Consider the following 69,143-nt stretch of genomic DNA (forward strand, 5'->3'; position numbering starts at 1 on the left):
CCTTGGCCACCAAGAAGGGCTTTTTGTCTCCTTTTTCCTTTTCTTCCCCCTCAGGGAAGCCCGTCTCCATGGCGGGGTGCAGCCCCCTCAGGGTGACAGCTGGGCAGTGCCGCCCTCCTCCTCCTCGTCCTCCTCGTCCTCCTCCTGCAGGCCGGGCACAGCACGGGGCCGGGCCAGGTTGAGGAGGAGGGAGGAGGAGGAGGAGGAGGAAGGGGCGGCGCTCGGCTGGGCTGGGCTGGGCTCGGCGCGGCCATCCCCGGGCCCCGCATCGCTGCGTGCGCGGAGCCGCCGCTGCAGCCGGCAGGATGATCGCCGCCCAGCTCCTGGCCTACTACTTCACGGAGCTGAAGGAGGACCAGGTCAAAAAGGTCAGGTGGACATTCCCCCCACCCCCGCCCACGCCTCTTGGTTTTTCTTTTTTTTTTTTGGTGTTTTTTTTTTAAATTGTTTTAAAAAATATATTAATTTTTTTCCCCCTCCGCACGATGGTTTCGTTGCTTTGTCCCCAGAGCCAGCCGGCTGCGGGAGGAAGGAGGGATAAGCCCGGGTTTGAACTCTCCAGAGCATCGCCGGCGGAGATGGCAGTGGGGTGTGGGTGATGGATGCTCGGCGGCGGGTCAAGTGGCAGGGAGGGGATGGGGGTGATGGCTTTTCCTGGTTTTCGTCGGCACCAGCATCCCCGGAAAGGGGATTTCCCCTTCTTTCCAAGGATGCCTGGGAGCATCCCCACTCCAGCAGGCGAGGAGCAGGCAGTTTTTGAATTATGTGCCGCCGGAGGATCGGAATTTACAGGAAATGGTTGTCGGTTGTGCTTAAAAAGAAGCATTTCTATAGGCTTCTTCCAGCGTTAGGGGGTTGCTGCTGTGTGGTTGGCACAGCGCTGGGATCGAGCGCTGCCACAAGGAAAAGGGTGCGGAGCACAGGATAAATAAAAACATGGTAGTTAGGTCCTGGCTGAGCATATTGCAGAGCTGTAGGGAGCGGGGAGCCTGGGGCTAGGATGTGGGGACACGAATTGAGAAAATAATTGCAAATGTCGGTGAGTCGGGCTGACGTCAGGAAAGAGAGGCTTCCCCTCTGCCACCTCCTCAGGCGCTGCCGTGTGACCCACCTGGGCGTGTGGCTGTGGGCATCCCTAAAATATTTCGGGAAAGCCTCAATGACAGCATTAGTAGTACTGATTTGTAGTGTTCTTGGGGCTTGAGCATCTCCCCAGCAGGAGGAGAGCACCTCATCCATCCCTTTGGGCTGCTGGCTGTGCCTGGGCTGACCCCAGCTCCAGGGTGTGGGTGACCCACCCTGCCCCACTCGAGACGGGCTCAGCCGTGCCCGCTCCTCCCTCGGAGAAAACCCAGCACAGCTTCCCATGGTTTCCACCTCTCCTTCCGTGATTTGGGTCTTTTGGGCTCTCCTGAGGAGCCAGAGGCTGTGCTCAGCCTGCAGCTCTGCACCTCTTGGCCCCACATCCGTGCCTCTCCTGCTGCCAGGCCCACTGTGCTCCTTTTCCTGCAGGATTTGTGAGTGCTGCTGCTGGTGCCAGGCGTGCCTGCCTGGCCAGGGCCTTCTCTGTCTCGCTGTGTGTGTTATATTTAGAAGGCCAAGATAAGCACGGGTGTGTGTGGCGGCTGTGGGGAAGGCACAGAGAAACTCTGCGGTGTTCTGGGGGTTATTTATTGCAGGCTGGCTTGGCACCATGGGGCTGCTATTGTCTGGCAGTATGGGAAACCATTTGGCCAGGGAGCTGTAAAGCATTCTTATGGATCAAGCTGGTTTTGTCTGGAAAAGCGAAGAAGAAAAAAATAAAACCTATTTGAAAAGTCAAAAAAGCAGGCTACTGTTTTTAGAGGACGTAAGACATCTTTTCCTGTCCGTGTCCTTTTGGAACGGATATTGAGCCTCCTCGGTTGTGGCTGTCCTGTAGGGAGGATGTTTGTGGCAGCCAGAGGCTCTGCTGCCCCGCAGCTGCTGGCAGCTGGTGGGCTCCATTCCCCGCGGGCAAAAGTGCTCTCGCTCCACCTCAGAGTGCTGCTGGTGAGGTTTGTGCTCCATCAGTGTGCTGCTCCTAGGGATACGTGCCTGCACGGCTTCGTTTCAGGTCCCTCCCTCTCCTCCCGGCTTCCGGGAGAGCAGCACTTTCTGCTGGTACGTGCCTGTGGCTCAGGGCTGCCAAGCAAGGCGTTGTCCCGGCTCTCCGCGCTGCCCCGTGGGGCTCCTGGATGATGCCGTGGCTGCTCCTCTGCCTCGCTGGCCTGTCACAGCCTTCAGCGTGGTGGCACAGCTGGCAGGTCACCTTCGGGATGCTGCTGTGGGTCACAGGAGGGCTGCCAAGGGGTTAAAAGTACCGACGAGCCGAGGCTGAACGTTCTTCTTCTCTTGTGACCTTCTTTTTTTTGAATTCCCATCTCTGTAATGCTCTGCAGCTGCCTTTCCATCCCTCCCCCTGTGGAGGGGCATGGATGGGGCTGGTGGTTTCAGGGATACCCTGCATCTAAGAGCTAGTGCTTGTGTACTGGTTCTGCTGGGTTTGTGGGTGCCCCCTTAAGTTTCAGTGTGGTTTTAAAAAAAAATTTGTCATTTTTGGAATGTTTTCCAAGATCAGTCCCGGCAGGGTGGAGGTGTAGAGTTGAAGGAAGGTTGCTCATAGTGTGGCCCCTGCAAGGGAGCATTTTCCAGTGAAACCATTCAGTAATGGCACTTCCATGCCACCTTAGCGTGCAGCAGCAGGCTGGCACGGGGCGATGCCCTGTGCTGTGTGAATGCACATGCGCTCCGGGCAGCTTAAATTATCCAGATGTTTTTGCAGACATCTGTTGCCTGAACGTCTGTGACATTCCGGGGACAGCAGCAGGAGCTCAGCACCCTCGCTCACACAGGGGACTCGGCCCAAACTCAGCTGTGGCCCCGATTTCTCCGAGGGATGGGGGAGCCACGGAGGGCGCCTGGCAGCTGTGCCACTGCCCCGTGTGCGGGAGAGCTTTGTAAAACTCGGTAAAACTGCCTTTTGTTCCCAGCAGGTTTGTACCTGCCGTAGCTGGCAAAGGGAGCCTCTAGGTGTTGCCTGGTTTCTGTCTGTCAGGGGAACAATATGTTTTTGTTGTCTTACCTGAGCGAAGAAAAAGATCTTGCGATCCAGGAGGGACATGTAGACGTTTAACCTTGAAAAAAGCGTGATGGAATGCAGTATAAAATGTAACAACTAGTATCCAGAAGAGCCCTGTAAGAGTGACCCGCCCCTATAAAGGCTTTTTAGGAACCGGTCTGATAAATCATCAGTAAGCCCGAACAATTTCCAAATGTCTAAACTACTTGTTTTAACCTGCTTTCGCTCCTGATGAATCTTTCTCGTGCTGAAAGGAGTATGATTAGCTCTGCACAAGAATGTTTTCATGGTGAAGTGTTTTGGCATGAAGTCTGTGTTGGTAAAATAGGTGCTAATGGTTTCTGAAATTGTTCTGGGAGTGCTCTCTTCTTGGATACCACTGACTGCTGTCAGTGTCTGGGATGGAGGCATGTGTATAAGGAACGGCCCTTAAGTTTAAGCCTTTAGTGCTGCCTGTTTCATTTATAATTATTCACAACTGCTGCAGCGGCTGGATTTTCAGAAACTTCTTTTCCCCAAGTACAAACTGCACCTTTCCTATGTGACTGGGAAAAATTATGTGATTGTGGTTCAGACAGTGAAATCCTATTTTTAAAAAATTGCTCACAGATTCTGTCTCTGGTTTGTTTTGGTCTCTTTTGAGAAAAAGAGAAAAAAAAAAAAAGTGACTGAGCTCTTGGAGGACTCCCATAGTGGCAGTGTGGGAAGATGCCCTTCCTCGGGAGGTGACTCTGAGGTGGCAGCTAAATAAAGGAGTGTTTTCTGCTCCTTGTCCGTCTGAAATTGTTCCTGCCCTCTGCCATCCCTTGGGAAGGGCTGGTACCTGCCTCCCGTGGGAGCCTCAGTGGGGCTGCTCCTGTCTGTCCTGGGCAGCCTTTCCACAGCTTCCCCGTGCCTTCCCCGGCTGAGATTTGCTTTGTGATCGGCTTTTATTGCCGGCAGAGCAGGGAGCTATTAAACCTCCATCCCATAATCCAGCCCCCCCCACCTCAAGTTATTTATGGCTATTTGCTGGGAGTTTTTCCTCGGAGGGCTGCACTGCCACGCTGCTGGAATGACTAACCCTCTTCCCGCCGGGGAGAAAAGAAAAACCCTGCCTTTTTTCCCCTATTTTTTTTTCTTTTCCGTGGTTTTGGAAGCTGTAACACGTAGGAGTGACTTTTTTCAAGCAGAGGCTCGGTGTCCCCGCCCCGGGAATCTCGGCGGCGGAGATGGATGGCCTGGGTGCCATGCAAAGCGATGCTCCCTGCGTGCGGGAGAGGAGCGTCCAGCCCAATTATGTAAGGGCGCTGGCAGCGCTCATTGGTCTCTCACGGCAGCAGAAAGAGCCCTCCCTCCCTTTTCCCTCGCTGCTGAGGGCAGCACAGGGGCAGAGGTGGGGAGAATGGGCTCGTCAGTCCTGACTGTGCAAACGCCACAACCTGCGCTCACAGCAGCGCTTTCGGTGAGCGGGAATCCTTCCGCCCTGCTTTTGGGAGGAGGATGCAGCAGTGGGGCTTTGTAGAGGGGTGTATTAGTCTGACTGTGAGTGGTGTTTACTGTAGCTTTCACTGGGAGAGCTGGGGAATCGTCCCTCTGAGCGGCAGCGTGGGCTGCTGGAAGCTCAGCCTGAAAAAGAGGTTGGTTCCTCCCCTCCTTTTAAAGGGAGTATCCTCATGCTCTGACATCATGGCTTTACACACTCTGCTAAAAAAAAAACATGCCATGAAGGAGAGACCTTCTTGCTTAGCCAGACTCCAGCCTCTGCATCCATCCCCACGGCGTTTGGGGCTGCAGAGAGGGCACATCCTATGCAGGATTTTATTCTTGGAGTGAAAGGATGCCAGTGACTGGCTGTGGTTGTTGCTGTGAAGGGGCTGGCGGCCCGTGAGGGCGGCACAGGACACAGCAGGGATGTGGGGATGCTGCCCTGGGGTCTTGCATTTAGCCTCTGTTGCAGAGAACCTGAGCTCAGCTCTTCTACCCTTCAGCTGTACGCCTGCACCGTCACGTCACCGGTTCGCGGGGAAAATGCACGGTCTCATTTCATCGTGGTGTTATCAATCATGGTATTGTTCCTCTGCAAGCAATGACATTGAAAAGTTCACAGCTTGTGCAGCCTCTGGCTGTGTCCCCTGTGGTCCAGGCTTGCCTGGCCCCCCGCCCTGTGGTTGGGGATCAGGCTGGATGCTGTGCCCAGCAGCACTCTCCATGCCTTCTGCCTGTCTGTGTAAATAAGTGCTGGGTCATGGCAGGAGGGTGTCTGGCTCAGGGAGATACTGTCTTTGGGGAGACCTTGAGTAGGGTGGGCAGGAGTGCTTTCTGTATGAGTAATTAGATTGGTGCTGGTTTTATGGTCAGTTTAGGGTTTAATGAGATTTTGATTGCATTTCCTTTGTGAAGGGCATTATTCATCACTTCCCGTCTCAAAGTTCCCTGTATATGGAGCGCTTGTGTGCCTGTGTTTTACATAAAGTGGTTTTTTGTAAGACACAAATGCCAGCTTGGAGATGAGCTGCTCTCAGGGCTTCCAGAGCAGCCAAGGAGACACAGGGAGCCTTGGCACAAAGCTGGCCTGGGGTTTAAAATAAGGCGGCTTTTCCAGTTTTGCTGAGGACAGAAAACATGGGCAGGGCTTTATTTTTTGTCTTGCTAAGCTGCAAGCAAAAGTGATCCCAAAGGTGTGGCTTCGATCTGAGCCATTTGTGGAACCAAATTTCCAAGGCAGGTAAAGAAACAAGGCAAGAATAGACTGGCAACTGAGGTAAAAAGGGTGGGAGGTGTGTTTGGCAAGAACCCCTCCAGGCCATGTTGTATTTTTCAGGCATCAAAGCATCTCTCAGTCTTCCTGACAGTGAAGGTGGTTGTAATGTTATGGAAAGCAATATTGTTGGAAAACTTGAACTGCCTCCTTTTCCCAAGGAGGTAAAGCCAGCTCCTGTCATTGAAAGCCGCAGGGGAGAAGTCAACAACTTTTAATTTGATGTTTTGCCTTGAGAAGGAAGGTGCCGTCTGCCCACAGTCAAGTTCTGTCTTTGCAGACCCTCTGGAGTGGGATAGCAGAAGTGGTCTGCTACAGCAGAATAATTTCTCAGCCTGTGATGTAGCCCCAAAACCACAGTGGCAAGTCCTTCCCAATGTAAGGCTTTAAACACAATGCACTCCTGACACCCACATCTCCCCAGCTGGGACAAAGTGCCAAAAGAGGGATTTTTAGTTCCAGCTGTTTAGCTCATGGACAGTCAGGAGAGCTGAGAAGTGGGGCAAGGGCTGGAGGGGGTGGTCTGAGGCTGTGGGCAGATGGTTTTGTGTGCAAGTGAGGAGGCAAAGTGATGTGGGACTGCCTGGTGCCATGGGAAGACAGTAGGATGGAGCTCACCTTGGAGGATAGAGCTCACAAGACCTTAGACTTGTACGTTCTCCATGAGTTTGAGTCAGAAGATAAGACATGAAGCGTGTGCTGTGTCCTCAGCTTGGCCAGGGCCCCGGGGCCGTGCTGGGGCTGCACACTATCCTTGCAGTGAAAGAGAGGGCAGCCCTTGACACTGGGGTGCTGTGTGTCCCCCCAGATTGACAAGTACCTCTACGCCATGCGGCTCTCGGATGAAACGCTGCTGGACGTCATGGCTCGCTTCAGGAGGGAGATGAAGAACGGCCTCTCCAGGGATTTCAACCCAACAGCCACTGTGAAGATGCTTCCCACCTTTGTGAGGTCCATTCCTGACGGTTCAGGTAAGCAGCTGAGGGTTTGTTTGCCATAGTAAGCACGCTGTTGGAAATGCTCAGTGTCCTACCAAGAACAAGAGGGATTTGCTTCCTGGCAAGCCCAGACAGCATTTCGAAGGCAGCCTCTGTGTGTGCAGGTCTGTCCCCACAGGTGCTGGGAGATTTTGTGATTCCTTTGCCAAAGCCATTTTGATGCCAATGGAAGGGCCCTTCCTAGCAACTATCCCTCAGCACATTTACTCTGAGACCTGTCTGCCAGCGATCATTACTTCACATAGGATGATTTTTGATTCATGCAGTTCGCACTCACGTGACCTAGAGTCCTAAGTACAGTGGCTTTTAGTGATGTGCTGTTTCCTTTAGCATCCCTTCTTCTTACTTTTTCCCCAGTGGAACTGTGAACCATTACAGGCTGAATTTGAGTTTCCTGGCATTCATTTTGCAATTTGTAGCTTCCTCTTCCAGACTGTCTTGGTGGAAAACTCACAGAACTCGAGGAGGATGTAGCACGTGGCTGCGAAGCTGCTGCTCTGGTGTGCTAAGCTTTTTCCATCTGGATGCAGGACTCGTTTTTCCCATGCCTACTGTACCAGATAAAAGTGGCACAAACTGCTATCAGACACCAAAAAGGTGTTATGTTGGTAATTAAGACCCAGATTGCCTCTATTAGTTGTTACTTAAAAATTACTATGTGTTTTTAAAAAATACCATATGTAGAGTATCTAAATGTATTTATAAACATTATATAATAGTGTTTATTATTTAGTAGTAACACTGGGTTTCCCTCTCATCTAGCATGAGCTGGTTAACTAGTGTGGTGCCTACCACAAATTGACTAGTTTGGTTCCTACCTGTGTGCAAAAATTGCAAGAACTGCATAACAGACATGTTACCTATTTTGAGGCCTTTTTTTTTTTGTTTGAGTTAAAATTGAGAATTTATTTGGTGAAAGAACATGAAGCCACGTGCTTTGTGTAAATTGGTGCTGCTGTCTGGCAGGTGGAATTCTTTGATAGCTGTGCTTTGGTGTTGCTTTCTGCCTTCTCAAGCTTTTAGTTGAGATGTGATTTGCTGTCTGAGGAAAACCAAAGGGAGAATGTATTTGAATCCTCTTTTTCCCTTAATTTAGCACTGCCGGCTGTTATGTTGAAACGTTGTGTTGAAATTTGCAGCCTATTGAGAAAGGCAGAAGCTGCCACACACAGCCGGGTCACGGGCAGAGGTTGCACTCAGGGTTTGCACATGAGGTGACTTGAGGGCTTTTGTGTGGAATCCCAGCTCCAAAATCCCTGTTTTTTCATTGATGTTTGTTTGGAGCTCATTTGAGTAGTGACTTGTCCCCAGTTCCCTGCTTCGTCAGGCACTGCACAGTACCAAACCTGAGCTGCTTGCAGTGAGTCAAATAGTTTTGAAAATTGTTCCCTTGTACAATCTGGGAAGATTAGAGATGGCCCAGGAAAAGGGGGATCTGCACATGGCCAGGAGAAGTGTGAGAGGTTTCTGAACACTGCTGGGCCCCAGGAGGAGCCAGGACAGTGAGCAGCCCTGGCTGTGTGTAGGCGTGTCTGTGTGTCAGGGCATTAATTTCAGATCATGCATTACACACCTACTTAAAAAAGAACCTCGTGTATTGTGTCCAGGGCACTCAGTTCCTGCTCCTGAGCCTGCCTGGCTCCTGCCAGCCTCTCCAGGCTGGGCACACTGCTGGCAGTGCTCCGCAGCACGGGTTAGAGCGAGGCAGTGCTTCGCCCAGCACAAGTTCTGTAGAACTCAGTGGTGATCTGTGTGTGTGTGGGTGGCTAGAGCCCCTTTGGATAGGGGTTAGAAAAGCAGGCAGAGCCATTCCATTCTGTCCCTGGAAGGGCATGTTCTGAGCCCAGGTATGAGCAATGTTTGCTGTGAGGTGGTGCTGTGGCATTTCTCTCCCTGACTCACCCCCGTGTGCCTGTCACGTCTGGCGCAGCCGTGGCACAGGTGCTGCCAGGGCAGGTGCACAGCCCCTTCCCTCTTCCTCCCAAAGGTTCTGGGGGGCCCTCGTGGATGTGGCTGTGTTGATGTGCCCAAAGATGGCAATTTCTGCCTTCAGCTGTCCCTCCGTAAAAGCCAGAGGCTGAAAGCCTGCCCTTTTCTCTGGCCTGTCTCTAATTACTGCCTTGTAAGCTCTTTCCTCTGAGTCCAATTATTATTATGGGAGCTGACTATTCAGAAAAATACTGTTGTTTAGTTTCAGATCTGTGCTTGTGTTCTTTTTCAACAAGGAGTTTGTGAGCAATAATTCCAGAGACTCTGGAGGTGTTGATGTTAGCAGTTTTTTTCCCCCTTGATTCAGAGTTGTTTAATTTACAAAAGCCATGAGGTTTTTCTGTCCACAGTGCCCAGAATGGTACCTCAAGCTAATTCAAAATGCTTTCAAAGTCCACATAAATTCCCAGCAGGTTTGATTGCACCTTGGTGTTACAAAGCACAGATTAAGTGCTGCTACTTGGGTTTAATTCCACAAGTACACTAAGAGAAAACTCTAGTTGCATGCAGAAAGCTTTACACTCTAGTTCAGAGATCTTTTAAAGGGTGAAGGATGATTCATAATAATTTTTTACCTGGCAATGAGCTTGATGGTGCTGGAAATCAAGCACCCTAACCTGTTAATTTATTTACAAGGAAGGTATTTCAGAAGTGTAGTGTTTGTTTGAGGTATGCAGTTAGGCTTCAAAAAGGGCCATCTGGTCCAGTGTTGATTTTCCCATTAGTTCTTGGAGGTAATGGCTTGCACTCAACAGATGATGCCCATAAGATAAAGCTTATTTGGGTATTTGGCTTAATGAGAAACTTGTGCTCAGTGTTTGACTTCCAGACTTGCTGCGGTGAAGTGGGCTATGACTTTTTTATGCTGAGCCAAATAAAGAGAACTGCATCTCCAGTTTGTGTGTGCTCATGTTTTAAGTGACATTTGTACTGCTGCAAAGGAGTGTTTGAAGCCACCCTGCTCAGAAACAGGTAGGGAAGCACTGCAAGAGCTGTGTTTTGGCAAACTCAGCTTGCCCATGTCTTGAGCAGCAAGAAGGACAAGTTGCATTGCAGTGCAGTAAAATTAGGAGGTGTATTAGAAGTTGTGGGCTCCCACTGTAATTTTGCTATGTTTTTCTGTATGGGGTTTATTGTTCTTTGTGGTTTCTCACATGACAGTGTTTTGTTTCTGTGTTACACCGCAGCCTTGGAAAACCAAAGGGACATTTGCAGTGTGTTTTTGCCTCTCTTGGTCTGTTTCTGTTAAAGATCCTATCCTGAGGGACACCTTGTGCAGTTCATCAGCTTTGCTGACTGGGGTGAGGCTCCCAGAGGTGCATGGGGTGATGAGGAGGAGCAGCTCTCTAGGTCAGATTTTAGGAGTTTTGATATGAGATTGGACAGAGTAGTCTCAGAGGCAAGTATGGCTCTGGAAATCCTAGTGGATAAAATGCATACCTGGAATTTTCATGACAGCCTGGGGTCAGAAGGCTCTGGGAGCTGAGTGTGTTTGAGATAACGTGTCACAACAATCTTCCCAGCTGCTAGAGCTTCTTCCACTTTGAATTTAGGTAGAAGTGGAAAAATGGCAATGTTAGGAATGGCCTTCTGAAAGTGACAGCTGATGAGGAAGCAGGATGAGAAAACACCACTGCCTTTGCTCTGCTGCCCTCTGAGCAGCATCAGTTAGCCTGGGGATGCCATGCACAGACACAAATCCTTGCCAAGAGCCCTGATGATTATCTGCAGCCTGGACATGCACTCCTGTGTGAGAAAGCTGTGCACACTGCTTCCCTGAATATTCTCTTTTTGCAGACTCTAGCAATCGCTGTCTTTGCTCCCTCTGTGGTAGGACATGAGGTAGCACAAGCAGGTCAGGCAAATGTGTTTGCCTGCTTGGCACCAGGGGTTCCAAAGGTGTCATTCCCCTGATAGCCAGGCCATGTGCCTGGAGTCTGTGGAGGGTACTGGATTGGCTTCAGCTCTCTCCACCACAGGGGGAGATGGAGGTGCCTCAACTCTTTCCTTCTGGGCAGATATTAGGAGCTCTGTGCAAGGCATCACAACTTCTGAGCAACTCCTGCAGAAGTGCAGGGCTGGTTTTTTAAGCTGTCCTTTCTCTGACTCCTGTTATCTGTCTGCAGTTTGCAGTGAATCTCAGCATTTCTGGACACGAGATGGGGGGTGGTTCCTACTTTCATTACATCTGTGTGTAATTTGTTGATTTTAGAGCAACCACCATCCACTGTTACTTGCCAAAATGACACAGGTTTATTTACAGCAAAAGGCTGCTTGTCAGTGGTCTGGCATCTCTTCATTCTTCTGTGCCTGCTTTCAACATCTCTTTTGGGTCTCTCCTTTGCTCTGCCATCTTCATCGTGAGATCTGGATACAGACTGTCCAGTGCTTTCAATTCCTTTTGGGTAAACCTTCATTGCAGTTGCCTGTGTGTCAGTGGTGCTTGGCATTGCCATTGCAGCAGCTTCCTGCTGAATTGTAGGGAATCAGATTGATGGAATCAGGTTCACGTGGATGCCCTGCAGCTGGCACTGTAGGGACTGGACATTTGCTTCAGTGCTGCACTTTATCAAGCTTGATGCTTCCCAGGTTTTGTGTTGCATATGGTTTTTAACCACTTGTGTCTTGTTTTCCACGTAGAGAAAGGAGATTTCATTGCACTGGATCTTGGTGGCTCTTACTTCCGAATCCTTCGGGTGAAGGTATCGCATGAGAAAAAGCAGACGGTGCAGATGGAAAGTGAAATTTACAATACCCCAGAGGACATCATGCATGGGAGTGGAACACGGGTAAGCACCTCTTCCTTGGCACATCTCTCTGGAGATTGGCTCCTTAGATTTTAGAAAACCCCCACAAGACTGAGCTTAGCCAGCTGTACCTGCAGCATGCAGACTGCACCTCAGTGTCAACACTGAAAATGAGTGAGCAGTGTAACAGAGCATGCATGGGTGCTGCAAACCTGCTGTCATCATGTGGGAGACTTCTGGATAAGAGAGGGAAAAAAATGGCTTAGAAATAAAAATTCTGGCTTTTATAGTGAACTTAGTTTCCATTAGTACAAATGGAGAGCAGGAAAACAACTTAGTCTTTGTAAGCAATGAACATGACCAGCCCTGCAATTGTAGTGTTAGATGTGGGGTAGAAATCACCATGACAGCCACATCTCTGTGCTGGCAGTCTGAGCAACTCAGCATTCATGAAAAGTACAAGTACATTGAAAAAATTACGGGAAGCTGATAGAATGTTTTGGCACAGCTTCACTTAAGTTTTGTTGAGTAATTGAAAGGTTTGGTTTTTTTTTTTTTTTTTTTAGTCTTCTCTGTTCCAAGAGTAGAAAATATTTGTATCCATTCACTTGGATTTCAAATTGAGCTCTTTGAAAGTTTTGGTTTGTTTTTTTTTTATGATCAGGAAGTGGATTACATTGGCAGATTTGTCTCCCTGTCAGCCTAAGGCAAAACAAGTAATTTTCATTGTTGGAAACAGCAAGGTTTCTTCACTTTTTATTAGAATGAGGTGCTGTTCAGGAGTGTGAGACCTGCAGGAAACTTAAAGCTTGTTTCAGAAGAATAAGCAAAATAGGAGAGAAAGAAAAATTGTGGGAACAGCTTTTCTACCTTTCATATATTTTCTGTAGTCACCTTAGTACCTTTATTTTCTATATGTCATAAGTGAGTGCAGCAGTGAGTGTAAGATGACAGTCATGATAAAACTGATAGAACTGCTAAAAGCATTGCTGTGATATCTGAACCACAGCAGTAAAACAACCTTCTTGGAAGGACTTTTCCTAACCTTATTGCTTTGTTTTTGGGCCAAGAGGTCATGCAGTGGCTTTCCCACAGGGGGGTTTTGGAGGGGAGCTGAGCTGAGCTGCCTGTGGCTGGGGGAGGCAGGGTGGCAGCAGGGGTTGCTTGTCCATGGGTGGGTGTCAGGAGCTGGAGGCTGATGGGCAGCAGGGCTCTCTGCACACCCTGTGTCTGTCCTGGGGAGGCAAGGCAGGCTGGCTTTAGGGAATTCTAGATGGAGACATGATAAGGGTGGTGAGGAGAAGCCGGGAAAGGAGACATCAGGTCTGCTTTCTTTCTTTGACATATCTGTGTTTTAATTTTTCAATATCCAAAGGCCGTTTGGCTGTTGGGAAGCAGCAGTGTGGAGCTCAGGCTGATAGGCTTTGTCATGGCTTTTAAGCTGAAAGAAAGGAGAGCAAGGCTTCTGCTGACCCCATGGGCACAGTATTGAAGTACCAGGAAAATAAGAGCAGAACTTGGAAGCATTATGAGAATAGCACCTGGGTTTGAAGTTGTTCCATGATGATATCCAGTGCTTGCTGTGTGCCTTCAGAGGGAAGCATGGGGGATACCCAGGAGGCAGACAGGCAGCTGATGATTTGGTGCTTATGACTGTGCTTGAGGTCTTCTGAAATGTCCGAGCCAGATTTGTGGAATACTTGAACTGAACTGCCTGTGTAGGGCAGGCTACTAATGATTTCCAGCAAGCTGTGTCATTAACTTTGCTGAGTTACACTCCTAAAGCTTAGTGCCTAATCAGCTTATTGAAAGATTGTGATTTATGGCTTCACATCTCACTAACATGGTTTGTTTTGATATTTTCTACTTCACGGCATCCAGACTTCCATTTTTGTCCATCTGTCAGGCACGGGCTCACAGTTTTACCAGTTAGAGATAGTTCCCTGTCAAAGTCAAGGGCAAAACTCTGACTTCAACAGTGTAATAGCAAGTCTAAAATTTGTAAGAATCCTGTCTCCTGTGTCAGCTCAGTGAATGGGAATGTGCCTGAGACTTGATTTTGGTGTTGCTTTTTGTGTTCCAAAAAGCAGCCACTGGAGGTGACTTACGGATTTGTGGCTGTTCTCTGGATCTGAAACTGTGGTTTCCTTGCTCCTTAGATCATCCCCATTGAGGGGCTTGGGCCTGAGCTTGGATCTCCAGGTGCTTGTCCAAGTCTCCTGTCTGCCAGCCAAATGCATCATTGTGGAGACCTCTTGGAGCCCAGTTTGAGCAGGCAGCTTCTTGGTCAGGGGAATTAAGCCTGATCTGCTGCTCAGGGTCTCAGGCTGTATTGCCTCAGGTCTATAAATCAGACCAGCCCTTTCCTCTTGGCTGTGGCATTCTCTCTGTCCATTTTTTTGACATATGATAAAATATTCGGCTCACACTGTTCCCTACTGCAAATCTGTGGGTAAAAGAAGATTTTGGTTTTTCCTCAGTGCACCTTCCCTACTTTAATGAAATTTTACTGGACCTTTGTAATGTTGCCTCTACTATCCAGTCAGAGTCATGGGCATGGGCACGCACAGATGCTCCTTAGGAAAAATTTACAAGGGTCAGTGGCAGTAAAGCTAATAAATGCCTGTCATTTTTCTGCTTTTGAGCCATGCCATCCCTCTGTGGTTTATGAACAACAGTAGCACAGCCAGACCGTGCATCACTGGCTAGACACAGCTCCTGTAGTGTCTGCATTATGGCTAATATTTAACTGCATTTGCATCTCATTAACTGCCCTCCCAGCGTGCTGCTAGCTCACACAGGTGGGCTTCAGCAGGTCCTGCCAGGCCTGTGTGGGCAAACACAGCAGGTGCATGGAGTTTTTGGAGTCTATTGGGAATGCCCAGGAATTTTTTACATTTAGAAATCTGCACTTACAAAGCAGATCCCGTCTTTTCTCTATGCATTCCTAGTTCGTTGCACGAGAGGGATTTTTGTAACAACATACACAGTCAACATTTCTGCTTCCTGCTCTCTAAACTCCCCAGGGGTTTGAGGTTGGCCCCTGGATTTTGCCTGTAATCCTGAAAGTTTAGTAGGATTGAGTGTTCAGCAAGATACTTTCAGATGGGAAGCATAATCAAAACACACACTCCTGCTGTTTGTGTTCCTCCTGGAGAAGTTGCCATATTCTATTACGTAACTGTAGTTCTTTTCCTAATTCCTCTGTCCCTCATCTGGACAGCTGAAAATTGTCTTCCAGAAGTGCAGCAGAGTGCATTGCATTCCCAAGTTGTTTCTCTGCGTGGGCTCAGAAAAATGTCTTTGATTTGCCCAGAGCAATGAATGGCAACATTCTCCCTGGGAAACCACTGTACTTTTCCTTAATCAAATCTGACCTCATTTAAGGCATGAGTCTAAGGTGTTCAGTTTAATTGTAACATTACACACACTGCTTCTTGACCTGCTTTGAAGGACAAAATATTCCTATTCATCCTTTGTAATTGCTGCAGTCTGTCTGTAGTACATTCCTGTCTCTCCAAGACTCTCAATTGTTCTTAATCAAGCTGTGTGGGCTAATTGAAACCAACAGATGTCTTTGTGTACTCCCTCCCAGTTATCCCCAGTCTTCTAGGCAGATTACCTCCTCTCATCCCACCAATGCTGTAGATAGGATTTGTTTGATTTTCTTTGGGTTTTTGTTTTTCAGGGAGTTAAAAAGTGAGGCACAGTTATATCCTGGGGCAGGCAGTGACTTGTTAATGGCTGGCCATCCATCTGTGGTATGGGTCAGTTGAAGGCATGTAAATACAAACCTGTGTTTTTGTTGCTTCAATTGCTCAGGTTTGATTTCAGCTTTGAGCATTGCAGTCTACCTGAGGGGCTTTCCAGGTGGCTCAGTGTGCTTTGTGCCTCCCTGGTTCCTGGCCTGGCTGACAGGGACACAGGGTGCCATGGTCACAGGTGCCATCGAGGCGTCTGGGTGGGAATTGGTACCCACAAGCCTGGAGCAGGCTGCCTGCATAGTTCAACCTTTTGAAAAATGCAGAAAATATCCCCATTTTGGGCTGTTTCTCAGAACATCATGGAAAATATTTAGATGAATCCCTTGGGTTTCCTTTTTGTTTGTTTTTTTGTGTGCTTTAGGCCTAGATTTGAGATGATGTTCTTTTGGGTGGCTCCTACAAAGTGCTGGGTTCTCTGGTCTCAGCAAGGCTTGAGTGAAGCAGATGTTATCTTCTCTACATCACTGTAAAAGTGCTCAACCTCCTCTGGGACTGGATCCCAAATGTTCTTTGGACTGGCTCCTTCCTGTTATAGAAAGGTTAAAAGAGCATTTTTGTTCTCATCAAATGTTAAGTGGAGGGTTACAGCAGGCTCGAGAGCCACGAGCCTCTTGTTTCAGGAAGTGTTTTTAAATGGGTGTAAAAGATGTCTGCAGAATTAGGTGTGTAAAAGGGCAGCGCATTTCATAATGTATTAATTATTAAGGTGTCATTATACCCTGCTTGAGAGTATTTTCATAGCTATGCCATTTATACACCTTTTAAAATCTGGAGAGCTATTTTCCCCTTTCCCCTCACTCAGAGCAGTTTTCATATGGAGTTTGAAACATTTTCTCCCTGAAGCTGTATCTCTAATCACGGTGGTTTTATATTTTTCTTACAGCTTTTTGATCATGTTGCTGAATGCCTGGGAGACTTTATGGAGAAACAACAAATCAAAGACAAGAAACTGCCAGTCGGGTTTACATTTTCCTTCCCCTGTCGACAATCCAAGCTAGATGAGGTAAGATGATTTCACAATTTTCTTAATACACAGAAGAGCTGCCATGTTATTAAAGCAGTGTCCCAGACAGGTCTCGTTTTGGGGATAAATGAGTATTATATTTCACTGTCAGACTGTGTTTGTGTTTATGTTTCTGCCTGAAAGAGCTGGGTAGCAAAAGAGGAGGAGACTGTGATGTTTTGTGCTGAGCTCCTCAGTGGTGTGGCTTACCCTCTAAACATGGCAGTGGTTTTCCCTGCCTCCTGTGCAGCCTTTTTCCCCTCTCCCCAGGGTGTGGTTGGTGTGAGCCAGCCCAGCAGGGTTTGCTGGGTTTTGCTGCCCCTCACGAGTGCACAGGGATCCGGATCCGGGTGTCTGTGCCAAGCATGATCCTGATCCCTGGCACCAGGGCCACTTGGAAAGGTCACCTGGAGCCAGCCTGCTGCCCAAAGGGATGGGGATCACCAGCCTGTGCACTGACTGTGAGATTCCCATGACAAGGATGCTGCTGTGTTCTCCTCCTTGTACCACAAATGACTCAGCAGGCTCCCAGTACAGCATTGCCATGGCAACGGCGTAGCAAACCAGTGCAGGAAAGTTAAATCTACACCAAACACGCAGAGGTTGCCCTGTTAAAGCATGACCTGCTTTTCCAGCCTGCAGGTCTCTAGGTTAGCCTGGTGCAACAGCCCCTCAGATGCTGGTGCTGAGGAGGGCCAGGTGAGGCATGATTTTCGTTACATTTCATACTTCTTGGGCAGTCCTGAGAGCTGAGCCCAAGGGTGCTGACTAACTCAGGGTCTGAAAGCAGTTCAGAGCAGAGAGCTGCCTTTACCTGCCTCAGATCAGAAGAGATGAGTTGATCTTGGGGCAGCTCTCCCACCTGGTGAGGCTTGGGCTCCTGACCACGTCAGGGCTGTGCTGGGGTTGTGGTTGTGAAGCTGAGTTGCCCTTGGCAAGGTTTGCTTAGCTGCATGATGAAAGGTGCTTGTCTGTGGGCTGGTTTGCTCCAGCCAGCTGGGATGGAGTTGTGCTTGTGTGGGGCAGGGGCAGGCAGCACATGGGGTGCCGTGGGGACACCTGAGCAGTGGCAGAGTGGAGTGGGGTAGTAATGAGGCAAGGGAGGGTGTCTCTTGAGGAGAAAAGCCTACAACAACAACAACAAAAAAATCATTGACAGTTTTGCTGATGTGTTTTGAGTGTTTGAAAAATATGTTTTTTCCGGATTCTGTGGGCCAGGTTTGTTCTTGGGTTGTTGCTTCTGTGAGGCTGTGCTTGCCTGGGTGCTGTTTTCTTGGTGTGCTTGGTGAGCAGAAGGAGACAAGGTGGTCCGTCTGCTCCAAGGGTGATAGGATGGGCACTGCATGGTTGGGCCCCACTCAACCCTGCTGCATTCCAAGGGCCCCTTTCTGCTGCCAAGGCTTTGCTGGTGAAGGAAAAACTCCTTCCAGCGCAGTGACCAGTCACGCTGAGAGGAGCTGCTCTTTGCCAGTGTGGTTTGACCAGTTTCTTACAAAAGTTTTGTGAAACAAGGTGGCCTTTTTGCCCACGAAAGCTGTGCCAGCAGGGTGGGCTTTGCCCACAGTTTCCCTGAGCAGCAGCACAAGGCTTTGCTGGGTTTCTAAACGGTGCCCACGAGGGCAGCACATTGGCAAAACTTACACAAACTGAGTTTGTGGTCGAGGGGTAGGGGAGTATCTCCTGGTCTGGAAAGAGCTGCCCTGACCCTCTGTTCCCTGTAGCTGACTCAGTTTGGAGGGAAAATTTGATTTTAAAGCTGAGATATGGGCAAACATGCACCTGGGCAGTGGCTGCTTGTGCCTACAGGCTTCAGCTTTTCTGGTTTGTAGCTCTTTGGACTCCTGTTGTGACAGATTTGTACATTGTGGTGGGTATGGAAAGCTGAGCTGGTTTGAGCTGTCTTTCTGTCAGTTGATTACTGTCAATACTCTTTTCTTTCTTTTATTATTATTTACCTGTACTCTGAATGCTCTGATTCAGCCAGGAATTATGCAAATAGCAAAAAATCAGTGTAGTCATTACCTTGGGGAGTTTGCTGGCTCTTCATGATGGTTTGCAGACAAGGAATTCAATACCAGGATTTCCTTTTTGATCTGTGCTGTAAAGTAGGGACATGCATTGTTGCATCTCCAGTGTTTTTATTTGCCTCAACCCATAAACATGATCCCACAGTTCAACAAGCCCAGACAGATGGGACTCCAGGCAGTAAATGTGCAGCAGCCTGATCCCCACTGCAGCTGAATCCTGGACATGCCAACATCATATCCCTGCTCTGTAGTCAGTCCTGTACAGTCAGCTTTTTCTGAAAGCAGTCTATTTCCATGGCCCAAAAGGATTAAATGGTTTTCCAAGAAAAACTGTCGAGGAGTAGCAGCAGGGAGAAGAGTAGGCTGAAAATACAAAATGCAAACACACCATTTTGTAGCAAGGGAGGGGAAAAGAATTTTCCATCTTTGATCTCACTGTAATCAGGCTCTAAGACCACCAGTTGTCTCAGGTTGGGTTGTTAGAGGTCGTGTGTGAAAAGAGACCTGAACATTTGTTTGAGGTTTAAATCTTGTTTTTAAGGGAAAAAAAACCCAAACCAGTGTGTGTCTTGTGTTGAACGTTGCTGTGTTGTTTTCTCAGGGTTTTCTGATAACCTGGACGAAGCGCTTCAAAGCGAGCGGAGTGGAGGGAGCCGACGTCGTGAGGCTGCTCAACAAGGCCATCAAGAAACGTGGGGTAAATTGCACGTCTTTTTCTCTTTTACCTGTGTCTCAGCTTGGTCAGGGACTCACTCACTTGAGCAGGTGGTCTGGGTGGTGGTGGAGCTCTGCTTCCTTGCATGAAATGCGTGGGTTTGCTGGAAAAAGGAGGCGGCGTCAGAGTTGCCGTGTGGAAGCTGTGATTTTCCTCACAGCACGGAGCTGAGTTGCTGTGTCGTGGCTTTTTGCTGGCAACCTTCAGTGATTTTATCACTCTTCAAAAACTGAAGAAGTGCTGTCTGGCAGCGCTGTGGCTTTTCAGTGATACCAACGCGTCCCATTCCTGAGAAACTTGTTTCTCATGGGCTGGACTCAGCTGAGTTGTGCACCTGCTGTTCGTGGGAGCAGGAGAGGAGCTGAGCAGAGGAGAAGGAGATTTCAGGCTCAGCAAGCTCTTGCTCCCTGCAGTTTCTCTGTGTTGACTTTATAGAGAGTGAAGGTGACCAGGTTGCTGATTTAAACAAATAAAAAGGCACTGAGCGTGAGAGGGAATGAATTTGGGTTTGCCTAATGCTTGCAGCCAGGTCATATGTTGATTACTCAGCATCCAAAAATTCATGGGAAACTGTGAAGTATTTGCTTTCTTTGGGCAGTTGTGGACTCAAGCAAACCTGAATTTTGCCCTCACCAAACAACATTACTGGAGTCAGTTACTATCATTAGAGTTGGCAGAATCTCACACACTGAAGAACCTGGAAAGGAATGGCTGCGTGTAATTTATTTAATGACATTATTTTTGTATTAAAATAAAACACATTGATGATTTAAGTGAATCTATGAGAAATATTTTCTAGATTGATGCCTCAAATCATTCCATGATGTTTCAGTGCAAAGCTCCTTCTCCCTTGTGTATGGGCCTTTTCTTTCCTGCCCGTGTGAGAGCAGGCCTGGGCTCTCTGGAGTGATCCTGGTGCTGTTTTATTGCTTGCATTAATCTGCTCCCACTGCCTTCTTGGGTACATGGGATGGGGAACTGGCAGACAGAACAGGGAATGTTTTAAAAGATGAGCTGTGGTATTCAGACAGATTGTCTCCTGTTCCTTGTGCTACTCTTTGCTGAAAACAAACTGGTAAGGAACAGAAGCAGTGTTTTCCACAGCAGCCCTGTGGCCCAGACTGTTGGAACTTGAAATGTAGGGAATTCTCAGAACTTTGAGCCTGTTAGCCAAAGTTTAGAATTAAATACAGGATTTGATCTGAGACCTTGGGAAAGGCTCCCAAATTAAGGTGCTGGAAACAAGAATGTGGATTTATAGTTTGAAGCAGAAAACACCTTAAGCTAAGTGGAAGAAAGTTTAGAGTTTTAGAGTTTAAGATATAAAAATAAAAGTAGCTACAAGGGTAAACAAGAAGTTTAGAATGCAGCATTGTAGGTTTGTGTGTGATTGGCTAAGAAAGCTTACGCTGTAGCATGAATCCATAAGATGAAATATTTACAGATTGAGTCAGAAACATATAAAGTGCTTTATTAGTCAATAAATTCTTAAAATGTCTTGTAACCAGGGGTCTTGTGACCTTCTGAGCCACGCAGTAAAGATGTGAGCCGAACTCACCCTTCCTACCTATGCAGAAGCTAAAAAAACAAACCACATCATCAAAACCAACTCAGAGGTCCCATCTGTAACCCATTCAAAGCTCCTTCCAAAATCCCCCTACCAAGCCATGTCCTGTTGCTCCCCAGGACTACGATGCAGATATCATGGCTGTGGTGAACGACACCGTGGGCACCATGATGACCTGTGGCTTCGACGACCAGCGCTGCGAAGTCGGCCTGATCATCGGTAACGCTCGGGGTGGGCGCGGGGCCCCTCTGCCTCTGCCTCTGCCTGCCCAGTCAGCACCTCCTGCTCTCCCTCCCCTCCAGGCACGGGCACCAACGCCTGCTACATGGAGGAGATGAGGCACATCGACCTGGTGGAGGGGGACGAGGGCAGGATGTGCATTAACACCGAGTGGGGCGCCTTCGGAGACGACGGCTCGCTGGAGGACATCAGGACCGAGTTCGATCGCGAGATTGACCGCGGATCCCTTAATCCTGGGAAGCAGCTGTGAGTCATTTGTGGGCATTTGTTTTCTGTTCTGTGCCCCATTTCCCTCTTGTGTTAGCAGTTCTGCAGTTCAGGAAAGCTCTGGCTGGGCTCTGCTCCCCAGTGTTGCCCGTGGTGTCGTGGGTGACCGCTGTCCTCTCCCGCAGGTTTGAGAAGATGGTCAGTGGGCTGTACATGGGGGAGCTGGTAAGGCTCATCCTGGTGAAGATGGCCAAGGAGGGGCTGCTCTTTGAGGGGAGAATCACTCCTGAGCTTCTCACCAAAGGGAAGTTTGAGACAAAGCATGTTTCTGCCATTGAAAAGTGAGTAATCGATCCCTTTTCACTCCTTGGACTTCACAGTGACTCTGAATGTTGATTTTCCTGCTCTTTTTGCTTTGTGGGCAAGTGTGCTGCTTTTGGGGGTGTTTGCCATTCTCTACTGCCTGCACAAAGCTGGCATGTGGGGACCCCCAGCAGACAGTCTGTGCCCTCCTCCCCAAGATTTCTCCCTTCTTCTGTGTTGGGAGGAACTCTAAAGTCTGCCAGTCCACACAGCTTTCAGGGTACGAGCTGTAGTACCTCTCTCACTGCTCACAGAGTTGGTACCCTGCAGCTAAACATGGGAGTGAGTTGGCTTAGTGCCTCCTAGCAAATGCTTGTGCTGCTCCTTGCTGTATCCCTGGGATTGCTGGGCAGAAGGAAAACAAGTGTGACAGGGCAGAGCATTCAGTCTCGTAGGCAGGGCGGGGTGCTGCACAGTGACCTCTGAGCTATGTGCCAGTTGGTTTCTTAGAGTGTCATCACCCCTTTGGTCAGTACTCACAGGCTCTTCCCCCCTGTGTTTTTAAAATTCACATCACTGGGATAGTTTGTACCACAGTCATTGGGCTGGATTTTCTCTTTGAAATGGCAAGGACGACTCCAAGAGAACAGCCAGTAACTTCTATAATGCCTGTTCCTCCTGCCACAGTTTACTCCTGTCCCTGCAGACCATGTTATCTGAGCAGCTTTTCATTAAGTGTGTATGTTCATTTGTTTTAACCACAGAGGTCTGTGTTGTGGACCAAGGTACTGTTGCTGTTGAACAGCAGTGAGAAAAATGCAATTATTGAGAAATTCAGTTATTAACAGCAAAAATTTGCCCTGAACTTGCTTCCTGAAGAGGCAGTTTGGTTAAAAGTAGGAGGCACATGCCTGTGCAGCTCCAAATTTCTAGCTGGTGCTAGCAAGATGCAAGAGTCCTTAAAAAGATGTATGGAGTGCAGTTAGGGATGACAAGATATACACCCGTTGTATTTTTGGCTGGGAAATGGCTGAGCTGGACGAGGAGAAGTTTGACCAGAAGATTTGCTCTCAGGCTGGATGCTAATGAGGAAAAAAAAATGCAAGAGGCAGAGATTCATTGGAGTTGTAGAAGCCTGAAAAGAGCCCCGTTAGGATGGAATTGCTTAGGCAAACTTTGCTCAGGATTTTGGGCTTAATTTATCAAGACATGCCAAGGAATGAGTATGGGATTAGGGGTGTGCTCAGGCCTGTGCTGAATTGTGGGGCTGGTGCTTCATGCTTGAGAGAAGCCATTTGCAGTTTAAAGCATCACTGTGATGAAAAAGCATTTCCTCCAGGTCCTCCCCGTGGTGCAGCTGCTGTGGTACCTGGAATTGCATTGTTTGTAGGTGGCATGTTTGCACCAGGAAACATGCTTTAGTGGAAAGCTTTTCCATCTGTGAATGAATGCATGTTCAGAGAGTTTTATTTCAAGCCTCACGGAGCGTTCTAGTCCAGATCTCTAAGCAATGTTCTTTCCAGCTTTCTCAAACCCCAGGCAGGCAGGGACACCCACGTTTGGGCGTTCCTCAGTCCTGCAGCCCAACGCGCGCCCGCTGACGAGTCCCCTTTGCTTTGCAGGAGCAAAGAAGGTCTGAACAAAGCCAAAGAGATCCTGACCCGGCTGGGGGTGGAGCCCTCCCACGAGGACTGCATCGCTGTGCAGCACGTCTGCACCATCGTGTCCTTCCGCTCCGCCAACCTGGTGGCCTCCACGCTGGGGGCCATCCTCAACCAGCTGAGGGACAACAAGGGCGTGGGCCGCCTGCGCACCACCGTGGGCGTGGACGGCTCCCTCTACAAGATGCACCCACAGTGAGTGCCCCTGCTCCTGCCACGGGCTCTGGTTAGCAAAGGGGTTGTCCCAGGGCGTCACCCAGCAGGCTCTGGTTTGCCTGTGGTCCCAGGGCATCACCCAGCAGGCTCTGGTTTGCCTGTGGTCCCAGGGCATCACCCAGCAGGCTCTGGTTTGCCTGTGGTCCCAGGGCATCACCCAGCAGGCTCTGGTTTGCCTGTGGTCCCAGGGCATCACCCAGCAGGCTCTGGTTTGCCTGTGGTCCCAGGGCATCACCCAGCAGGCTCTGGTTTGCCTGTGGTCCCAGGGCGTCACCCAGCAGGCTCTGGTTTGCCTGTGGTCCCAGCGCTTCACCCAGCAGGCTCTGGTTTGCCTGTGGTCCCAGGGCATCACAAGGCAGGCTCTGGTTTGCCTGTGGTCCCAGGACATCACAAGGCAGGCTCTGGTTTGCCTGTGGTCCCAGGACAGCACCCAGGCAGGCTCTGGTTTGCCTGTGGTCCCAGGACAGCACCCAGGCAGGCTCTGGTTTGCCTGTGGTCCCAGGGCGTCACCCAGGCAGGCTCTGGTTTGCCTGTAGTCCCAGGACAGCACCCAGGTGGGCTGTGAGATGATGAACCCAAACCGTGGGTTTCAGGTCTGAGCTGGGAAGCTTGGGGGAAAGGAGAGATGTCTTGTAAGTGAAGAAAAGAAGCAAAACCCTGAGTGAGTGGATACTGCAATGTCAGGTGGGCTGAGTAGATAGCTTAAGGAATTACCAAGAGACCTCTTGGGAGGAGAGTCTCTTTGTATAAAATACTGCTTTGTGCCCATTGATTGGGCTGTGAGGAGACATGCATTAATTCACCTTCACCTCCATTTCCAGTTCAATGCCCACTTCTAACCCTGTTTTTGCCAGTTGTTTCTGAAGATACACTTGGAAACCAGGGGGGGAAATATTAGTGCTTAGATTTCTGTGGCCTTTAAAAAGCCAGCTTTGTCCTGTTTTCCCCATCTTGAAAGTTACACTTTTAGTGAAACAGCTGTATAGATTTATGTAGAAATCAGAAAATTATGTTTATGGGGAAACTTCTAAAAGGAGAAGTATGCTTAATGTTTCATTTTCAGTTTCTCATTATTTGTTGAAAAAGATATTTTCCTCTGTTAAAGAAAACCATAGAACAGAAAAGTTTCCAAGAGTGCTGTTCTGACTAGCTTTTCCAGATTGGGCAAAGTCTGGGGATTGTTAAGATAATGAACACGGACAATTTTGGTTTCTTAACTGTTTCCCACACCATCTAAACCAGTGAGTTCAGGACAGGACCCCAGGAGAGGGAATCAGAGCAGCGTTGCAGCCAGGGAGTTTCTCCCATCCAGGATCAGGTTCAGGGGATGAGACTGATGCTCTCCCCTGCTTTTTGCTGGTTTTGCTTAGAAATTTGAGAGGAAGGAGGGAGGAAGAAATTAGAAATTCAGGAGGAAGGAGAAGTGGGGAAGAACTTTTCGCTGGCAGTTTTCCTACTTGGGAGACTGTAGCTAGTTTGAGCATGGTGAGTTTGCCCACTCCTCTTGCATTGGGTTGGTGTTGGCAGTGCAGGTTTTGGGGTGGAAAAGGCAGTGCAGGTTTTGGGGTGGAAAAGGCAGTGCAGGTTTTGGGGTGGAAAAGGCGCAGTGCAGGTTTTGGGGTGGAAAAGGCGCAGTGCAGGTTTTGGGGTGGAAAAGGCAGTGCAGGTTTTGGGGTGGAAAAGGCAGTGCAGATTTTGGGGTGGAAAAGGCAGTGCAGGTTTTGGTGGGAAGGGCAGTGCAGACTTGGGAGTAAGGATAGTGAAGATTTTGGGGGGTGGCACCGCAGGTTTTGCAGGGAAGGGCAGTGCAGACTTTGGGGGGAGCAGTGCAGATTTTGGGGGGGATGCAGCACAGATTTTGGTGGGAAGGGCAGCTCAGATTCTGGGGGGGATGCGGCGCAGGTTTTGCAGGGAAGGGCAGCGCAGATTTTGGGGGGGATGCAGCGCAGATTTTGGGGGGGATGCAGCGCAGATTTTGGGGGGGATGCAGCGCAGATTTTGGGGGGATGCAGTGCAGATTCTTAGGGGGATGATGCAGCGCATATTTAGGGAGTGGGCAGTGCAGAGGCCGGGCTTGCAGCCTCCCCTCCCCGCAGGTACGCCCGGCGCTTGCACAAGACCACGCGGCGCCTGGTGCCCGACTCGGAGGTGCGCTTCCTGCTGTCGGAGAGCGGCAGCGGCAAGGGCGCGGCCATGGTGACGGCCGTGGCGTACCGGCTGGCCGAGCAGCACCGCCTCATCGACGAGACCCTGGCCGAGTTCAAGCTCACCCACGAGCAGCTGCTGCAGGTGAAGAAGAGGATGAGGGCGGAGATGGAGGCGGGGCTGAAGAAGAAGACTCACGACACGGCCAAAGTGAAGATGCTGCCCACCTTCGTGCGCAGCACGCCGGATGGCACAGGTAGAGCGCGCCCTCGCCGCACTGGGGATGCTGGCTCGACTGCAGCCCCAAAACTGGCTCCCAGTTATCAAAGCTGAGCAGATCTGGTGCAACAAAAGAGGAGCCTGAGCTGTGCAAAGGAGGAGATCTCAGTGCTGGCTCTCCTGTGCTGGTTGCCGGCAGCCTGATCCTGTGTCCTTGCCTCAGGGTGCAAGCAAAGTCACAGCTGGAGGGGGGAAACCACAGCTGGGATCATAAACCCAAACCCATGTGACCCAAACCCAAAGTACCCATTACTTGGGTACTTTGCGTTTCAGGGTGGCTGCCCAAATTTCAGCTCTCTCTCAGGGAACAGTTGCGTGAGTCCTTTTTCCCTTGTTGATTTAAAGGAAAACAAAATAATCAGAGCAGCATCTGAAGTCCTCCTTTGATGAAGATCTTCTCAACTGAGTGTTTAGGAGATTTTCTATTGAAATACTTTGAGAGAAGCATTTTTTCAGGTTTTACTTATGGTTCTACAAGTATACACACATATTCTTTTACAGAGAATGGAGACTTCCTGGCTCTTGACCTTGGAGGGACAAACTTTAGAGTTTTGCTGGTGAAAATCCGCAGTGGTAAAAGGAGAACGGTTGAGATGCACAACAAGATCTATGCCATTCCCATAGAGGTGATGCAGGGAACAGGAGAAGAGGTATTTACGTTTCTCTTTGGCTGCACTGCTGCTTTTAAATAACTCCTTAAGAGCACATAACATGTACAACTTCAAACATTATGACTTTTCTCTTCAAAGCTGTTTGATCACATCGTTACCTGCATTTCTGACTTCCTGGATTATATGGGGATAAAAGGAGCACGTCTTCCTCTTGGCTTCACCTTTTCCTTCCCTTGCAAGCAGACCAGTCTAGATGCTGTAAGTTCCTTAGTATCTTTCCAATCTGCTTCTGTGCTTATACCAGCCAGACCTGGTTTCTCTGCCTTCATGTCATCCACGTGACACTTACAGGAAGGTCACACGAGGGGAAGGTTCCTGTGATGACCCTGACCAGTACAGCTGCTCCTATAAATAGTTCCTTTAAGGGTAGTAATGCAAATGCTGCCTGTAGCTGTGACAGATAAGAGCATTTAAATTTTCCATGGTGGTCATAGCCCTTTTATAAGGCATGATGTTTTTTCCAACTGTGTAAACCTGCTGGTCTGTGACACTTCCCTGGTTCTACAAGCAGCAAGCAAAAGTCCATCCCTGCTGCCAGTGCCTACTCCCAGGTGATCTTGTCTCACTGGGTGGAGTGGTTGCACCAGAGTCTGTGGGCTGTGTCACCCTAGGGGTGACAGTGTGGCCTGCAGCACATCCCTGACAAATGGACTTGTTCTTTGCACTTGTGTTCAATTTCTTCATTGCCACATCCTTACACCAACCTCTGCAGCTGTTAATAGTTTCCTATGTACTTAGCTGGGGTTCCTTTTAAGAAAGCCATATTTTCTGTAACACTTCTTTGGGGTTTTTGAGTTTGTTGTTCCTGTCACCTCTTTTTTTAAATTTGTTTTAGAGTTTGTTGCATTGTTCTGGAAACGTAGAGCCCAATAACTATTAGTTGTTTTAGATGCAAATTTGACATGCTGAGGAGATATTCCTTTTCACTGAAACTCTTCTGTAAAACATCACACTAAAGTGATGTTTTACAAAAGAGTTTGAGTATTTAAAATATTAAGTGTACAGAATAACATCTGAGTCCTAGCAACTTGATAACCTCTTTTCTTGCTTTATAGGGTATCCTTCTCAATTGGACAAAAGGCTTCAAAGCTACAGACTGTGAGGGAGAAGATGTGGTATATTTACTTAGAGAAGGAATTAAAAGAAGAGAGGTGATTTTTCTTTCTTTTTTTTCCCCCTCATTCTACTCCTCTCCAGACTTGACAGACCTTGTGAGTCAGGCTGGCTCCCTCCCACAGGATCTGTGTGCCTTGTAGACAGAGGCTGTGCCTCCTGTCTTGCACAGAAGATTGTTTTTCCCCAGAGGCTTCTGGCTTTCCACATTTGCCAGAACTTTCAAGGCTTCTTTCAAACTCTGAGGCAATTTCCACATGCATGGAGAAAGCAGGAGTTTTCCAGGTGGTGACTGTAGGAATGCACCTCGGTGCACCCTAAAGGACAGTTCTCTCTTCCTCTTCTTGATCTTGAAAAAGCCTCAACCAGTTTAGCCAAAACTTTCTAGGAAGGGAAGAAAAACAGCCTGAGAAAGGTGTTAAATTTGCACAGATTTTATCAGCCAATGAAAAGGAAGTTTTAAATCCTTTGTTACTGGGATTGCTACACAATTGCTGTGATACTGAATGTTTATACCATGTGCCCATGTAAAAAATGTGTGCTCAAACATACTTATGTGTGCTCAAACATACTTAAGCCAGGGATAAACTTCATTCTGTGACAGTCTGTCACAGGTAGAGCACATGCCTTAGCTGCCTGCTGCTAGATTAGATTCCTGGTTTTGCCTGTGTGAAATGAGGCTGGTGATTTCAGTTGTTTCCAGTGTGTTTCTACATCAGCCCCTTTGCTGGGAGGGACTCACTGCTGTTTTCTCACTGCTATTTTCTCTCTCCCAAAGGAATTTGACTTGGATGTGGTGGCTGTGGTGAATGACACAGTGGGCACAATGATGACTTGTGCTTATGAAGATCCAAACTGTGAAATTGGGCTCATTGTGGGTACGTGTTAGAGCTGCTTTTTATTGAACAGCACCTCCACACATCTGTCTGTGTTCTCATGGAGGCATCCCTGTGGTTAACTGAAAATAGAGCTAGGATATCTAGGAGTAAAAGAGAGCAAAATTCAACAGCCAGCTGAGTTCTGTCCACAATCAGTTGAGATGAGCAGAGGCTGTGATGCACAATAAATCCTGCCTGTTTTAGCTGATAAAGGCAGAGTGCTGCTGGGGAGGAGAGCAGATGTGGGCTCAGGGAGCCTCAGTAACTCCTCTTTAGCCTGTCAGAGTGTCCCTGGTGGGTGTTCTGGTGGCCCACAGCTTTCCTCAAGTGAGTGGTTGTCAATATTGGACACAAAACAACGAGAGTGCACACACTGCTGCTCTCAAGGTGAAGAAAAGGGAAGTTTATTTTCTGACTCTTAACATTTATAGATTTCTAAAAGTGAAAGTGGATTGGAGGGTGACAGTGCCACCTCTCCAATGACACTGGACAAACCAACAGTCTATCAAATTTTTCCTCTTCTATAAAAGAATGCAAAACTATAAGTTATTTACAAAAAGTATGTGAAAAAAATTTGTCACAAGAATGTAAACATCAAAAAGCTTAGAAAATCTTAAAAAATCAGGGTGACAAGTGGTCTCCCAGAATAAAGCTGCAAAGTGCAGCCACAATTCCCAGATGGCATGTGCTGGAGAGCTGTGACAGCCTGAGCACAGACACACAGCTCCCTTCCCAGCAGTGAGGCAGCTGAAGGAATTCCACAGGCTGCAAATGCCACTCTTGGGCAGCCTGAGTCACGGGGCAGTGTGGATTCCCAGAGCTCTCCAGAGGAATGACTTCTCCATGGGAGGGAAGGGGACAAGGCACCTGCAAGCTTTGGGAGTGCTCTCAGCTGGGAGGTGGCTTGTAGGAAAATAAACCACCACCAATTTCTCCTGCAGACGGCTGGAAAGCATCCAGGATGAGTCAGCAGGGCGCAGTGTGGGTAGGAAGCCGTGCCTGAGCAGCTCCATGGTGGCTGTTTGCAGGAACCAGAGCTCCCTGCAGGAAGGACAGCGTGTCCTTGGGGTGCTCAGATTCCCCCTGGGGATTGTCCACGGCAGCCCTGCCAGATCTGCTGTGCAGCCAGCGTGTCTGTGTGCAGGCAGGGCACCAGAGGGGGCCTGGGCACCTCTGGGATAACGGGAATGACAGCCCCAGGCTCTGACAGCTCCCTCTGCCCTGCCTGGCTGACAGCACCTGAGGGAGCCTGGGTGCTGGTGGTGGTCTGCAGGTTGGGTTTGGTCTGGTTTGCTCCTGCAAACCTGGCTCTCAGCCTGCAAACCCAGACATTCCCCCTGCCAAGCCCTGTGCTGGGGCTCAGCTCTCCTGCAGCAGGGGAGTGCTGTGGGAGGATCTATTTTAGCTCAGACTGTATTGATGTAATTCCCTAAAAACATGGCAAAGGAAAACAGACGTGCTGTAGCAACTGGTATATCATCTGGGATGCAGGATTTAATGAGAGTTTAAGTGACTTCAAGAGAACTTTTGCCCGGGTAGCAGCTAAAGCTGCCTCTCTTTGCTAATAAAGCTTTCCTCCCTAAAGACCTCTGTGTACATGGAGCACTTTGCCACACTCCTTAGGATCCTCTTTGAAGAAATATCAGATATGGCCCCATCTCAACATGGAAGTAACCTTCCTGCTGGAGAAAATGAGCAATTAAAATCAGAAAAACCCCAAGCAATCAGCAATTTGCTGAGGTTTCCAGTTCAGCACGTTTTCCCCTGAATTCTGTGGGATTTGTGGAAGGTGGTTCCCAGCTGCAAAATCCAGCTGTCTGCTTCCTGAAGTATTGGACTCAGAAGCATGTGAGGTTTTGTGTGCTGGAAGGGCTACCCTGCTCTTCCTCCCTCAGCCCAGCTGGCCTGGGTGAGCTTCCTCTCTGAGCCACCCTGAGCAATGCACCACAGGAGTCATGTTCTCCTTCTGTTGAAGAGTTGGGGGTTTGGGGTTTTTTTTGGTGATGTTTCAAATGATGATTCGACTACTTCTTTCAGAAAAAAACAGATTCAAGATCCCCCCCAGAAGGTTTGTCAGGTGTGGCTTAAGCATTGTTTTGTTGCAACCCAAGGTGTTTGTTTGTTTCAGGAACGGGCAGCAATGCCTGTTACATGGAGGAGATGAGGAACATAGAGATGGTGGATGGTGAGCAGGGCAGGATGTGTGTGAACACGGAGTGGGGAGCCTTCGGGGACAACGGCTGCCTGGATGACATCAGGACAATATATGACAAAGCAGTCGATGACTTCTCCCTGAACGCTGGCAAGCAGAGGTACTGCAGCACAAATGGGTGCTGGGATTGTCAGCCAGGCTGCCCTAAGGGCTTTTCAGACAGAACTGGGTTTCTCCTGGCTGAGAAAGGAGAGGGTGAGAGTGGAAAGTGACTGCAGTCCTGCTATCCTGTGGGATCTCCCCTTTCTGTGCTTTTCCTGTGATTTATTTGCTGCCAGGGACTCCACAGCAGGGCTTTTGGTGAGGACTTCCAAAGTCTTGGCATTACAAAGAGGCCCTTTTTCTCATCCTGTGCTGTATGGAGGGGGATATGATGGCTAGTCCTTTTTTTACTCTGGGTCTCAGGTTAATTTCTTTTAGCTGAACTCTCTTTGTAGAGGGCTGTGCCCGTGGAAGTCCTGAACTCACACCAGCTGGCTTGGTTAAAGCTTGGAGCTGCTCACTGGAAAGCAGTCAGGAGCTCTCAAGCAGTTGCAGCCAGCTCTTGTTTCCAGGACAATTTTCTGGATGGGATAGGTCACGTTAGAGGGTTTGTCTTTCTTGCTTCTGGAGTTTGGTCCCCTTTGTGGGGCTCAGCTTTTGTTTGGGCAAGTGCTTCCCTGTCCTCTTCAAAAAATCTTGACAAGGAGCTGTACCCAGTACCCAGCACTGATAAAACTGGGCTGAGACTGCTTGAGAGGGCTACAAACTTTCATCGTTTCTTTGCAGCAGTGCTTTGATGCCAGGAGCTTTTAAAAAGATTTTGTGACTAGAGTAAATCTGCCCACAAAAGCCTGAGGAATACAGACAAGCTGGCAAGTCCCACGGGAAGCTCTTTAGAAACTGAGGCTCAAACAGACCCAGAGGGGCAGACGTGGAGTGAGCCTGATGCAGCAGCAGAGTTGGCATGGAGTAAGCAGCCAAGGGCAGTAGTGGAGACTGCCAGGGGAATAATTTATTCCAGAGATAGTCAGGCACTCAGGAGGGAGGACACTTGCTGGGTACAAGCTTGAAAGAGCTCATGGTATTAAATGGACTGCGTGGCCTGCTTCCAGCAGGATGGCGTGCTGGGCTCTGCTCAGGCCAGGGCACAAACCCTGCTGTGGGGCTTCAGGAGGTGAAATAAAGGATGCATCACTGAATGCCCTTCTCAGGAAGTGGAGCTGTTCAGTTCTTGTTGGTAAGGACACAACTTACAGACCCCAAAATGCTCCATTCAAACCAGGAGGGGAGTGCAAAACACGGCTGAGGCCTCCAAACAGAAAAAGCTCAGTGGCTCCATGCAGCAAAATTGCAGGGAAACCACGAGGTACAGTCACTGTACTTTTTTTAAGGGAGTCCTGTGCTTCAAAGGCAACCCTGTGCAAGATAAAGGATAGGAAAAACCATGTCCAGCCTGTTCACAGGACCACTGACCTGCAAGTTGGCAAATTGGTGGTCCAGGGTTGGTTTGTGTTCTTCAGTTAATTCAAGCACCTGGTGTCCAGTAGGAAACCAGTTGTCCCAAAACCCCAGGGAGGAACCAAGCTGTCTGGAACCCCTCTCAGCCCCCAACTCTTCACGCAGGACCCAAGTTTCCCACTTGCAGTCTTGCCTCAGGCTAGAGAGGGGAAATATTTTCCACCTGCAGACTGGATAAGGAATGTCCCAGGAGCGATGCTTGGCCCTGGTACCTGCAGCCCTCTGTGCATAGGACACCTGGCTGATAATGATGCTGCCTTTGCACACGTGGGCAGGCTCCCTCTGAGCTGGACTGCTGTCTTTCCTTGCAGGTATGAGAAAATGATCAGTGGGATGTACCTGGGGGAGATAGTCCGCAATATTTTGATCGACTTCACCAAACGGGGCTTCCTGTTCCGAGGGCAGATTTCAGAGACACTGAAGACCAGACATATCTTTGAAACCAAGTTCCTTTCTCAGATTGAGAGGTAAGAGCACTGCAGGGGAGGTGAAATAGTGCAGTAGTGTTCATCTGGTGACACTGCTGGACGGGAGGGACGGCTGGAGAGCGTTGCTTGCTTCTCTGGAGAGAAGAAATTTGGGTTTCAGCCTCTGTGTGTGCAGGAGGATTCTTTACAACATCAACTGAATTTCTAGCGATGCTCACTTCTAAACCCTGGGAAGGGCTGGCAAGGATTCCCTCACTCTATCCTTTTATTTCCTTGTTTGGAAATCAAGCCACTTTCCTGGGCCCCTTGTGTGAGTTTAGCTGCAGTTGTGGAATTGAATGAGCACTAGCTGAGTGAGCACTGCTTACTGGGTGTTTTTGTGCTTTTATTGCTTGGACTCTGTATTTTAAAGCAATCTCTGAGGCTTCACGGGGGAAAAAAACTCCAAGGTCACGGTTAAAGCCCCCTGGTAAGAAAAGGGAAGGGGAGGCAGTGCAGAGCTGGACTTGGAGCCTCTGTTGCTGCTTGCACCCCTCTCCTGCACTGACTGAATTTGCCTTCCCCGGGGTCACTCGTGCTGTCAGGAGAGGCTGCTGCCTGGGGTGGGTGCACCATCAGTGCTGTGGGGTTTATGGCTTGACTGAGGGAAAGTTGTAACACGGTGTTCTCCTCCCCCAGTGACAGGTTAGCCTTGCTGCAGGTGAGAACCATCCTCCAGCAGCTGGGGCTCAACAGCACCTGCGACGACAGCATCATTGTCAAGACAGTCTGCGGGGCGGTGTCGAGGCGAGCAGCCCAGCTCTGTGGTGCTGGAATGGCTGCCATTGTAGATAAAATTAGGGAGAACAGAGGGTTAGAGCGCCTGGAGATAACGGTTGGTGTGGATGGCACTCTCTACAAGCTCCACCCGCAGTGAGTGTTTGCCTTCTCAGCTTTTGTTTGTGCCTTGCGTGTGCGTCCTTCCTCCTGATGCTCCCAACTGGACTCTCTCACTTGCTGGGATAAGAGCCAGGGGAAAAAAATGTCTTAATCAGGGGGCTCAGGGCTTTCTGAAGGGCAATGGGAGGATCAAGAATGACTTGTGAAAGATTCTTGGGGTGGTGACAAACTGAAGGGGACACAGCTTGCCGAGTGAGTTGGAAGCTGTGTAGCGAGGGAAGGATCTCTTGGCTCTGGACAGGCAATGACAGAGCAGTGCTGAAATGCCTGGTGCCTCTTTGGAGGATGTTTCTGTTCAGTGTCCAGCGGAGAAGAGCTGCTGCAGAGCAGTGCAGGTGAGATCAGGAGTCTAGAAGAGCTTGGGGCAGGAGGACAAGAGAACTAGTGCCCACCTGTAGTGTGCATGGAGGGAGATGGGTGGGAAAGAGAAGACTTATGTGGTCTGCTCTTTTCCCTTTGCTGTGGATTAGTGATCCCAGTTAACCTCACACAGACAGGTGGGGCTGGGATGCGAGTGCTTTTTTCCTTTAACTCCTTCTGCTCCCAGGCTTCAGATCCACCCCGGTTTCCAACGTTTTACTTCTTAGCCTGATGAAAGGGGACTCAGTGCAGGACCTTCCTCACCCACTGCCCTTGTTTGCTTTCACAGCTTCTCGAGGATCATGCACCAAACAGTCAAAGATCTGGCGCCCAACTGCGACGTGACCTTCCTGCTGTCGGAGGACGGCAGCGGGAAAGGGGCAGCGCTCATCACAGCCGTGGGATGCAGGCTTCGTGAGGCTGAGCAGAACTGAACTCCACAACCCTGGCCTCAATTCTGTCTTGTGTTTCTCATAAAGCAGCGACTGCATAGTCAGAACTGGTAAAAAACTCAGAACTCACTGCTTTATTGGGGGAAAAAAAAAATTACAACTAATGACATAAAAAAAAAAAAATAGGATACAAGATAGAATGTGTGCTCTTAATAATATCTCCTGTTTCTGGACCCCAATCTGCATGTTTCTTACACACCTTGTTGGTACCTTCCCCATCTGTAGGTCATGGAAAAAAAAACCCAAGTCTATAATTTCTGCAGTTGTCAAAAATCAGTTGTTGTCTGAGACGAAATTGCCCCCAAGTGATGTGCGTTGAGAGCTCCCGTTGCATCGTACCAAACGTGTTCCTTGCAGCATCCCTGTTAAGCACACTGCCAGCACGCTGACCACCAGACCTGGGTGTTGATGCTTGTAAGTGAAGGGGAAGCAACAGTTCCCTCCTGCATTATCTACCTGCTGTTGTTTCGTCTCAAGCGGTCGTGAAAACATTTTGGTGCGTCGGCACCGTGCACGCACGTAACTCTGTAGTGGGACTTGACACCACGATTTACTCGCTTCCTTGATGCCTCCTGTCATGGTGAAAGTAAACACCCTTGTCCCACAGACCTGGTTTCCACTGGCATTCCCCATTGCTTCTGTGAGTGGTGTTGTGTTACTGGGCGAAATCCGTCACGTTTCGGCCAGAAATCCCTAAAGAGCGGTTGGTGACTGGGGTAATCCAAATCTCCAGACCTGCCAATAGATCTGTGCTCCCTACACGGCTGTGCTCTGTTCTTCTGTCAAAGGGTACTCATAGAAAATAGCTCCTGTCTCTTCTTGTTAGTCCAGGCAGGGGCACTGCAGCTGTCCTTCAACCAAACCTGCAGCTCAGCCGCGTCCCCCGGATGCGCCTGCTTCCGTCTCTCGCCTTAAATGGGTATTTGCTTCCACACAGAGCTTTAATCTTTAGTGCTGTCCAGCAGTCACTCAGAGCACAGACACCCAGCCAGAGTTAGTGTGCAGAAAGGAAGAGGAAGGTTGCGTTTTGATCTTGCCTTTGAGGACCCGGGTGCGTAAACAACCCAAAAAGCCAAAATTGGGTGCAGCTTATTCCAAGGACGAAGGCAACAGCAGATCATTTACACGTGGTGTACCCTGTCCTCTGTCCAGTCAATGCCATTATTATATTTGCATACCAATTGCATCACTTCAATTGAGAAGCAGTTAGGAAGGTACGTGTCGAGTAACATTTGTAAGTCACGCCACTTTCTGCAAAGAGGGAGACCACACAGCAGTCCTTAATTCCCACTCTTCTACCAAAAATGAATTGGAGATGTCCGCACGGTTTTCCCTGCTGCCTTTTCCTGCAGAAAGTAGATGGAAATTTGCAGGCTGCTCTTCTCTGCTCTCGTTCCACTCCCTAAGATTTGGATTGCCCTACCTATCGATAACATTTCAATATGCATTATGGTGCACTGTGAGTGAATGTTGTAAAGTAACCTGTAAGTCACAAACAGTCATTGCAGCTTTAAGTGTGTGTCTACCTGAAAAATTGCATGCCTAACTGGTTTTGCAAAGGTAGAGGGTCTTTTTACTTTGCACACTAGTAGCTCCGGTACTAGTGTTACGTGATACTTGTGAAAATATTAAACTTTTTTGATGTGCGTTAACTGGTGTTTAGTGGTTCTTTCTGGAAGAGGTGCTGTTGGCTGGTGGCTTAGTGCTTTGGGAAGAGCTATTGTGTAGGGAGAGCTGCAACCTAATCCCAGTGGTGCCTGTGTTTTGTGTGTGTGTTTTTATTCCCGGGCATTCGGGGTCAGATTCACACAGGTCCCCGTGCCTCGTGTTTCCTAACGTAGTTCAGCAGAGGCACAGCGCTGACAGCGCCCAAATCTTGGGGGCCCTGTGGCTTGTCCGGGTGCCCCTCCTGCCCTGTCTTGTACAGGGGGATCTGTGCTGCAGGAGAGCCTCGGGGTGCTGCTCTGAGGGCAGGCTGTGGTTTCTTTAGGCTGTGATGGACATGTGAGCTCCCTGTGTGCGTAGGGTTAACGCCGGCTCAGCCCCGGTGTCAGGTGCTCTGCCGCCCTGCGATGGAGCTGTGCTAGATGAAAGCCCCTCTTGCGTACACTAAAGCTGTGCTTCTCCAATAACACGTTTTATGTTACAGCTTGAATAGTCTGTGACAGCCTTGATGTGCAGCTATGACCCCAAACAGGAGACAGAAGAAGGTGAGAAACTTTTTTGGGCACAGGGGACACGTTGCATTTGGATTGCTTGAAGGTTTGCAGATCTTGTGCCTGCCGTTGGCAGTGCTGTAGGGGTGGTGTGAGCCGTGCCTGGGGACCTGGCTTTGGAGCTCTTTGGCACCTGAGGGCCAGGCTCAGAGCAGGATAGAGGGTGAAGGAGAAGTGGAGGTTAAACTTGGTCTCAGGGTGACTGTGGATTTTGGAGATGCTGGCATAGGTCGTTTTGTTTATTGGCTCCAGCTCATAACAAATAGGGAGTGAGTTTGTGTTTCTAACTTTTCCTACCGTGGGCCATAGTTGATGTGCTTGGTGAGACACGGCAGCTCTTTTCCAAAGGGAGACATGGTGGGATTTCCATTTCCAGACTACTTCTTACCCCTAGGAAACTGTTCCAAGCGAATCACAAGCTATAACTGTCTGAAGAAATGTCTCCAATGTTACCCAATCAATGACTGAGATGTCTTTCTTAAAGCTTTTAGGCTTGGTGAATAAAATCACAGTCCTCTTAACTGTTAAGCTGTAATTACTGCAATATGAACACAAAAATCTTTTATTTCCTGGGGAAAAGACCATTTGCATACCACTGTTGTAATGTCATCTGCTCCTTACTCCTCTGGGGTTCTCTCAGAAGCCTTTTGAATGGGTTTTAAAACAAGCAGACCTTGTTTTGTTTTGTTTTCTTAAGAAAATAGCAGAAGGCAAAATAAAGTGTTTCTGAACTTCTGAACCCCGTTCTGTGCTTTTTGTTCTTTCCTTTGCCATAAAAATGAGATTCTTCAAGTGTTTTTCTTTACTGACTGCAGGGACTGCTTTGCTACTTAGAGCACAAGTGAACATGCAGGGGAGGGATTTATTGCTGACCTGAATGTCTTTACTGCTGTGTGGTATTTAACCCTGTCTATATTTATTAATGGAGAATTGCATGTACTTACCATGGGGCGTGGTGTTCCTGTTGCCTCATGTATCACAGGAATAACGTGGCCTGCTGTGTGACAAGGGCTTGGAGCATCTCTGCTTCCCTAACTGCTGCTGTTTCTAGGGATAAAACCTCTGAGTCTGCCAGGGTGTGGAGAATTCCTTTTGCAAGGTGAAGAAATCATCCTCTGCTTTCTGCTCCCAACAAGAGAAAGAGAAGCCTCGAGCTGCCAGAAAATATCAGTGCCAGCCAGGGACTGCACTGGGGATGCACTGGCAGCACTCTGGGGCATGTGGAATGGGCTCTGGCTGAATGTTCAGGTGTGATGGAAGAGGGAGGGGGAAGCTGGGATGCTCAAGATAGGCCTGTTTATTGTAAAAAGCTCTGCATTAGAAAGCTGCAGAGTTTAAAGGCCTTAGACTCCAGCAGCTGGGCAGGGGGAGTACAGCTCACATATATCAAATACTGAGCTCTGTGAGTAGCTGTCCTTCAGTGCAGCAGTCTCTGCCATGTCTAGCCTGGTCCCAGTGATGTGTGCCTGGCAGAGCATCCCTCCCAAAGGGTTTTCAGTCCCTCTGGCAGAGTGACTTGGTGGTGGCTGGCTAAATGCCACCAAAAATTGGTAAATGCCTCTTTCTGCTCTCCCTCTGCCCAGCACACACCCCAGCAGGGCAGTTGTGGGAAGAGCAGGCTAGCCTGGGGAGAGAGCTGGCCAGGTGACATCTGAACTAGAAACTATCTGCTGGAATGATTTAAAATTGTGAACTTTTGCAGAGGAGCCTGGGCTCCCTTGTCCCAATAGTGGGAGAAGTTTGTTGAAATAATTGTTCTCCACAGGGCCAGGGGGGTGGAGAAGTGAAGAACAGATATCTCGTACCTGTATTGGAACAGGCTTGGCAAAATCTTACCCCTAAGTACTCTTTCAGTTCAAGCCATGAACATTTCCTCTGGATTTACTGCAGAATTTAAGCCTGGCAGCACTTTGTAGTTTGGCTTTCACAGAGCAAAGGAGAATATTTGAAATAACTGGATTTTGTCAACATCACAGGAGCTTTTTAGTTGATAAGTTATGGCTCTGTGATATTATTTACAAACCTGTCATGAGAGGTGAAGGTGCTAACTTACACCATTATTAAATGCTGTATTTCTTTTACATAATGTTTATATTTCAGCTTCTCCTGGTTTGTGGGCCTGCACATAGTGCCTCAGGCTTGGAAGATGACATATTCCAGCTTTTATTTTCATACCTGGGAAGAGCAGTGAGGATAAATATGGGGTAAGTCTGGAAAGGGAAGGTGCAGGGACTATCTGGGAAAAGACAGTGATGGACCACTGGTGTTAGGGCTAAAAGGATGTAAAGAAGGTGGATTCTGAGTGGATCCATGAGCCCTGACCAAGCCAGTGGCCATCCCTGACTACTGACACTTCTGAGAGCCTCACTCTCCAAATTAGGCACCACAATTAATGTGAAGGAGAAATCACTTCAGCATGGTTTAATAGGACAAGAACGTCATATTATGGGGAATGACAACATCTTAAGGAACTGTTTCTGCTGGTGAAATTGCAGGCATGAAAATCCCAGAATGCTGAAAATTTTGAGGGCAGGCTGGATTTTTCAGTCTGGATGTGCTAGTGTCTGCCTTTGGTGTAAACAGGCTTTGGTCCACAGTGCCTTGGGGCTGCTGAGCCCTGGGACTTGGCTGCCCACACTGGTCCATCCCAGCTGGGCCACATGGAGCCTTTCTGCTCCATCACCTCTTTCCTGACTTCAAGTGTCCTGGTGGAACAGAAACCAGGAGATCACAATGCAGAAGAGGAGAATTCTTATTCTACTGATTGGCACTGCCTCAGATCTGCTTTGCTGATTTTTTGGGGCTGATGGCTGTTCTGTATTGCAGTTGTTGATGTAAGGGAGGGCTGAACTCACATCTGCAGCTTGGACCTACATGGCTATGTGTTATCAACACACTCTGCCTTCAGTGCTGATGGCATCTAAAGAAGTTCTGTAGGAAACAGCTGTTCCAGAGAAAAAGACTTGCTTTTCAGGCTCCTTCAGATCTTGGCATGGTGTATGGGACAGAGCCAGAACCAGGAGCAGGAAATCAAAGTGTTAATCTGGTGAGGGTAAAGGATGTCTTCTCTTTCTCATTCAGCTGAGTTTCTGTGTTGAAACTTGTTGTTCTTGACTTCCTGTGGGTTGTCTGGTAGAGAGATGGGGACATAAGTTTAAGTTTGTCTCTTTCAGTTGCTTTTATGCAGGGACACCAGCGGAAGGCTAGCTTGAATCCAGAGCGAAACCTGGCAAAGGGAGAAAAGCAATTAAATGGTGAAATGATCTTTGTAATTGTGCAGAGAATGAACAAACTGGTGACTTGGTTCTACCTGTGAATGGCTATGGAAATAAATATTTCTACTGAAATCAAAGGAATGAGGTGAAAAGCTAAATGCATGAAAGCATGGAGGCAGGTGCACTAGGAGCTTCTGATCAGATTTCCCTGTATTTTAAGGAAACATACATGATCAGTGAAATGGCAGGGAGTTTGATATGCTCAGTGGATGGTGCTGGTAACTGTGAGACACAGATTTCCCTGTATTTTAAGTAAACCTGTAAGATCAGTGAAATGGCAGGGAGTTTGATGTGCTCAGTGGATGCTGCTGACCGTGCTGGTAACTGCGTTTGTGAGACACAGAACAGCTGAGGAAAATACATGTGTTTCCCTACTGTGAGCTTTTAAAAAAAACCTATAAATAATTAAATGAGGAAGCTGTCTGCTTTCTGAGAGAGGAGGGGGAGGATGTGTTTGTGTGCTTCATGCTAAATGCAAGTTGGGCGAATGGGCTGCAAAACTCTTCTTTTGCCAGCTCAGGGGAGCGCGCCTTGCAGCATCGCTCTGGAGTTCAACACTGCCTGCTGCAGTCCCAGTGACGCTGCACAGACCCTGTGCTGATCACCATCCATCACCTTTGAAGCTCACAGCGAGCCCGAAGAGGGCTGGGGGGGTGATGGATGCGGGATTTGTCACACAGACCTGTCCCAGCCGGAGCAGCTCCCCGCGCTCTGCAGCGCAGAGCAAGAGGGACATCTCTTGGCACGCCGGGGATGTGCTCCCCCAGCTGCTCCCTGCCGGTGACACCAATTAAGTTAAGTTGTCTCATTGGCCTAGGGACTGCAGTTGAAAGTCACAGCTGTTCTCACCTCCAGGGATTTATGCTTTTTTCAGGCTGAGATTTTAGTTTTCTCCGTGCTCACAGTAGCTCACCTCTGGTTCAGGCAGCAGTAGATGATGGGGTTGTACATTGTGGAGCTCATGGCGAGGAGGAAGACTGCCAGGTACACCTGCTGAATGTACTTCTGCTGGTAGATGTCCTCCTTGAAGCTCCCCAGGATGAAGTAGATGTGATAGGGCAGCCAGCAGACAGCAAAAATGATCACCACAACCACCATGGTCTTCACAAACTAGGAAAACACAGCCAGGGGGTTATTCCTGGGCTCTGGGTGATTGGGCTTGCTGGGGCAGTGGGAAGTGCCACTCTGAGCCTGGTTGGCCCTCCCAAAGTGCAGAGTATGGAATGTAGCCCTGGACTGCTGTGGCAAAGAAACCAGCCCTGGTGATGAAAACTGGGCACAGGGAGGGAGTGCCCTGGCCATGGAAACTGGGACAGGGAGGGAACAGGGTGGGGGTTAAAGCAAACCTTTCCCAGGCACTGAGATGTGCAGGGAAAGGAGATCTCTGCTCTTACACTGAGGCTGCTCCCCTCTGCCCAGAGGTTTATTCTCTGTGGATTCTCTTCACTCTCTAAGGGCTGCTGGCAGCCAGCCTGCTGCTCTGAGCCTTTCTTCCTTGAAGGCTGCCTGGTGCATGCAATCACCTTTTTTTCTTTCAAACTTGCAGGCATTTTGGGCCCCTTTACCCTGGACCCAAAATATTCTGTCAACCTTTCAAGCAGCCCAATCCCACAAGATTTTGTATGGAACACCAGCTCCATTTTGGAACTGGAGCCAGCAGGGCTGGTATGCTGAGGGTAATGATACTTAAGTTTCACTTCTGACCTTTTTTTTGGCATTGACTTGGTGCTGGTGGTTGACTCTGTTCAGGTGGCTGCCTGCAGCTGTGCTGCTCCACAGAGTAACTCCTATAATGCTGTATGCAACAAACATCACCATTAAAGGCAGCAAATAAATCAACACAATCACAGCGATGTGGTACCTGAAAGAGAAGAACAAGGGGTTTTTCACAGTCAGTACGGCTCCTGGACAGCTCTTTCAGAAATTGTCTTTTGGATATGTGTGCTGGCTCCTATTAGTGAAACCACAAAGAGGAAATCTTGCCCATAATTATTGTTACAGGGATTTCTGTAAGCAGCAAAATCTCTTCTCTCTGGTGGTGTGATGAGGGGGATCCTTGGGCTGGATTCCCTGCTCCTTCAAGACAGAGTAACATCATTGAATTTTTTATTCCAGAACCACCTGCACTGAGCTTTGCAATCCCCCTGCAGCCAGGAGAGACAGAGAGAGAGATGGTGGTAAAAGCACAAGCCCTTCAATCACAGGTGAGGGAAAGGAGTAGCCCAGAAACTACAGAGTAACTTGATGAAATGCAGCAGTGGAGCAAAGGCAGACCAGGGACTGCCTTTACAGGGTGCACCAAGGTATCTGTGTAGCTGGCTGGTTTTATTTTTGTGAGCACACAGAGTTCATGTCCCACCAGCAGGGCACTCAGTCTCTGCTCCAGCTGAGAGCACTGGCACCCATCCCCTTAGCTGCACCTTAACCTCAGCCCTTTCCAGCTGGCTGTGCCACCCCACAAACTCCTGCTGGTTGCCTCGAGCTGGGGGCTGATCATTTTAACAAGCACCATTTATGGGAAGGGAACAACCTGCTCAGCCCCTGACAGCAGCTGCCAAATTAACATAAACAGAGTGAAAAGCGGGATTAGGCAGGAGGGCTCCAGCACACGCTGCTGGCAGTGACCCCAAAAGGCTGGGGGGGTGCAAAGGGTCTTTTGAGTCTGGGGTTACTCCTCACATGAGTGCTTTGCTGTTGGAATGGGTGTTGGGGTCTGCAGTGGTGTTTGTTGCTTGGGCTGGCTGCATAAAGAAAAATATTACATTTGTGAGATGTGGCAGTTCATCCCTGCCCATTTTCTACTTTTTCCTGCTGTGCTCAGAGCAGTTCCTCTTTTGAAGGTCTAATGCTGGGTGTGGAGTGCAGCAAGGGAGGATGGAAGTCTGAGTTTGAGCACATGTAAAAAAGAAACTTTTAATCTTATAGCTTTACTACTTTGCTGCAAAGTTAACCTGTCACCAGAAGAAAAATCCTCTGTGATTAAGGTTCTTTACTCTGGTTAAACTTCTATATCCTTTATAGCCAATATTTTCCAGGCACTGGCAGTCAGTAGTGCATTGTTTAGGGTTTTTTAAATTTTTTTTTACTCCTTTCTGTCATAATCATACACATCTTTCCTTCAGAAAATGATTTTCCTATGTTCTGAATTCTAGAAAATTTGAAAGATGGGTTTATTCAACTGCAAAGGATTCAGAGGACACAGAGTCAACGCAGGAACCCCAGCTCTCAATTTCTTTTGGTTTCTTAGTATTTCTTTTCCTTGTTAGTTGGACTAGTATGAATGGCTGCACATGGCTTTTTCTCCATGGTCTGCACTGCAGGTATCTGTCCCAACAAACCATCACTCAGTCTGATTTCTGGGGAGCAGTGTTTCCCTCTTCCTTTCTAAGAGAGAAACCAAAACCTGCAGATCTGAGGCTGTGCAGGGAGAGAGGGCTGGTGGGTGATGGACTGTGGTCAGGAGATCAGCTGGAGATCCCAGAAGGGACCTGCCCTGCTATTTGCCTCGTTCAGGACCAGCCTTTCCAGCCCACAGCATGCTGGGGAACTCATCTGAATCCTTCCCATGCCATGGATGTGGGAGAGATAAACCTCATCTGAATGGCATAGTCACCTGTGACTCACGTATTTGTGGTTATCTATTCTCCCTCCTCCTCAATCCACAGCAGCCTGGCACACTGTTCCCCAAAAAATACCAAAAAGGAGTCCCCAGGAAGAGGAGCATCACCCAGCATGAGAGGTTTGAGCTTGATTTTTGTCTTTGCTCAGCTGGCAACCACTGAACATGCTGCAGCTTGGCCAAAATGACCCAAAGGTGGTGGAACTTGGCATATATTGGTGTGAAAATGAATTAGTTTGGTAATAGCTAAGTTGAGGAGGTGCCCAGCTGCCTGCCAGAGATGAAGACTGAGCTGGGGAAATGTCCCAGGTGCATGGAGCCTTCACAGTGGGTTTTGGTTTGAAAAATTGTTTTGCGCTTTGTTAATGGATTTGTTCCTTTTCCTCGGTTCTTCCGTTGCTGCTTTGTATAAATAAGTTTTGCTTGGTAAATTTCTCAAAGGTGCATGGTGTGCCTTGGCTGATGAGTAATCCCAGCAGATCCCCTGAATGCAGGGTATGGCTGGTTTCATCTGCTTGAACAATCTTGCTTTCAGGCAGGAGGAAATCTCTGTGAGGCTCAGGAACCTTCAGGAGTGCAGATGTGTGCCCTGATAAATATGTCTATAAAACCTTGGGATGTTTGAAACGTGCTGCTCTCAGGTTTTATTTTCCTTTTACCCCACAAAGAGCAGCATAATTTTTAACTAATTACATGGCTTCTCAGCATTAAAGATAGCCAGTTTCCTCCTGCCTGACAGAGGAAGAATACCCAGAACCTTTGAAACCAGGATTTACTGATTGTTTAGAGACTTTTTGCACTGGTTTCTCTCAAATTCCCCAAGCCCTGTATGTAGGGTTTCTGGCATTATAAGCAGTTTTCAAAGCAGGGGAGGGTGGCAGGTTCAGGATTACCCTGAACCAGCATCACCTGGCAGCTTTTTCCACCAGTTTAGATGGGCTGCCCCAGCCCCTCATTCTGCTGCTCTCTCTCTCCCAGCCCTCTCCAGAGCCAGCAGTCTGGAGCTGAAACGATTTTCCCAGTTAACTTTAGGCTGAATTGGGAGTTTCACGGTGTCTCTTACGCCAGCTGGTGCTTGGATCCGACATCATCAGGCCAGACCACGATGCATTTCACGGTGCCATTGTCCATGGTGATCTCAGCATAGAAGCACTGAGGGAAGGCAAGCCCGAATGCCACCAGCCAGATGATCCCAATGATGACTCTGGTGCTTCCAGCAGACAGCCTGGGCTTGAAGGGGTGAATGATGGCCACATACCTGCAAAAATAACAGGTGTAGTGCTTTTAAAGTGTACACTGCTTTTACACTGGGATTGGCAGTCTGTACAAACAGTGCAGCAAGTGTGAAAGCCCGGCAGGAGTGAGTGGGCTTTGTTAATATAGACATTTTGACAGGTTCCAGGCTGTAAATGATAAGGAACTAAATCCTTTCTGGAGAGAATGATTGCAAGTCTTAGGGCAGGATGGATGCTTCTGTGTGAGGAGGAAGCCCTCCTTTATGTCTTCTGCAGACAGGCTTTGCAAGCATTCCCCTTATGGAATTACACACAGGATCCCAGAATGGTTTGAATTGGAAGGCACCCTAAAGATGACCTAGTTCCACCCCCCTAGGACACCTTCCACCACCCCAGGCTGCTCCAAGCCCTGTCCAACCTGCCCTTGAATACTTCCAGGGATGGGGCAGCCACATCTCCTCTGGGCACCCTGTTCCAGGACCTCACCTCCCTCACAGGGGAAGAATTTCTTCCCAATATCCCATCTAACCCTTCACTCCACCAGTGTGAAGCCATTCCTCCATCCTGTCACTCCAAGCCCTCCTAAAAAACATTCTCACTTTTATTTAAGTTATTTTTGCAAGTGCCTTACCAAAAAATAGCCCAGCCAAGCATGCTTTCCCTTCCTAATTAAGTCCATCTCTGATGCTTCATATTAACAGAAGAGCAGGCTGGGCTCTTTACCCAGATTTTTTTTCCCCACTGATTTTGAGCTGAGTGGAAAACTCGTGCTGCCCAGGCACTTGTGCTTGCAGAGCAGGGCAGGGCTGCCCCTTTCCCCCACACCTGCTGAGAGCCCTCAGGCACATCTGACTATTGGATTACTCAGGAGCCCTCTGGTTTTAAGTTCCCTGTGGTGTAACAAGTACACAATCAATTATGCATTTCTCGTCATGCCGTCCCCGTTCTTTGTCGTGGCTGTAACAAAGGCAAAGCAGAGTGGAAAATGCCCATTGCCTCCTGGTTTTCAGAGAAAAAATAATCTGACAAATTGGGCTGTCTCTTGGCCAGGCTGTTGGTAGGGAGCTCTGCCCAGGAGAGGCAGCACAGTGAGCAGCCCAGGGCCTTATTTAGCTATAAAATTTTCATGTCACCTTGCTTTTCTTCAGCTTGCCAGGGGCAGTGTCACACAGTGCTCAGGGAGCAATCCACTGCTGGGTGTTCTCCTGAGTGTTATTCTCTCCCATGGGAGAGCCTGAGATGATGATCTGTGGCCCTGGGTGAATGGCAGAGCCTGGGAAGAAACGATGCCAGCCGCTCTGCTGTCACTGCAGCCATCAGAGGTGTCACAGGGCTGGGGACAGGCTTTCCCACCCTGCCAGGGCTGCACCCCCAAGGCAAGCTGGGATTTTAGGTGAGCTCCTGCAAGCTGGGAGATTTATCAAACCTGCTGAGATCTCCTGATCCCTCTTGCTGTGTGGCAGCACAGCCTTTGCCCCGCTGCTGCTCGTGCTTGTTGTGGCCCCTCTCGATGCCCCTGTGACATCCCAGGATGCTGGGACCACAATCTTCCTCTGCTCCTCATCCATGTAGGCAAAACAAGCTGAATTTTGGACCCTCTGGTGCACTTTCCAAGCAGGCCATAGGAGGCTTTGCTAAGCAGAGTGTGAAACTGGAGCTGATCAATAAGGCTGCATTTCTGCCTGGAGCACTGCAGCGGGAACAGCTGCTCTGGGAATGGGGAAATGGAGTGATCCTAGACCCAGCAGTGAGCAATATCACCAGGGGCTTTTCCATCCCAGACAAAAGTGACTTAGAGCCATCACTTCAGCCTCCTTCCTTAAAATAAACCACTTGAGAAGATGTTGTTTTTATAGAAGTTAAACACTGGGGCTGGAGTGGAAACAAGTTCTCTTAACAATAAATGGAAGCGTCGAGTTTCCAGGATCTATTTTAAGGCCGACCAAAGAATAGCTAAATATGGTTTGCAGCAGGGTGCCAAGTTCTCTTTCTGATCTGTGCCATGTGACTAAAGAGATCTTGGCTATATAGGTGCTTTCACCAAAAAATCCCTAAGGAACAAGAGTAGGAAGGCGAGCCAACAGGTTGAAACAGCTTTTTAAAAGTATTCTTTGTCAGACAACACGTATAAAATAGCAGCTAACAACAGCCAGGAGCAGCAAAAGAGTATTTGAGTCTAAAACCGAGCTGCCATTGATTCTAAATAGGGATTTGCTTCCATCTGGACAGCTGCAGCCTGACAAATACGTCCTGCACTGTGCCCTGTCCCCAGCTCCTGCAGGGGTTTCAGCAGGCATTACAGAGAGGAAAGCCCTTTTCCCTCTCCCAGCCTGTTTATCCAGAGTGATTGCTCTGTGATTTCTTCCTGAGCCTGGCTGTGCCAGGCTGGTCCAAGCTGCAATTTTTGGGGAGCTCCTGAGGGAGGCTGGATCCCTGCTGCCCCCGTGGAAACGGGAAACCCGAAGGAAAGGGCAAAGTCAACAGCAGGGCTTTGATAAAGGAGTGCCTTTATTTCACTTCTTTGATAGAGGAGTGCCTTTATTTCACTCCTTTGATAAAGGAGTGCCGGTGTTTCACTCCTTTGATAAAGGAATAATGGTATTTTGCCGGGTCAGGCTGCCCCAGGGAAGTCTTTTCCCTAGAGGCTGCAGCAGGGAGAGGGGAAGTAGGGATGGAAGGAGGGCAGAGAGCCTAAAGGGAAATAACCTCCTCTGCTTCTTGCCTTGGAGGGAGGAAACTCCCACAGGCTGTTGGCCACTTTCTAGTAAAAAGGAAAAACAGCTTCATGCTATTTAGCAATGAGCTGTAAACACAGTCAGACTGCAGAAATTAGAGCTTAAGTAAAAGTGACTTGGCAGTTGGAAGTGAATTTTATGAAAATACCAAATTGCCCCAGAAGTCAAACAGAACCACTGTAATTACTTCCCTCCCTCTCAGAATAAGTCATTCTAATGAACCAGGGGAGCAGACGCTGCCATTTCTAATCGAATTCCCATTATTTCTGCTGGTTTGCTGGACTCACAGATAGTTTCAGCAGCCTGCAGCATATTCTCTTTTTTCAGGATGTATGCGTCTCATGGTTTAAAAAAACCCAACAATGACACAGGAGAGATTGGGAAGCATTTTATGATCAATAATGTGGGAACAACAAAAAAACCAGAGGATGGTGCCCTAATTAGCATCAAACCCCACACTCCTTCCACTTTGCTGAGAAGGCACCTGACAGAGTGGGGGCCAAACTATTGCAATGATTTTTTTTTCATGACTTACAGGGGATCTTTTGGGACCTCACCTTCTCCATTCGCCCCTTACCTCTCTGCAGCCACGGCTGTCATGGAGTAAATGCTCACAAACACTGCAGTGATGGGGAACCAGTTCTGAAACCTGCAGAATTCCTCCCCAAAGTACCAGACGTTGTGGCTGGCGTAGATAAAATTGAAGATGGTGTTGAAGGCGGACATCAGCAGGTCCGAAAGGGCCAAGTTAACGATGAAGTAATTGGTCGCCGTCCTCATTCTCCTGTGAGCCAGAATAATCCAGATGATGGTGGCGTTGCCAAGGATGGATGTGACGACGATGAAGGAGTAGGTGATGGCCCACAGAGCGATCCTCCAGCCTGGCTGGCTGAACTGGGTTGCTGCTGTCCAGTTGCTGCCATCCTCCAGGGAGCCAGCCTGTGAAACGTTGCTGGCGTTGAAAGCGGCAAACGCGAAGCCCATGGCTTTTCACTTCTTGTGAGGGGAAGAGAAAACCTTCTGGCACCTGCTCATTTCCTTGCAGTGGGTGCTGGTGTGTGAATTTCCACGCATTTAACCAAGTGCTGTTAAAAGGACAGGGGGATGAGCTGTCTCATGTCCTCTCCTCCTGTTTTCCGAGTGATGCAATGCAGTTCCAGGAGGAGGTGACGCCAAGGGCCTCCTCCTTCTTCCCTGGCATTTTAACCTATGCTTGAAGAGCAAAAATCTGAAGGACAGCTCTCTTCTTCAAGTTTCTTTTTCCTCTAAAAAAAGAAGAAAAGAAGAGGAAAGGGAGATGTTTTCCAGGCCAGCGGCAAGTGGCGTCTTCCTTTAGATTACTTTTAGGGGCAAGAGAAGATAAATGGAAGCTAAAATCCACCTCATTCCAAGCAGAAATTCTTTGTCAGGGCAGCAGATTTCCAAAGCATCAGGTATCTGAATCCCCTGCAGTGGGACTGGGGATGTTTGCTGCTCTTTCCCTGTGTGACTATGAGGCACGAGGAGGAGTTGCACTGGGATAAAAATCTCAACAGGTTTTAAGGGGACTTTGAGAGGAGGTGGAGTCTCCCGCAGGGAAAAACTAAACAATCCATTTGACATCAAATTAAATGTGCCAAAGTGGTATGTGAAGCTTCCCCCCTGGCTGCACTCAGTTTTGAATAACCTCTGCCATGGCCATGCTGCTCTGTCAGGATTTTACAGGCTTACCAGTCCTGAAATCCTCAACTTTCCAGCACCCTGCCCGACTTCCCGTGAGCTCTCACAGCAAGAGGGAAGCTACATTTGATGGGATTCAGCAAGATCCTTCCTTTTGGATGGCTGCATCCCCTTTCCCAGTGTGTGCTGTAGGGACCTGGTGATCCCAGGCAGGCAGAAATTTCGGGTTCTTGGAGGAAAGAGGAAGCCCCGACTCTGCTCGGAGCACAGCGCTCCTGCTTAAGGCAAAACAGAAATCCCTGAGGCTGAGATTTCCAAGAGTACTTGGCACTGACTCAAGCCTGGGAGCTGAAAGGGCTTCAGGTATGAAAAGCTGCCTTTTCAGAGCAGGATTCAGAGTGCCTGTAGTGGCTGGGATGGCAGTAGTTTTCCAGCTCCTGCAGCTTGTGTCAGGCTCTCCTGTAACAGGGCAGGGCTTATCAGCTCAGGATCCTTTGCACCAGCTCAGCCTGGAATCTTTCCTTGCTTCATTAATTTCTTGAGTTAACCCATCACCTAACCAACTCTTTCAAGCAGATTTTCTCTGTTACAATATTGCTTTCTGTGAAAAATATCTATTTTAGGATTGGCTTTTCGCAAATATTCACATGAATATTGTATGTTAGAAAGTGATGCTGTATTCATTTTCTTAAGTGGTGTGTTAAATACAGTTTTAGGTTATAACATAATGTTAAAATAGAAACTGTGCTGTGTAAGATACTTTTTTAAAGAAAGGATTCACACTGAGATAGCAGCCACAAGACACCCAAATCTGGCAGAGAAAGAGAATTTATTGCTCCATTATCGGGTTCTTCCTGCCTCGCTCAGCCCTGAAGACTCAGTCAGGACTCAGAGGAAGAAGCTGACACTGCCCAGCCAGAATCCTGTGTGTGAATGGAATTGATGCATCATGGATGAGCTGTATCAATGTGCAACAGGCTGCTGCTTTTAAGGGTTAATCCTCTGTTAACCTGGGGCCTTTTTTGGGCTTATTTCACCCAGAAAGAGGCACCTGGACTGTCTGTAACTCTTTGTTTTTGTTGTCTCATATTGTCCTAATCCAAATTGTCCAAATTATTATCACTCTAATTATATTACTATTTTTATAACCATTTTATTATCATTCAACTTTTAAAATTTTAAAAAACAAGTGATGGGCGTTCTCACACTTTTAAAGAAATCAATACCTCTAGTCCTGCATGTTATGCCTCCTCCTCTTCCCTGCAGGTAATCCCTCTCCCTTCCCTACCCACAAACTGGAAATGCACACTTGTACTCATCTGCCAGAGTGCATTGCAGAGCTCTTCCAGGTGCTTCTTCAGAGTCTTACACCTCATTAAGCAGCTCAGGGACCACAGTTCAGGAGGGCTGCTCATGACTTGCAATACCAGTTCAACAGCTAATAGTGGTTTTTATTTATTTATTTATTTATATTCAATATGCTGTCTGAAATCCCTGCAAATTTGAAGGAGAATAGGAGCAAAGCAGAATGGAAGCAAATGCTCAGAAAAAGGGCTGCACTCATTGACCCTTCAGTGGGGGAGCTGTGACCTCTCTTGGCTGACTTTGAAGACACTCAAGGTGCTCAGGTTTCTTGGGAGCCTTCTTGTGAACCTTCTGCCCCCATCCCTGATCTGTTACTCGGGTGATAATCGAGGAGCAGCCACCCTTTGGTCAACATTTCATCGCAGGAGTCGGGAGGGATTTGCCTTCCTGCATCCACACCCACTCCTTTTATTCCTGTGCTGGTTGTGCATTGACAAGGTTATCATCCTGGAGCCTGGCCAGCCATTTAGTGGGTGCTATCAGCCTTTTGACTCGAAAACTTGGAGCAATTTTTGACACAGGCTGGCTCCAAATTCCTCAGGGAAGTCACATTTGCCTGGGGCAGTGGGTAAAACCTGGAATTTTGGCGTTACACCAGAGAAAGGGACTACCTGAGAGCAAAGGGTTTGGGTTTGGCTGGTTTCACTGTTGTTTTTTATTATGGGCAGGATTGTCAAGGCCAAACTTTACAGTGCTGAGTCACCAGTCCCAGGTCTGAGCAAAGGGTGAGAGATGCAAACAAAAGCTGTGGGTCTGCAAGGTCAGGAAGGGTGATTGAGGGGGGTTTTGTGCTTTGGAAATATAATACAAGGTAATACAGGCAGTAGAGGCTTTAATTGTGCTGCAAGTTGGACTCTGCTTTTGGAGGAAGAACCTTTGTCCAGGGAGCAGGTCTGAGAGCAGGACGTGAGGACCATGAGCATCCCCCTTGGGTGGGGAAAAGTGCAGCTCCCTCAGCCAGAGCTGGGCTGGAAGGGAGCAGCAAAAATGCCTCTGGAAGTGCTGAAAAGTTTTGGGTCTTTCTGACATGGTTTGGTGCAGGGCTAGCTGTTCACTTCTTCCTGCAGAGCTCCTGGGGTAAATGCTCTGCAGACCATGGCTCCTGGTGTCTTCAGGAATACCCCTGGCCATGAGTGAGGAAACGTGAAAGTTACTGATCCTTAATATTGTGAAAAATGCCAATCACTTGTTTTTTTAAAATTTAAAAGTTTAATGGTAATAAAATTGTTATAAAAATAGCAATAAAATTAGAGTAAAAATAATTTGGACAATTTGAATTAGGACAATATGAGACAATAAAAACAAAGAGTTACAGACAGTCCAGGTGCCTCTTTCTGGGCAAAATGAGCCCAAAAAAGGCCCCAGGTTAACAGAGGATTAACCCTTAAAAGCAGCAGCCTGTTGCACATTGATACAGCTCATCCATGATGCATCAATTCCATTCACACACAGGATTCTGGCTGGGCAGTGTCAGCTTCTTCCTCTGAGTCCTGACAGCATCTCAGGGCTGAGTGAGGTGGGAAGAAGTTCATTTCTCCTGATAATGGAGCAATAAATTCTCTTTTTCCTGTGGCTGCCATCTAGGTGGGAGTCTCCTCTTTAAAAAAAGTACCTTCCATAGCATAGTTTCTATTTTAACATTATGTTATAACCTAAAACTATATTTGACACACTACCTAAGAGAATTAATACAGCATAACTTTCTAACATAACACATATACTATTCACTTGAATATTTGTGAAAAGCCAAGTGTGGGATTCAGGAAAAGGAAGGGATTGCCCAATTATGGTTGTGCAGTTTCAAAACAGGAACCTGTTTTGATACATTGACTCAGCTCTGAGGGAAAACAACAGGAAAATGGACCCTCCTTTACTCAGCTTCCCCATCCAGCAGGAATTTTATGTGCAGGAATCAGCACAAAAGACGAGGTAAGGCATTAAAAGAGTCAATTGATTTAGTTAAATAGTCCAACAAGGAAGATGCCTAAGTGACAAGAACATGCTTGGACGTGAATGACACCCCTGAGACGTGGAGACCATGTGACAGACACTAATTCCCAGCAGCTACATGAGATGGGATTTCCAGCCTGCATGCCATTGTGAAGTGTCAGGGATGTTTGCAAATCTTCCTGAAAATTGAGGCTGTTGATATTTTAGAGGATGGCTGCTCTGTCAGAAGCATTGCAGGTGAAGAGCTGCTCTGTTGCTGGGAGTGCCCGGGCCTGGGTTGTTTTCCAGAAGCAGAATGTAGCAGCAGGCAGAGGATAGCAATAGTACTTTTAAAACAGAATTATCCAGGGATATTTTTTAGCCTTTAGAAACGATACTTTGGTGCATTGTGTGACCTAAAGAAATGATGTGTGCCTGAATGTTTACACAGTTCTCACAGGCAGCTCAGAGGTTCCCCAGCCTCTTTGCTGGGTAACTTCAGGATAAATGCTGCCCCACTTCATCTCCTCTGACAGCAGACACTGATTTTCAATGCCATCTGCCTCTGCTCCGGGCCAGGGCCAGACAACAGACTCTGTGACAATTTGTCACTTTGAATGAGACTTTTTTTCCCCGGGGGGAAAACAGCCCTTTGTGGGACAGGAGCGCAGCACGGCGGGCTCGGAAAGGCTGATTTCATCTCGGATGGCCATGGCAGGCCGGGGTCCAGCGGCGGGACGGGGATGGAGCTCGGTGCGGGCACAGCCCGGGGCTGCTGTTAGGGGCAGGACGGGACCCTCCCTGCGTGTGCAATGGCCCGGGGGACACAGAGAGAGGGACATGCCCCGGAACGCTTCCTCGTGTGGCGGTTTTGGGATGCTCCACCAACAACCTTCCCACGGCGGTATTTTTGTCCCGGATGTTTGAATGGCGGTGGCAGAGCTCTGGGGATCCCTGCGGGAACAGCCGGACCCGCTGCTCCTGCGGGGCTCACCCCGAGCGGGCGGGCAGGTGTGTGTGCGCTGGGGGAATTGAAAGAGAGAAGAGAAGAGAAGAGAAGAGAAGAGAAGAGAAGAGAAGAGAAGAGAAGAGAAGAGAAGAGAAGAGAAGAGAAGAGAAGAGAAGAGAAGAGAAGAGAAGAGAAGAGAAGAGAAGAGAAGAGAAGAGAAGAGAAGAGAAGAGAAGAGAAGAGAAGAGAAGAGAAGAGAAGAGAAGGATAAAGAGAGAGAAAAAAAAGAAAGAAAGAGAAAAAGAGAGAAAAGGAAGAAAGAAAGAAAGAGAAGAGAAGAGCAAAAAGAATAGAAAAGAAAGAGAGAGGAGAAAGAAGAGAAAGAAAAAAGAAAGAGAGAGAAGAGGAAGAAAGAGAGAATGAAGAGAAAGAGAAAGAAAGAAAGGCGACAGGCGAAGGCGCAGCTCCGCAGCCGCTCCCGCGTTCCGCTCCCGGTGCCGCTGCCGGAAGCGCCGGCCGGACCCGCCCGTCGGGGCGGCCGCTCGGGCCCGGGAGGGGGCGGAGGGCCCGGGCAGAGGAGGAGGAGGAGAGCCCGGGGAGAGCCGGAGAGCCCGGGGAGAGCAGGAGGAGGAGGAGGCGAGGCCGGGCAGGGGGCGGAGGGCGGCGGCAGGTGCCGCGGAGGATGGCGGCGGGTGACCCGGAGCAGGCGCGCTACTGCGGGCGGCTCTCGTACCTGTGCCTGAAGCTGAGCCTCATCACCTACTCCACCACCTTCTGGGTGAGCGGGGGGCGCCTCGGCCGTGCGGGGAGGTTTCCGCCGCTGGCACACCCGTGGGTGGCACACCCGGGGCCGGGACACCCTTGCCGAGGGACTGACAGACCGGTTCTGGCGGATGGGGACGGGCGGGGGTTGGGTGTTTGGATGTTTGGAAGTTGGGCAGGTGAGGATCGCTCAGGTGCGCGGCTCTGCCCGCAGGGGAGGATGGAGCCTTGGCCCCGCAGCGTCGCTCCCCGCCGTGTCGGTCTGTCCCGAGCTCCGCAGGGTGAGGCTGTGTTGTCACAGGTGGGTGGCACTCGTTCTCCTCATCCAGGTAAAGCCAGAGAGTCGCAGGTGATGGCTCCAGACTGAGTTGTGACAAGTGGTAATAAACCCGCGGCAGGCTGGAAGGAACCCTTGGGGCCCTTTGCAAGTGCTCTTTGTAAGCGCTGTGATTTTTAAAGGTGTTCTTTTCAGGTTCTAGGGTACTGGGAAGATGCTGGCTTCAGGTGGTGCTGATGTCAGAGGTGCTCAGGCAGCGATTTTTTTCTGTCTGGCTTTTTCACTTGAAATGCTGCATAAGTTCTAGTGTGGCTGGTCTGTTTTTGTCTGACACGGTGTTTACCAGCTGGGAGCATAAGGATTTCTGCTTTGCTGTGTGGGAGAAGAGGCTTAGATCCACCAGGTTTGGTAGTGAGTGTCAGATTCACCCTGGGATTTAACGAACAAAGGCTGAAATGCAAAGTGCATTTCAGGTGCAGTCCAGGCTTTTTGGGATCCCAGCTGTCTTTTGTCTGCCTTAGCAGACAAACCAACCCTTGGGTTTAGACTCCTGATGCTCCCCGTGTTCCTCCCCAGCTATTCTGCAGTTGTGAGTTTCAGAAAAGGGAAATCCAAGTTTATTTATTTAACTCTGTGTTGTTTTTCAGACCCTTTTTTGCAGCACGTCCTTGGCAGAGGGGCTGTGCTCGTTGTCTGCTCTGCGTTTTCTGGCGGCAGCGAGGGCCCTGGCTGGTGGGATGTAAACATTCATCTGGGGGCAGAGAAAGGGCCCTTCTGAATCCATCCTCGGAGGACAAAGCCTCTTTCAGGCAGCCCGAGGATTTTATTTACTCTTTGTCGTCGCTGGCTCTGGATTTTCAATGCTCTGCCCTGGTTTATAAACCAGAGCTTCCATTTGTTGGCCGGGGGAGATGGTTTGCTCTGGGAGGGGGGAGGCTGGGGGCTGGGAAGGAAGGATGGGGAAGGACAGGGGGTTGTTTTGGGGAGGCTGGTGCTGGGCAGCATCCTGCTGGTGCTGTGGGAGGCGCGTGGGCTTCGCCCCCGGCATTTCCTTTTGTTGCGGCTCAGCCGAGCAGATCTCATCAGCTGGAAATGTCACTTCTCAGCACTGTTCTTCTTGCTGAGTTTGTTGGTTTGGGTTTGGCTTTTTGTTGTTTTTCTTTAATCAGTGTGAATGGAAGTAAAGCTGTGGGAGTGTTGGATTTCTTGAGTGTTGGGTGGTTTGTGGCGTTGTGCTGCTGTCTGGGGCTTTGACCCGCTGCGTGCCGAGTTCATTTGGTTCCCTCCCTGCTGCTGCAGTTCCTCTGGTACCTCATGAGTGATCTGAGTCCCTGGGATGGCTTTAAACCCCCAGGAATGAAATACCAAAGCAGAAAGGAAATGAAAGCATTGCTGGGAGTGCCAGGGGTGATGTTTGCTGCAGGCCTTGTGCTCTTCCCTTGTCACCCAGGGCTTCTTAAAAAACCAGCTGTCACTGTAACTCTTCCAGACACCTCTGGAAAAGGTGAATGGGGCTGTGATGCAGTTTGGGGTCAATGGGGCTGTGATGGAGTTTGGGGTGGATGGGGCTGTGATGTAATTTGGGGTGAATGGGGCTGTGATGTAGTTTGGGGTGAATGGGGCTGTGATGCAGTTTGGGGTGTGTGGGGCTGTGATGTAATTGGGGTGAATGGGGCTGTGATGGAGTTTGGGGTGAATGGGGCTGTGATGCCATTTGGGGTGAACGGGGCTGTGATGCCGTTTGGGGTGAATGGGGCTGTGATGCCATTTGGGGTGAATGGGGCTGTGATGTAATTTGGGGTGAATGGGGCTATGATGGAATTTGGGGTGAATGGGGCTGTGATGGAGTTTGGGGTGGATGGGGCTGTGATGTAGTTTGGGGTGAGTGGGGCTGTGATGTAATGTTCTTGCCCAGCTGAAACAAAATCCAGCATTTTAAACAGAAGGTGCTGTTGTTGAGCTTTATTTAAGAGGAAGAACTGGAAATGCAGGGTTAAAGCTTCTGCTGATAAAGAAATTCTTCTCCTTTCTCTTGGGAAAGCAGCTTCTGTGCCTGCAGAAGCCCCAGAGAAATCCCCTGGTATTTGCTGGTGGATGCTCATTCAGGGTGAGTCAGGGCAGTTGGATTTTCCTGTGCTCACAGCTGGAATTGCCAAGCTGGGAGCTGATGTGAGGGGGGCTGCTGGTTTGGCCAAGGTGGAAAAGATTTTTATTAAAGAAAACAGAAGATAATGAAAGCATAAATCTTGGAGGGTGTGGGAGCACAGATGGGAGTGAAAATGGATGAGGATATGCGTATATAAAGATGCTATATGTATTTATGTATCCTAAGTTCTTAAAGTAGGAAGTATGCCCCCTGAAATTGAATGCTTTGATGAGAAAACTATGGTTCAGAAAAAGACATTTCACTAAAAAGTTCTAGTCTTGAAACAACACTTGTTGAAATTCTGATAATTTAAGTTATTGCTGTTAATGTTTGCAGGAGGATCTGGGTTTGGGGTTGTTTTCAGTTTGCTCAAATTCTTTTTAAGTTGCTTTTTAAATAGCTTCAGTATATTTCCTTTTTATGGGTGAACCCTTCTGAGAATTTTTCTCTCTTTTAATGACAAACTGGTGGCATTCCCTACATATTGTCCTTTGGTGTCATTATTCATTTCCATAGAAAATCAAGAACTTGCTATTTATTTTAAGATATCCCATAGTTAAAAAAGTATTTCAGCTGTTTGGCTCACGAACTGGTAACTCACATTGTGAGTCCCTCTAGCCCTTTGTCTGGGATATACTGTGTCACATCTAAAATTAAGAAGTGAAATTAAAAATTAAGAAGTATCATTAAGAAGCATTGGTGTGCAGAGAGGGGACTCGTGTTTCCTGAGGAAATGTCAGGTCAGGAAAGGGGAGTGCTGTTTATCACATTGCCAGAATGATTGATTTGTGTCTGGTCCCTCCCCTGATGATGTGTCTGGCTGTTGGAGTCGGCAGCAAAGTTCTTCCACTGCAATTTTTGTAATTAAGTATTGTGGGCTATTTTAAATTTTAATTAATTCAGCGTAATTCAAAGGGATTTGCAGCACACCGTAGTTTTAATACCAGATAATTTAGACTTAGCTAATTATTTGGGTTGAAATATCTTTACCTTGTTAGAAGAAATGTGTCCCTTCCTATTTCACTTGTCAGCTTTATCAGGTAGTTGCTCAAGGAGGTGTTATAATTTCAAACTTGGTTGTTTGGTTGGTTTCTTTTTTAGTTTTTAATCTGGTGCCTTTCTCCTGCTGGCAGCAGGAGTGGAGGTATAGGAAATATCTGACTGTATTTACTGAGCCCAAATAAAGCAGGAGTTAATATGAAGGGACAGATAGGCTGTTTGCAGACCAGCCTAGAAACTGGGTTGTGTTGGAGGCACTTTTATATTTCTGTATATTTATACACACAGAGAGAAGGACAGACAGACACGCAGAGGAGGGTCATTAATGCCATGGCAGTGGCTCATATATGTAATATATGTAATATATGTGATCTCAGATGGGTAATAAATTACATTTCAGCCAGTGATGTATATTTGGATTAGTTTAACTACCAGAATGTTAGAACATGATGAAATATATTTTTGAAGTGAACAACTTTCATTTCTTTTTTCCAACTCAGCTCTTTTTCTTCTTTAGTCTTTGAGGGTTTTTAATTATTGTTTTTTTTAAATCCAAACTTCTGCTTTGGATGTTTCATTGTTTATCATGAATCCTGAAGTGAGCAGTGGCAGGTTCCTGTGTACTCACAGCCTGTCATCTCTGTGTTTACTGGCAGAAAAAAGAACATGTTATTTATGTTAAATAATCTGTTTCTTTTCCAGGTGATCGGAGCCCTCGTCCTCGCTGTTGGGATTTATGCAGAAATTGAAAGACAGAAGTACAAAACTCTAGAAAGTGCCTTTCTAGCCCCAGCAATTATTTTAATACTTTTGGGCATTGTCATGTTCCTGGTATCCTTTGTGGGTGTACTGGCTTCTCTGAGAGACAATTTATGCCTTCTGCAAGCAGTAAGTGTTGGAATTTTTATTCCTAGTTCCTAAGGCTTGTTGCTTTTTGCTTTCCACCGTCCTCTGAATTCACATCCAGAACTATTTCTGCACTGAAAAATATTTTAATATTTCTTTTCTAAAAGTTTTATTTAAATCTGAATTTAACAGCATTGGGTCTTGCCACTGACAGGACCAGTGAGAGGGTCTGAGGCCAGTGCTGGGAAAAGGAGCTTCCCAGCAGTTCAGGTGGTATGGAAAATAACCAGGAATGTGAGTTATTATCAGTCATTGTGTATCTTGTGCAAACTCAGCTGCTGACATGCCAGTTGATGCTGGGTTTCAGCCCAGAGGAAGCAGCTTGAGAGAGAAGCCCTGGCTCAGTGGCCAGAGTCTGTCTGTCCTCCCTGGGCAGTGCAGTGCAGAGGGGAGATGGAGAAATGTGTGTTCATAGTTAGACCTGGAGCTTTCAGAGGGTGGAATGGAAGGGACAAGGTTTTTCTCCCCAGTGCCTCTGAAAAGGTGAATTTTAGGGAAATTTCTGTGGTTGCAGATGGAGGCTGCACACGTGACTAATTAAAATTAAAGTGTGCAAACTTCATTTCCACCTGCATAGAATCACACAGAGTTTGGGCTGGAAGGGGCCTTTCAAAGGCCACCTGGTCTGAGCCCCTTGCAATGAGCAGGGTCCCCTTCCACTACACCAGATTGCTCAAAACCCAGCCTGGCCTTGTCCCATCAGTGCAGTCTAACAAAATTCCAAATTCCTGGCCAGAAATAACCACGGATTTTTGAAGTTATACTGGAATTTTACTGAGAGCCCCTCCTCAGGCTTCTTCCCACTGAGCATGGTGGTGTGTCAGATGCCAGGAACATTTTCAGTTCCCATCCTGGTAGCAAACCCAGCTGGGTATTGAACAAAGCAAGTCCCTGTGCCAGCTTCCCAGGTTGATTCCAGATTTAGCAGGAGAAAAGACACCTGTCTGGTGAATTCCTGACACTGAGCACACAGGAGTTAAAGCAGCTTTCAGGGGAGAGCTTTAGGGATTATTCTCAGACAAGGGACCTGAAAAATTCACTCCTGATGAAGCTCACTGTTACACAGCAGACCTAAATTCACTCAACACCTGTCTTTTATGCCTGAAGGGTTGGAAAAACATTTCAAGTGCTGGCATGCAGCAGCTCTCTCACAGTGCAATGGGTTTTTTTGCATATTTTTCACATTTTGCACACACTTTGATGCGGGTGCACACGTGGTTGTGTGTGAGTGCACTTGTGAGCACGTGTATATAAACAGGAAAATAAATGTGGGAAGCAGCACACTAAAAGCTACTAAGCCTGGAATTTTGCTTTGATTTAGCACTGGCAGTGTAGAAGAAGGTGGTTTGGATTATCTTAAGGTGTGCTGCTTTATCCAAAGGTAACAGGTAAGTACTGGTTTTGTAGGAAGCAAACATAAAAACGTGAAGTGTGGTGGGGTTTGCAGCAGCCCATCAATGTGCTTCTCTGGGATGCTGGTTTGGAAAGGAGAATCTTGGCAGGATAATTTCATCTAATGGTTTTGAGAGCAGAAAAATAACGTTCTTGCCAATTGGGCAAAACCCAGAATAATTTAAGTGAGGAAAAAAGGCTTTCTCATGACACTGACAGTTTCATAAGAACAAACCCATAATTTTGTATTTTCCTTTAAAATGCTATGCCGAAAGCCAAGTCTATTGGCAATAGAATGCTGGACTTAAAGGAACTAATTGCAAGAGTAATTGGAGTTCTGCCTAATGACTCACTTGCACTTGTTTGCCTGCAGTTCATGTACATCCTTGGTATCTGCCTGCTGATCGAGCTGACAGGTGGAGTGGTGGCCCTGATCTTCAGGAACCAGGTGAGTTGCTTGCCTCAGGTGTTGGCATGATGGAGCTCTGCTAAACAGCAGCTGCTGTCTTGGTTTGGATAGAGAGGAATCTGCTAGGGAAGGCAGGAGCCTCCTCTGAGATGGAGAATGTGAACCCCCCGCCCCCGCCTTGGAATTGCTATAGATTTTAAATTTAGGGGCTCTCAGGCAAAAAATATGGGAGCAGGGAATGACAGTTCTTTACTAGGGAAGAAAATAAAAGAATAAAATAAACCATGAGCTAGAACAGCACTGACAGAGCCAGAACACACCCTGTGGGTCAGGGTGCTGGCAGCAGTGCCATTGGAATTGTGGCTGCAGCCCTCCTGCAGTGCCAAGGGTGGTTCTGCTGGAGCAGGGATCCTGGAGAAAAGTGCAGTCTTCCTCTGAAGATCCAGTGGAGAAGCCCTGTTGGTGTTCTAGAATCTCCAGATTATAGCTGGGTAGGAATGCCTGGCTCCTCCCTCTGGGCAGAGCTGGGCTGGTGTGTCACAATCTCCAGATTATATCCAGGTAGGAATGCTTGGCTCCTCCCTCTGGGCAGAGCTGGGCTGGTGTGTCAGAATCTCCAGATTATATCCAGGTAGGAATGCTTGGCTCCTCCCTCTGGGCAGAGCTGGGCTGGTGTGTCACAATCTCCAGATTATATCCGGGTAGGAATGCTTGGCTCCTCCCTCTGGGCAGAGCTGTGCTGGTGTTCCAGAATCTCCAGATTATATCCAGGTAGGAATGCTTGGCTCCTCCCTCTGGGCAGAGCTGGGCTGGTGTGTCACAATCTCCAGATTATATCCGGGTAGGAATGCTTGGCTCCTCCCTCTGGGCTCGCATCTCCCAGTGGGATGCTGTAGTTCTTATCAGCCATGCAGGGACATTCCATGGCCTGTTCTCAGCAGGTGTTCCCCCTCCCCCCAGGGAGGAGTGGTGGTGGAAGAGATAAGGAAAGGCTTTTCAGGGCTCAGCCATGGGGTTGGAGCCACTGTTCTGGAGAGGAATTCCCAGTTAAGGAGTTCGGAGTGAATCTGGTGGCCACAAATGTGCAGCACGGGCAGAATGAGTTTCCAGCTCTTGGTGGATGACAAAATGCTTTCTTCTGTTTTGCCATCTGGGTCTGACTGCTGATTTGGGACGTTTCCAGATGGATTTGGAGGCTGCTGTTTTTTAATGGCCCAAATGTTTTGCCTCAGTTAAAGGACAGCTCTTCCCTGCCCGCATCCATGGGCAGCATAACAGATTCCATGTAGGAGGCTCCATCCTTGACAGGCATGCTGTAGCTGTGTTCAGCCCTTGATCTTTCTGCACAGAAAGCAGCAGACTGTTTTATTCAGTCAGAAATGCTTTAAAACATAAATGCTTTCACTGTGGCAAGTGCTAGGTGCCTGTGCTTTGATTTTTAGCAGGACAGCTACACTTAGGGACAGCTTCCTTCCCTTATTTTTCAAGGCTAGTGGAGAAGTTTGGGTTAGCATGGGGAGAACAAGGAAGTATTTATGGAAGGTTAGTGTAGTAGCCTCTATGTATGTCCTGTTTGTTTTGCATGTCATGTGCATTTCTCCATTTCTTCCTCTACTTCCTTTTCAAATCTGTAGAGTCTAAATGAGGGTTTTGACCAGTGGGGAGGGTCCTGTATTATTTCTCATCACTTATGTGATAATCCTTTTTGTTCTGGTTAGTCTGTGGGTGTTGCAGTTTGTCATACTGAGAAGATGAGTGGGTGTATTTCAGGTTTTCTGACCTGTAAGGCTTTAACTTTGTCCGTTTCAGCAGCTGGATTGAAAGGAAAGTTGTTACATTCTGGTAGTGATTAGTCCTTGGTTTTGCTGTGCTGAGATTGTGCTGGATCTTGAAAACTAAATACTCTTTTTTTTTTTTTCCTGTTTTCTCATCTTCTGAACTTGAAAAACGCTTTGTTGATTTAATTTTAGTATGCCATTTTATATCTGCTGTCGCCACACTGCCATATTTCTCAAAACAACCACTGTAAAACGCACAAACACACCTTTTTTTCCACTCCATGTGGAGTCAAGCTCTCTATCTGGCAATTCTGGACTCTTTCCAAAACCAAATTAACGGAAAATTCACGGAAAATAAAATTCCTGGATGGTGGTGACACAGCCAAGCCTTGTTGCTCGGGGCGTGGTGCAGCCCGTGGTGCCAAGATCCACCACCCAAGCCCACTGCTCTGCCACCCAGGAGGTGAGGAGGGTCCCCAGTGACAGGATCCTGGGATATCCATCTGCCAGGGGTGATGGGACCATCTCTGGGAGGTGCTGGGAAGGTCTCAGCCCTGAGAGGTGTCACACTGCTGGAGCTTGCCAGCCCAACCCCAGCAGTGAGGCTGCTTCCCTGGAGGAGAACAGATGGCTGGTCCCTGCAGGGCTGTGCTAAAATTTGTTTGTGATGAGTGTTTTGGGTTGTTTTCTCCAAAAAAAAAAGGGGGGAAAAGCCTTTTCCTTTGTGCTCATCAGTTACACTTGTCACTTTAACCTGCTCTTCTGAGTCTCTTCCAGCCCATGAATCTCGTTTTCCTTTTGCTCTCTAGACAATCAAATTTTTGAATGATAACATTAGAAGAGGAATTGAGAATTACTATGATGATTTAGACTTCAAGAACATCATGGATTCTGTCCAAAAGCAGGTTTGTTGGGTTTTTTTTCCCCCCTCTTGGACCAACTGAGCAACAGCTTTGGGTTTTTCCAGTGGTGTGCCAATCAAGTTGTTACTGGTGAGGGGGATGAGATCTTGTGTGTCATCTCTTCTGGTGCTGCTGCTGAGGTCAGGGCTCATCCAGCATTCCAGCTGGCTTTGAAAACCCTCTTACATCACTGCAGGAAGAGGCCCAAAATGCAGCTTTTGCCTTGGCAGGTGCAATTGAAATGCTCAGGGGTCAGGTCCTACAAACCTGCAGGTTTTTAGTGGCCCCACAAATTCAGCCTCAATTCCAGCCATGGCCTCAACACTTCTGCTGGCTGGTGCAGCAGCTTGAGGAGCATCTTGTTAACAGGAGGCATTGGAAAAAACAGAAATGAGGTGGCATTTAGGCTGCCACAGTGGTGTGCCTGCTCCAGGGCATGCACAGAGCTCTCTAACAAGGTGGTTGCTGCAGGGAAATACCACTGCAAGAGTATCTACCTGTAATTAAAATTCAGAAACTGTGGTGAGCCCAGCTGGGCATTACTTAATGGCACGTGGCAGTGACTCACAGCCTTTTTTTATTTTTTTTTTATTTTTTTTATTTTTAATAAGGCTGATCTGTTGAAATGTTTATTGGGTTATTGAAGAGCTCTGCCACGCAGCTCAGAGGCTGTGGAAGAAGCAGAAAGTGTTCAGCAATGTGGTGTCTGTGACCATGCCAAGTAATGGTTATTTAAAAAAAAAATTGACTTAGGAAGTGATCCATATGTTCTAGGACATCGTTATGGAGATGGCAGCCTGCTTTGAAAAAACAAAGTCAGCATGGAAAGTCTGTCAGAAGCAGAGCATCCTGAGGAAATTTTGTCATTAGACTTCATGATGCTTTAAATTTTCCATGCACTGCCCAAAATGATGGGCTGCATGCACGTTAGTGATGAAATGAGCTCCTCCTTTCCCCTTAGTTTAAATTATAAAGGGAATATTTATATTAAGGCAGTTTAAACTTGGAGTGTTTGTTTGCCAGCTTTCAGTTCTTCTAAATTACACCCACAATGTTTTGGTGAGATTAATTTATGCCTTAGAGCAACGCTTTTGTCTTTTAGATCCCGTTGGAAATGCAGTTGGAACCCTTAAAATGGAGCTGTAATCCTTAAAACAACTGCAGAGGTAGATTGCAGGTCAAGATAGAGTCAGTGTAAAAGCACTGTTTAATGATGTCCAGAGCTGGGAAGATCATTTTTCAGCTCAGAAAAAGTGGGAGGTGGAGACTATAATTATCTTTAATTCTTTTTAATTGTATTTATCATGTACATTCATATGTGCCATGCTGATAAAATGACAGAACTTTTTGGTAGCTCAGGGCTTTTAAAATTGTTTCATTCCAACTTTGTTTTCTACTTGTTCAAAGAGTTTAAGGCACAAATTTTCTTTTCCTTTTGGGATCATAGAACCTTTTTGGGTTGGAGAAGACCCTAAAGATCATTGAGTTTTGTGTCTTTTTTATTTTTTTATTTATTTTTCTCTTCAGTTCAAGTGCTGTGGTGGGGAAGATTACAGAGATTGGTCCCAAAATGTGTACCACAACTGTGCAGCTCCAGGACCACTGGCTTGTGGGGTGCCCTACACTTGCTGCATCAGAAATAAGGTGAGTCCTGGCACCTCAGCATCGCTGGTGTTCGCTCAGAAAGGAGCCTGACTTCAGGAAATCTGGGGTGAGAAGTGAAGGAAAATGGGTCCTTTCCTCCCCTAATGGATCTGTGGGTCTTGAAAGGGAGGAGATAATGGATTAGATGTGTTGGCTGTGGTCCATTTCACTGAGCCACTTCCCAGCCCCAGGAGGGATGTTGAGAGCTCGCCTGAACCAGAGCTGCTTAAAATTCAGTTTTGCTGGTGTTTTCCCCAGGGTTTGCTGCTCCAGCTTGGCCAGGGAGCCTGGGACCTGGTGGCCTCCATGGCTGGGGGGTCAGAGTGGTGTGTTCCAGCTGCTGTGTGAATTGAAAGCCACTCAGAATGGCCTTGTCATCTCCAGAATAATCCAAAAATGTGACCTCAGGGTGAGGGCGTGCTGCCCCGAGCTATCCTTGAAAACCACCTGCCTGTAAAATCCTGGAAGGACTGGAGTCTGAACCAGTCTGGGATGAACTGGTCCTAACTGGTGCTGGCAGCACCAGGAGCAGGCCTTGATTTTCATGCAAATGTGTTTTAATTAATTCTGTAATTCCCTGCTCTTCATCTGAGGGATGCATGTAATGCTGAATTTGACAAAGAACTGTTCCTCAGCTACTCCAGCCCAGGCTGTCCCTGCCTCTCTGGGGTTTGGTCTCCAGTCTGGACACAAGATTTGGTGTGTGTCAGAGCAGAGCTCATGGTGGATATCCTGCTGCTGCCTCCTTTGGGCTGCCCTTTCAACATCTGCCTTGAGCATGGCTGTTTAATTTAAAAAAAGAAAAAAAAAAAAGGGGAAAACAGATGCAATGGTTGTGTCAGTCATCCTGCCAGGTGCTGCTGAGAAATGGGTATCACAGGAAGGTGTTTGTTATGTGTGCACACTCATTTTTGGTGTGTGGGAATGGATCTGTTTAAATCTGTGATGAGCTTTGATTTATTCTCAGCAACCAAAGCTGAAGAGCCTTAGCTGTTGTAGAAGAAGGATCTGCAGCTGGATGGAGCAGAACAACTCAGGAAAGGGAAAGCACTGAAATAAAAACTTCTCCAGGGGGAAAACACTGAAATAAAAACTTCTCCAGGGGAAAAACAATGAAATAAAAATTTCTCCAGGGAGTATATTCCCTAACAGCTGGGGAAGGGAGGATTAGGCTGCTGGTGTCCCATGAAGTTTAAGCTCAGGGAAGTTCAAGGAGGGCAGGGAGAAGCCCCAGGTGGAAGTGTGGGCTGTGATGCTGGTGCTGAGCCCTGCGTGGTGCAGCACAGGAGCACCAGCAGCAGGGCTGGGCATGGCTGCCTCAGGAAAAAACAAGCAGGAGCTGCATCAATCTTGCTGTGTTTGACAAATCCTTCCAAATACAGGCTGGTTTCCGTCCTGGAAAGCTGCAGATATGGTTTGTGATTACTCATGGGCTTTGTAGTCATGGAAAACTCCAGCTAATGTGGGTGCCTGGGCTCTGATCCTCTGGAAAAGCCTTCTGCTGACAGCAGCCAGCTCGTGCTGGGGGGGCTCTGAAGGAACTTTGTTGGTGTCAAATTATTTATTAAAGACTAGTGGAGCAGACAGAAATGAGTCCCAAATGCTTGTAACCCTCTGTGTCCAGTGCATTTATCCCCTCTGTGTGCTTTTGCTGGTGCCACCAGCAAATTCTGTTACAAATTCTGTGTTTGAAGGTGGAGGATGGGGCTGCCTTCCTCGTGGGCACATATTTTGGGAGTGACCACGTGTCTGTCAGTCAGGCTTCAGCCATTCTGGGAACATGAAATCACTCCCAGCCCCTGGATTTATTCCCTGTGCTTGGCAGAGGGGTGCTCCACACAGCCCTGTGGAATAGTCTGAGCTTTTCCTTCTAGGAATGTGCTGAGCTTTGTGTGTTCAAGGTGAGAGCCCAGGTTTTTAGGAGGTTGAAAACTTCTCATCCTCCTCTGTGTCTTTGGCTTTGTTTCCTGCCTCCTTTGGTGCCAGTGGTTTTTTATACTGGGTGATTTTCAGGATTTTCAGGTTGGATTTTCCAGGCTTTCAGAGCCTTGGAACCCACAGAAGGCACTACCTGGCTACAGAAAATGTGTTGGTAAATGCAAGCACTCAGTCACTTTTAAATAGATGAGTTTTGTATTCATAATGGTATTGTATGGATATTTTAATGAATTTATTGTTGTAAAAAGCATTCACAGTATTATTTGAAACTGAAGATATTTCTGAGTTTAAATTTGTCATCTTGGCAGGAAACCCCTGGTTTTGGTCATAAGGTGTGTTAAGTTCTTGAGGCTTTAAAAGGAAATCCAGCTGTTCATTGTGTGGAGCCAGCTGTGTCACACAGCTCTGTCCCAGCTGGATTTGGATGCTGGTGCCACCCTGATTTTGCTAGATAGGAATGGCTCAAATGACAATGCTCATTGCTCTAAAGTCACCTGGAGCTCTAAATCTGACACTGGGGCTGCTGGGATAAACTGGTGTTGGACTGGGAAATAACCCAGGGCTGGGTGAACACGGGGTAAAAATAATATTTCTGTGATTCCAGTTTCCTGCTGCAGTTCATATTTGTTGTTTTCTTTTCAGACAGACATTATCAACACCATGTGTGGATACAAAACCATTGACCAAGAGGTATGGATATAAATGGGTACAAAACCATCAACCCCTGGCGTGGCAGAGGGTGCTGCTCCTTTTTTTTTGGTCTGTTATAAAAGTGTTTTCTGTGTGCTTTAATCTGCCAGGCAGTTAAATTGGCAATTTAAATGTTTGCTTTTTTCCTTGGAATAATTTCCATATGTGAGAGAAAACTAATCTTGTTTGATTTTTGTATCTTCCCATCTTTCCATTTTCCTTGTTTGTTGACAGCTTCCCCGAGCTAATTGCACAATTAATGCCCAAAAAGCTGCTCTCAAAACTTGAAGCAGTGACTTGAGTCGGGGAAAGCTTTTAGTACTTAAAAGCCAAAGTTTCTCACAGAGTAAAATTGGTGTTGATAAAAGCCAGCTTAGCTGGTTTTAAGTATTTTATATCCCAGGAGTGGGTGTTTTATTTTTAAGCACACCTGGAGGAACAGTGGGATTTCCCTGGCTGCTTTCTCCTCCCTCCTGGAGTGGGATGGGGAGCAGCTCCAGAGGAGGGGCTGCCAGCTCAAGGCAGTCACTGCAGAGTGATTAAGAAGGGAAATTGGTAATTGGATCTGCCCTGAGTTCTCCACTCCTGGCTTTGGAGTGCTGGGAGGAGGCAGGGCAGGGGCTGGTTGGGAAATCTCCTTTCCCCAGCTCCTTTGAGGCACTTGGAGCACAATGCCAGCCCGGGCTGTTGGTTTTTGGGATTACTGGTTATCTTTAAATACGGCTTGTCTTCATTGGGGTTCGTTGATTTGTGGCTCAATCAGCTGAACGCTGCAGCCAGGCTCCAACAGGGAGCACTTCAGCTCGTGCTTAACTTCACCTCATTCACTGCTTAGGACCCTCTGCAGCCTCAAGTGCTTTTATATTATGGGCTGGGGTCAGGGAGCAGCACAGCTTGCAGGACTACATCCAAAATCCTCCTGTTCCTGTCCTTTACTGGGTCTTTTTGCAAACAATTTGTGTTTTTCCACCAATGTGTTTTCAGCTTGGGAGCAGGGGTGAAAGCTAAAGAGAGACTCCTCTGCTTGCCAAGTGGTCTTCAATGAGGGTTGGGTGCATTTCTTGTTGGAAACTAGCTACAACAAACAGGCTTAAGGCAATGAAGTGACTTATTTGGGTGTAGAAAAGCTTTTTAAAAATAGAGTGATTTGTTGAGGCGTGGAGCAGCTTAACAACAGATGGGAGAGTTTGCTGAGGTCTTTGGTGGGTTTAAGGGGGTGGGAAGGCAAACCAGGTCTGCCTGCCTGAGTTTGGAGGTGCCACATGCCTGTCCCACAGTGGAGCTGCTGTTGGACCCTTCCTCTGGTGTCTTTGCAGCGCTTGAGCGTTCAGCACGTGATCCACGTCCGAGGGTGCACCAACGCCGTGCTCATCTGGTTCTTGGACAACTACAGCATCATGGCTGGTGTGCTGCTGGGCATCCTGCTGCCCCAGGTGAGAGGGTGGTCACTGTGAGAGGGGGCACCTGGTTTGTCAGCATGGGAAATCCCATTTGGCCACAATCATAGTTTTCTTTTTGAATTCCATGTGACCGATAAGCTGGGGTGGCGTTCTGGCATTTGGATCAAAGATCTCGTTTGTCAGTATGTGAAACCCCATGGAATTTTGAATTTAATGTGACTGATAAGCTGAGATGGCATTCTGGTCATTTAGTAGCCTCACTGTTGCAGGGTTTGGTGAGGCAATTCCCTTTAATGTAACTGATAAGCTGAGATGGCATTCTGGTCATTTAGTAGCCTCACTGTTGCAGGGTTTGGTGAGGCAATTCCCTTTAATGTAACTGATAAATTGAGGTGGCATTCTGGCATTTGAACCAAAATCTCATTTGTCAGAAATCCCATTTGGCCATAATCATGATTTTCTTTTTGAATTTAACTGAGAAGCTGAGGTGGCATTCTGGCATTTGAACCAAAATCTCATTTGTCACTATGTGAAATCCCATTTGGCCATAATCATGATTTTCTTTTTGAATTTAACTGAGAATCTGAGGTGGCATTCTGGCATTTGAACCAAAATCTCATTTGTCACTATGTGAAATCCCACTTCACCATAATCATGATTTTCT

The 69,143-nt window shown here is 48.1% G+C and overlaps 3 protein-coding genes across 4 annotated transcripts in view; 2 read left to right on the forward strand and 1 right to left on the reverse strand.

Annotated features, from left to right (window-relative positions):
- Positions 1–208: 208 nt before the first annotated feature.
- HK1 (hexokinase 1) lies at positions 209–35,906 on the forward strand. Its single transcript, XM_084210895.1, has 18 exons — positions 209–368; positions 6,649–6,811; positions 11,468–11,616; positions 16,222–16,341; positions 18,970–19,065; positions 20,770–20,869; positions 20,953–21,136; positions 21,283–21,438; positions 23,023–23,256; positions 25,374–25,678; positions 26,203–26,351; positions 26,451–26,570; positions 27,428–27,523; positions 28,264–28,363; positions 30,492–30,675; positions 32,387–32,542; positions 33,182–33,415; positions 34,092–35,906. The coding sequence occupies exons 1-18, from the start codon at positions 306–308 to the stop codon at positions 34,234–34,236; spliced, it is 2,754 nt and encodes a 917-aa protein (XP_084067021.1). The 5' UTR covers positions 209–305; the 3' UTR covers positions 34,237–35,906.
- Positions 35,907–39,500: 3,594 nt separating this feature from the next.
- TACR2 (tachykinin receptor 2) lies at positions 39,501–48,318 on the reverse strand (the record flags this gene model as incomplete). The annotated part of the gene is made up of 5 exons (XM_084210871.1): positions 39,501–39,696; positions 40,659–40,855; positions 41,450–41,606; positions 44,428–44,622; positions 47,912–48,318. 5 exons carry the CDS (start codon positions 48,316–48,318, stop codon positions 39,501–39,503), a joined length of 1,152 nt encoding a protein of 383 aa, XP_084066997.1.
- Positions 48,319–53,401: 5,083 nt separating this feature from the next.
- The window catches only part of TSPAN15 (tetraspanin 15), a 17,649-nt gene continuing 1,907 nt past the window's right edge, over positions 53,402–69,143 (forward strand). For both annotated transcript variants that reach the window (XM_084210576.1, XM_084210577.1), the window contains exons 1-7: positions 53,402–54,014; positions 58,123–58,308; positions 60,092–60,166; positions 62,715–62,810; positions 64,335–64,451; positions 67,032–67,079; positions 68,396–68,512. In XM_084210576.1, coding sequence (XP_084066702.1) covers positions 53,919–54,014; positions 58,123–58,308; positions 60,092–60,166; positions 62,715–62,810; positions 64,335–64,451; positions 67,032–67,079; positions 68,396–68,512 — 735 coding nt within the window. In that variant the 5' untranslated portion in view covers positions 53,402–53,918. The remainder of the gene's footprint in view (positions 54,015–58,122; positions 58,309–60,091; positions 60,167–62,714; positions 62,811–64,334; positions 64,452–67,031; positions 67,080–68,395; positions 68,513–69,143) is intronic.

The sequence above is a fragment of the Fringilla coelebs genome (assembly GCF_963513975.1).
Source record: "Fringilla coelebs genome assembly, chromosome: 8".
Taxonomy (NCBI): domain Eukaryota; kingdom Metazoa; phylum Chordata; class Aves; order Passeriformes; family Fringillidae; genus Fringilla; species Fringilla coelebs.

Coding starts and splice junctions, on each gene's coding strand:
- HK1 (XM_084210895.1), top strand. CDS start 306: ATGATCGCCGCCCAGCTCCTGGCCTACTACTTCACGGAGCTGAAGGAG. Junction 25,679..26,202: donor CAGCACGCCGGATGGCACAG/GTAGAGCGCGCC, acceptor ATTCTTTTACAG/AGAATGGAGACTTCCTGGCT. Junction 32,543..33,181: donor TTCCTTTCTCAGATTGAGAG/GTAAGAGCACTG, acceptor CTCCTCCCCCAG/TGACAGGTTAGCCTTGCTGC.